Below are 72089 nucleotides of genomic sequence, written 5' to 3'. Positions count from 1 at the left end.
AAGGTCTATTTCGACCGATTTTTTTTTCTCAAACTTTAAAAAAGTGGCCCAAAATCGACGTGTCCGAAAATGGAAAAAAAGGTCGGAATACTTAAGTATGATATCAGACGCACCATGTGAGCGCAGAAAATTGTTGCCTAAATGCTTAAAATGCCGTTTTTTGAAGGCTCGAAAAAAGGTCTATTTCGACCGATTTTTTTTTCTCAAACTTTAAAAATTGGCCCAAAATCGACGTGTCCGAAAATGGAAAAAAAGGTCGGAATACTTAAGTATGATATCAGACGCATCATGTGAGCGCAAAAGATTGTTACGAAAATGCGTAAAATGCCGTTTTTTGAAGGCTCGAAAAAAGGTCTATTTCGACCAATTTTTTTTTTCTCAAACTTTAAAAAATGGCCCAAAATCGACGTGTCCGAAAATGGAAAAAAAGGTCGGAATACTTAAGTATGATATCAGACGCACCCTGTGAGCGCAGAAAATTGTTGACTAAATGCTTAAAATGCCGTTTTTTGAAGGCTCGAAAAAAGGTCTATTTCGACCCATTTTTTTTTCTCAAACTTTAAAAAATGGCCCAAAATCTACGTTTTCGAAAATGGAAAAAAAGGTCGGAATACTTAAGTATGATATCAGACGCATCATGTGAGCGCAAAAGATTGTTACAAAAATGCGTAAAATGCTGTTTTTTGAAGGCTCGAAAAAAGGTCTATTTCGACCGATTTTTTTTTCTCAAACATTAAAAAATGGCCCAAAATCGACGTTTTTGAAAATGGAAAAAAAGGTCGGAATACTTAAGTATGATATCAGACGCACCCTGTGAGCGCAGAAAATTGTTGACTAAATGCTTAAAATGCCGTTTTTTGAAGGCTCGAAAAAAGGTCTATTTCGACCGATTTTTTTTTCTCAAACTTTAAAAAATGGCCCAAAATCGACGTGTCCGAAAATGGAAAAAAAGGTCGGAATACTTAAGTATGATATCAGACGCATCATGTGAGCGCAAAAGATTGTTACGAAAATGCTTAAAATGTCGTTTTTTGAAGGCTCGAAAAAAGGTCTATTTCGACCGATTTTTTTTTCTAAAACTTTAAAAAATGGCCCAAAATCTACGTTTTCGAAAATGGAAAAAAAGGTCGGAATACTTAAGTATGATATCAGACGCATCATGTGAGCGCAAAAGATTGTTACAAAAATGCGTAAAATGCTGTTTTTTGAAGGCTCGAAAAAAGGTCTATTTCGACCGATTTTTTTTTCTCAAACATTAAAAAATGGCCCAAAATCGACGTTTTTGAAAATGGAAAAAAAGGTCGGAATACTTAAGTATGATATCAGACGCACCCTGTGAGCGCAGAAAATTGTTGACTAAATGCTTAAAATGCCGTTTTTTGAAGGCTCGAAAAAAGGTCTATTTCGACCGATTTTTTTTTCTCAAACTTTAAAAAATGGCCCAAAATCGACGTGTCCGAAAATGGAAAAAAAGGTCGGAATACTTAAGTATGATATCAGACGCATCATGTGAGCGCAAAAGATTGTTACGAAAATGCTTAAAATGTCGTTTTTTGAAGGCTCGAAAAAAGGTCTATTTCGACCGATTTTTTTTTCTAAAACTTTAAAAAATGGCCCAAAATCTACGTTTTCGAAAATGGAAAAAAAGGTCGGAATACTTAAGTATGATATCAGACGCATCATGTGAGCGCAAAAGATTGTTACGAAAATGCGTAAAATGCCGTTTTTTGAAGGCACGAAAAAAGGTCTATTTCGACCGATTTTTTTTTCTCAAACTTTAAAAAATGGCCCAAAATCGACGTGTCCGAAAATGGAAAAAAAGGTCGGAATACTTAAGTATGATATCAGACGCATCATGTGAGCGCAAAAGATTGTTACGAAAATGCGTAAAATGCCGTTTTTTGAAGGCTCGAAAAAAGGTCTATTTCGACCGATTTTTTTTTCTCAAACTTTAAAAAATGGCCCAAAATCAACGTGTCCGAAAATGGAAAAAAAGGTTTGAATACTTAAGTATGATATCAGACACACCATGTGAGCGCAGAAAATTGTTGCCTAAATGCTTAAAATGCCGTTTTTTGAAGGCTCGAAAAAAGGTCTATTTCGACCGATTTTTTTTTCTCAAACTTTAAAAAATGGCCCAAAATCGACGTGTCCGAAAATGGAAAAAAAGGTCAGAATACTTAAGTATGATATCAGACGCACCATGTGAGCGCAAAAGATTGTTACGAAAATGCGTAAAATGCCGTTTTTTGAAGGCTCGAAAAAAGGTCTATTTCGACCAATTTTTTTTTTCTCAAACTTTAAAAAATGGCCCAAAATCGACGTGTCCGAAAATGGAAAAAAAGGTCGGAATACTTAAGTATGATATCAGACGCACCCTGTGAGCGCAGAAAATTGTTGACTAAATGCTTAAAATGCCGTTTTTTGAAGGCTCGAAAAAAGGTCTATTTCGACCGATTTTTTTTTCTCAAACTTTAAAAAATGGCCCAAAATCGACGTGTCCGAAAATGGAAAAAAAGGTCGGAATACTTAAGTATGATATCAGACGCACCCTGTGAGCGCAGAAAATTGTTGACTAAATGCTTAAAATGCCGTTTTTTGAAGGCTCGAAAAAAGGTCTATTTCGACCGATTTTTTTTTCTCAAACTTTAAAAAATGGCCCAAAATCGACATTTTTGAAAATGGAAAAAAAGGTCGGAATACTTAAGTATGATATCAGACGCACCATGTGAGCGCAAAAGATTGTTACGAAAATGCTTAAAATGCAGTTTTTTAAGGGCTCGAAAAAAGGTCTATTTCGACCGATTTTTTTTTCTCAAACTTTAAAAAATGGCCCAAAATCGACGTGTCCGAAAATGGAAAAAAAGGTCGGAATACTTAAGTATGATATCAGACGCATCATGTGAGCGCAAAAGATTGTTACGAAAATGCGTAAAATGCCGTTTTTTGAAGGCTCGAAAAAAGGTCTATTTCGACCGATTTTTTTTTCTCAAACTTTAAAAAATGGCCCAAAATCGACGTGTCCGAAAATGGAAAAAAAGGTCGGAATACTTAAGTATGATATCAGACGCATCATGTGAGCGCAAAAGATTGTTACGAAAATGCGTAAAATGCCGTTTTTTGAAGGCTCGAAAAAAGGTCTATTTCGACCGATTTTTTTTTCTCAAAATTTAAAAAATGGCCCAAAATCGACGTGTCCGAAAATAGAAAAAAAGATCGGACTACTTAAGTATGATATCAGACGCACCATGTGAGCGCACAAGATTGTTGCCTAAATGCTTAAAATGCCGTTTTTTGAAGGCTCGAAAAAAGGTCTATTTCGACCGTTTTTTTTTTCTCAAACTTTAAAAAATGGCCCAAAATCAACGTGTCCGAAAATGGAAAAAAAGGTTTGAATACTTAAGTATGATATCAGACGCACCATGTGAGCGCAGAAAATTGTTGCCTAAATGCTTAAAATGCCGTTTTTTGAAGGCTCCAAAAAAGGTCTATTTCGACCGATTTTTTTTTCTCAAACTTTAAAAAATGGCCCAAAATCGACGTGTCCGAAAATGGAAAAAAAGGTCGGAATACTTAAGTATGATATCAGACGCATCATGTGAGTGCAAAAGATTGTTACGAAAATGCGTAAAATGCCGTTTTTTGAAGGCTCGAAAAAAGGTCTATTTCGACCGATTTTTTTTTCTCAAAATTTAAAAAATGGCCCAAAATCGACGTGTCCGAAAATAGAAAAAAAGATCGGACTACTTAAGTATGATATCAGACGCACCATGTGAGCGCACAAGATTGTTGCCTAAATGCTTAAAATGCCGTTTTTTGAAGGCTCGAAAAAAGGTCTATTTCGACCGATTTTTTTTTCTAAAACTTTAAAAAATGGCCCAAAATCAACGTGTCCGAAAATGGAAAAAAAGGTTTGAATACCTAAGTATGATAACAGACGCACCATGTGAGCGCAGAAAATTGTTGCCTAAATGCTTAAAATGCCGTTTTTTGAAGGCTCCAAAAAAGATCTATTTCGACCGATTTTTTTTTCTCAAACTTTAAAAAATGGCCCAAAATCGACGTTTTTGAAAACGGAAAAAAAGGTCGGAATACTTAAGTATGATATCAGACGCATCATGTGAGCGCTAAAGATTGTTACGAAAATGCGTAAAATGCCGTTTTTTGAAGGCTCGAAAAAAGGTCTATTTCGACCAATTTTTTTTTCTCAAACTTTAAAAAATGGCCCAAAATCGACGTGTCCGAAAATGGAAAAAAAGGTCGGAATACTTAAGTATGATATCAGACGCACCCTGTGAGCGCAGAAAATTGTTGACTAAATGCTTAAAATGCCGTTTTTTGAAGGCTCGAAAAAAGGTCTATTTCGACCGATTTTTTTTTCTCAAACTTTAAAAAATGGCCCAAAATCGACGTGTCCGAAAATGGAAAAAAAGGTCGGAATACTTAAGTATGATATCATACGCATCATGTGAGCGCAAAAGATTTGTTACGAAAATGTGTAAAATACCGTCTTTTGAAGGCTCGAAAAAATATCTATTTAGACCGATTTTTTTTTCTCAAACTTTAAAAAATGGCCCAAAATCGACGTGTCCGAAAATGGAAAAAAAGGTTGGAATACTTAAGTATGATATCAGTCGCACCATGTGAGCGCGGAAAATTTTTGCCTAAATGCTTAAAATGCCGTTTTTTGAAAGCTCGAAAAAAGGTCTATTTCGACCGATTTGTTTTTCTCAAACGTTAAAAAATGGCCCAAAATCTACGTGTCCGAAAATGGAAAAAAAGGTCGGAATACTTAAATATGATATCAGACGCACCATGTGAGCGCAGAAAATTGTTGCCTAAATGCTTAAAATGCCGTTTTTTGAAGGCTCGAAAAAAGGTCTATTTCGACCCATTTTTTTTTCTCAAACTTTAAAAAATGGCCCAAAATCTACGTTTTCGAAAATGGAAAAAAAGGTCGGAATACTTAAGTATGATATCAGACGCATCATGTGAGCGCAAAAGATTGTTACAAAAATGCGTAAAATGCTGTTTTTTGAAGGCTCGAAAAAAGGTCTATTTCGACCGTTTTTTTTTTCTCAAACTTTAAAAAATGGCCCAAAATCGACGTTTTTGAAAATGGAAAAAAAGGTCGGAATACTTAAGTATGATATCAGACGCACCCTGTGAGCGCAGAAAATTGTTGACTAAATGCTTAAAATGCCGTTTTTTGAAGGCTCGAAAAAAGGTCTATTTCGACCGATTTTTTTTTCTCAAACTTTAAAAAATGGCCCAAAATCGACGTGTCCGAAAATGGAAAAAAAGGTCGGAATACTTAAGTATGATATCAGACGCACCATGTGAGCGCAGAAAATTGTTGCCTAAATGCTTAAAATGCCGTTTTTTGAAGGCTCGAAAAAAGGTCTATTTCGACCGATTTTTTTTTCTCAAACTTTAAAAAATGGGCCAAAATCGACGTGTCCGAAAATGGAAAAAAAGGTCGGAATACTTAAGTATGATATCAGACGCATCATGTGAGCGCAAAAGATTGTTACGAAAATGCGTAAAATGCCGTTTTTTGAAGGCTTGAAAAAAGGTCTATTTCGACCGTTTTTTTTTTCTCAAACTTTAAAAAATGGCCCAAAATCGACGTTTTTGAAAATGGAAAAAAAGGTCGGAATACTTAAGTATGATATCAGACGCATCATGTGAGCGCAAAAGATTGTTACGAAAATGCGTAAAATGCCGTTTTTTGAAGGCTCGAAAAAAGGTCTATTTCGACCGATTTTTTTTTCTCAAACTTTAAAAAATGGCCCAAAATCGACGTGTCCGAAAATGGAAAAAAAGGTCGGAATACTTAAGTATGATATCATACGCATCATGTGAGCGCAAAAGATTGTTACGAAAATGTGTAAAATACCGTTTTTTGAAGGCTCGAAAAAATATCTATTTCGACCGATTTTTTTTTCTCAAACTTTAAAAAATGGCCCAAAATCGACGTGTCCGAAAATGGAAAAAAAGGTTGGAATACTTAAGTATGATATCAGTCGCACCATGTGAGCGCGGAAAATTGTTGCCTAAATGCTTAAAATGCCGTTTTTTGAAGGCTCGAAAAAAGGTCTATTTCGACCGATTTTTTTTTCTCAAACGTTAAAAAATGGCCCAAAATCTACGTGTCCGAAAATGGAAAAAAAGGTTGGAATACTTAAGTATGATATCAGTCGCACCATGTGAGCGCGGAAAATTGTTGCCTAAATGCTTAAAATGCCGTTTTTTGAAGGCTCGAAAAAAGGTCTATTTCGACCGATTTTTTTTTCTCAAACGTTAAAAAATGGCCCAAAATCTACGTGTCCGAAAATGGAAAAAAAGGTCGGAATACTTGAGTATGATATCAGACGCACCATGTGAGCGCAGAAAATTGTTGCCTAAATGCTTAAAATGCCGTTTTTTGAAGGCTCGAAAAAAGGTCTATTTCGACCCATTTTTTTTTCTCAAACTTTAAAAAATGGCCCAAAATCTACGTTTTCGAAAATGGAAAAAAAGGTCGGAATACTTAAGTATGATATCAGACGCATCATGTGAGCGCAAAAGATTGTTACAAAAATGCGTAAAATGCTGTTTTTTGAAGGCTCGAAAAAAGGTCTATTTCGACCCATTTTTTTTTCTCAAACATTAAAAAATGGCCCAAAATCGACGTTTTTGAAAATGGAAAAAAAGGTCGGAATACTTAAGTATGATATCAGACGCACCCTGTGAGCGCAGAAAATTGTTGACTAAATGCTTAAAATGCCGTTTTTTGAAGGCTCGAAAAAAGGTCTATTTCGACCGATTTTTTTTTCTCAAACTTTAAAAAAGTGGCCCAAAATCGACGTGTCCGAAAATGGAAAAAAAGGTCGGAATACTTAAGTATGATATCAGACGCACCATGTGAGCGCAGAAAATTGTTGCCTAAATGCTTAAAATGCCGTTTTTTGAAGGCTCGAAAAAAGGTCTATTTCGACCGATTTTTTTTTCTCAAACTTTAAAAAATGGCCCAAAATCGACGTTTTCGAAAATGGAAAAAAAGGTCGGAATACTTAAGTATGATATCAGACGCATCATGTGAGCGCAAAAGATTGTTACGAAAATGCTTAAAATGTCGTTTTTTGAAGGCTCGAAAAAAGGTCTATTTCGACCGATTTTTTTTTCTAAAACTTTAAAAAATGGCCCAAAATCAACGTGTCCGAAAATGGAAAAAAAGGTTTGAATACTTAAGTATGATATCAGACGCACCATGTGAGCGCAGAAAATTGTTGCCTAAATGCTTAAAATGCCGTTTTTTGAAGGCTCGAAAAAAGGTCTATTTCGACCGATTTTTTTTTCTCAAACTTTAAAAAATGGCCCAAAATCGACGTGTCCGAAAATGGAAAAAAAGGTCGGAATACTTAAGTATGATATCAGACGCATCATGTGAGCGCAAAAGATTGTTACGAAAATGCGTAAAATGCCGTTTTTTGAAGGCTCGAAAAAAGGTCTATTTCGACCAATTTTTTTTTTCTCAAACTTTAAAAAATGGCCCAAAATCGACGTGTCCGAAAATGGAAAAAAAGGTCGGAATACTTAAGTATGATATCAGACGCACCCTGTGAGTGCAGAAAATTGTTGACTAAATGCTTAAAATGCCGTTTTTTGAAGGCTCGAAAAAAGGTCTATTTCGACCGATTTTTTTTTCTCAAACTTTAAAAAATGGCCCAAAATCGACGTGTCCGAAAATGGAAAAAAAGGTCGGAATACTTAAGTATGATATCATACGCATCATGTGAGCGCGAAAGATTGTTACGAAAATGTGTAAAATGCCGTTTTTTGAAGGCTCGAAAAAATATCTATTTCGACCGATTTTTTTTTCTCAAACTTTAAAAAATGGCCCAAAATTGACGTGTCCGAAAATGGAAAAAAAGGTTGGAATACTTAAGTATGATATCAGTCGCACCATGTGAGCGCGGAAAATTGTTGCCTAAATGCTTAAAATGCCGTTTTTTGAAGGCTCGAAAAAAGGTCTATTTCGACCGATTTTTTTTTCTCAAACGTTAAAAAATGGCCCAAAATCGACGTGTCCGAAAATGGAAAAAAAGGTCGGAATACTTAAGTATGATATCAGACGCATCATGTGAGCGCAGAAAATTGTTGCCTAAATGCTTAAAATGCCGTTTTTTGAAGGCTCGAAAAAAGGTCTATTTAGACCGATTTTTCTTTCTCAAACTTTAAAAAATGGCCCAAAATCTATGTTTTCGAAAATGGAAAAAAAGGTCGGAATACTTAAGTATGATATCAGACGCATCATGTGAGCGCAAAAGATTGTTACGAAAATGCGTAAAATGCCGTTTTTTGAAGGCACGAAAAAAGGTCTATTTCGACCGATTTTTTTTTCTCAAACTTTAAAAAATGGCCCAAAATCGACGTGTCCGAAAATGGAAAAAAAGGTCGGAATACTTAAGTATGATATCAGACGCATCATGTGAGCGCAAAAGATTGTTACGAAAATGCGTAAAATGCCGTTTTTTGAAGGCTCGAAAAAAGGTCTATTTCGACCGATTTTTTTTTCTCAAACTTTAAAAAATGGCCCAAAATCAACGTGTCCGAAAATGGAAAAAAAGGTTTGAATACTTAAGTATGATATCAGACGCACCATGTGAGCGCAGAAAATTGTTGCCTAAATGCTTAAAATGCCGTTTTTTGAAGGCTCGAAAAAAGGTCTATTTCGACCGATTTTTTTTTCTCAAACTTTAAAAAATGGCCCAAAATCGACGTGTCCGAAAATGGAAAAAAAGGTCAGAATACTTAAGTATGATATCAGACGCACCATGTGAGCGCAAAAGATTGTTACGAAAATGCGTAAAATGCCGTTTTTTGAAGGCTCGAAAAAAGGTCTATTTCGACCAATTTTTTTTTTCTCAAACTTTAAAAAATGGCCCAAAATCGACGTGTCCGAAAATGGAAAAAAAGGTCGGAATACTTAAGTATGATATCAGACGCACCCTGTGAGCGCAGAAAATTGTTGACTAAATGCTTAAAATGCCGTTTTTTGAAGGCTCGAAAAAAGGTCTATTTCGACCGATTTTTTTTTCTCAAACTTTAAAAAATGGCCCAAAATCGACGTGTCCGAAAATGGAAAAAAAGGTCGGAATACTTAAGTATGATATCAGACGCACCATGTGAGCGTAGAAAATTGTTGCCTAAATGCTTAAAATGCCGTTTTTTGAAGGCTCGAAAAAAGGTCTATTTCGACCGATTTTTTTTTCTCAAACTTTAAAAAATGGCCCAAAATCGACGTGTCCGAAAATGGAAAAAAAGGTCGGAATACTTAAGTATGATATCAGACGCATCATGTGAGCGCAAAAGATTGTTACGAAAATGCGTAAAATGCCGTTTTTTGAAGGCTCGAAAAAAGGTCTATTTCGACCGATTTTTTTTTCTCAAACTTTAAAAAATGGCCCAAAATTGACGTGTCCGAAAATGGAAAAAAAGGTCGGAATACTTAAGTATGATATCAGACGCATCATGTGAGCGCAAAAGATTCTTACGAAAATGCGTAAAATGCCGTTTTTTGAAGGCTCGAAAAAAGGTCTATTTCGACCGATTTTTTTTTCTCAAAATTTAAAAAATGGCCCAAAATCGACGTGTCCGAAAATAGAAAAAAAGATCGGACTACTTAAGTATGATATCAGACGCACCATGTGAGCGCACAAGATTGTTGCCTAAATGCTTAAAATGCCGTTTTTTGAAGGCTCGAAAAAAGGTCTATTTCGACCGATTTTTTTTTCTAAAACTTTAAAAAATGGCCCAAAATCAACGTGTCCGAAAATGGAAAAAAAGGTTTGAATACTTAAGTATGATAACAGACGCACCATGTGAGCGCAGAAAATTGTTGCCTAAATGCTTAAAATGCCGTTTTTTGAAGGCTCCAAAAAAGATCTATTTCGACCGATTTTTTTTTCTCAAACTTTAAAAAATGGCCCAAAATCGACGTTTTTGAAAATGGAAAAAAAGGTCGGAATACTTAAGTATGATATCAGACGCATCATGTGAGCGCTAAAGATTGTTACGAAAATGCGTAAAATGCCGTTTTTTGAAGGCTCGAAAAAAGGTCTATTTCGACCAATTTTTTTTTCTCAAACTTTAAAAAATGGCCCAAAATCGACGTGTCCGAAAATGGAAAAAAAGGTCGGAATACTTAAGTATGATATCATACACATCATGTGAGCGCAAAAGATTGTTACGAAAATGTGTAAAATACCGTTTTTTGAAGGCTCGAAAAAATATCTATTTCGACCGATTTTTTTTTCTCAAACTTTAAAAAATGGCCCAAAATCGACGTGTCCGAAAATGGAAAAAAAGGTTGGAATACTTAAGTATATCAGTCGCACCATGTGAGCGCGGAAAATTGTTGCCTAAATGCTTAAAATGCCGTTTTTTGAAGGCTCGAAAAAAGGTCTATTTCGACCGATTTGTTTTTCTCAAACGTTAAAAAATGGCCCAAAATCTACGTGTCCGAAAATGGAAAAAAAGGTCGGAATACTTAAGTATGATATCAGACGCACCATGTGAGCGCAGAAAATTGTTGCCTAAATGCTTAAAATGCCGTTTTTTGAAGGCTCGAAAAAAGGTCTATTTCGACCCATTTTTTTTTCTCAAACTTTAAAAAATGGCCCAAAATCTACGTTTTCGAAAATGGAAAAAAAGGTCGGAATACTTAAGTATGATATCAGACGCATCATGTGAGCGCAAAAGATTGTTACAAAAATGCGTAAAATGCTGTTTTTTGAAGGCTCGAAAAAAGGTCTATTTCGACCGTTTTTTTTTTCTCAAACTTTAAAAAATGGCCCAAAATCGACGTTTTTGAAAATGGAAAAAAAGGTCGGAATACTTAAGTATGATATCAGACGCACCCTGTGAGCGCAGAAAATTGTTGACTAAATGCTTAAAATGCCGTTTTTTGAAGGCTCGAAAAAAGGTCTATTTCGACCGATTTTTTTTTCTCAAACTTTAAAAAAGTGGCCCAAAATCGACGTGTCCGAAAATGGAAAAAAAGGTCGGAATACTTAAGTATGATATCAGACGCACCATGTGAGCGCAGAAAATTGTTGCCTAAATGCTTAAAATGCCGTTTTTTGAAGGCTCGAAAAAAGGTCTATTTCGACCGATTTTTTTTTCTCAAACTTTAAAAAATGGCCCAAAATCGACGTGTCCGAAAATGGAAAAAAAAGGTCGGAATACTTAAGTATGATATCAGACGCATCATGTGAGCGCAAAAGATTGTTACGAAAATGCGTAAAATGCCGTTTTTTGAAGGCTCGAAAAAAGGTCTATTTCGACCAATTTTTTTTTTCTCAAACTTTAAAAAATGGCCCAAAATCGACGTGTCCGAAAATGGAAAAAAAGGTCGGAATACTTAAGTATGATATCAGACGCACCCTGTGAGCGCAGAAAATTGTTGACTAAATGCTTAAAATGCCGTTTTTTGAAGGCTCGAAAAAAGGTCTATTTCGACCGATTTTTTTTTCTCAAACTTTAAAAAATGGCCCAAAATCGACGTGTCCGAAAATGGAAAAAAAGGTCGGAATACTTAAGTATGATATCAGACGCATCATGTGAGCGCAAAAGATTGTTACGAAAATGTGTAAAATGCCGTTTTTTGAAGGCTCGAAAAAATATCTATTTCGACCGTTTTTTTTTTCTCAAACTTTAAAAAATGGCCCAAAATCGACGTGTCCGAAAATGGAAAAAAAGGTTGGAATACTTAAGTATGATATCAGTCGCACCATGTGAGCGCGGACAATTGTTGCCTAAATGCTTAAAATGCCGTTTTTTGAAGGCTCGAAAAAAGGTCTATTTCGACCAATTTTTTTTTCTCAAACTTTAAAAAATGGCCCAAAATCTACGTTTTCGAAAATGGAAAAAAAGGTCGGAATACTTAAGTATGATATCAGACGCATCATGTGAGCGCAAAAGATTGTTACGAAAATGCGTAAAATGCCGTTTTTTGAAGGCACGAAAAAAGGTCTATTTCGACCGATTTTTTTTTCTCAAACTTTAAAAAATGGCCCAAAATCGACGTGTCCGAAAATGGAAAAAAAGGTCGGAATACTTAAGTATGATATCAGACGCATCATGTGAGCGCAAAAGATTGTTACGAAAATGCGTAAAATGCCGTTTTTTGAAGGCTCGAAAAAAGGTCTATTTCGACCGATTTTTTTTTCTCAAACTTTAAAAAATGGCCCAAAATCAACGTGTCCGAAAATGGAAAAAAAGGTTTGAATACTTAAGTATGATATCAGACGCACCATGTGAGCGCAGAAAATTGTTGCCTAAATGCTTAAAATGCCGTTTTTTGAAGGCTCGAAAAAAGGTCTATTTCGACCGATTTTTTTTTCTCAAACTTTAAAAAATGGCCCAAAATCGACGTGTCCGAAAATGGAAAAAAAGGTCAGAATACTTAAGTATGATATCAGACGCACCATGTGAGCGCAAAAGATTGTTACGAAAATGCGTAAAATGCCGTTTTTTGAAGGCTCGAAAAAAGGTCTATTTCGACCAATTTTTTTTTTCTCAAACTTTAAAAAATGGCCCAAAATCGACGTGTCCGAAAATGGAAAAAAAGGTCGGAATACTTAAGTATGATATCAGACGCACCCTGTGAGCGCAGAAAATTGTTGACTAAATGCTTAAAATGCCGTTTTTTGAAGGCTCGAAAAAAGGTCTATTTCGACCGATTTTTTTTTCTCAAACTTAAAAAAATGGCCCAAAATCGACGTTTTTGAAAATGGAAAAAAAGGTCGGAATACTTAAGTATGATATCAGACGCACCATGTGAGCGCAAAAGATTGTTACGAAAATGCTTAAAATGCCGTTTTTTAAAGGCTCGAAAAAAGGTCTATTTCGACCGATTTTTTTTTCTCAAACTTTAAAAAATGGCCCAAAATCGACGTTTTTGAAAATGGAAAAAAAGGTCGGAATACTTAAGTATGATATCAGACGCACCCTGTGAGCGCAGAAAATTGTTGACTAAATGCTTAAAATGCCGTTTTTTGAAGGCTCGAAAAAAGGTCTATTTCGACCGATTTTTTTTTCTCAAACTTTAAAAAAGTGGCCCAAAATCGACGTGTCCGAAAATGGAAAAAAAGGTCGGAATACTTAAGTATGATATCAGACGCACCATGTGAGCGCAGAAAATTGTTGCCTAAATGCTTAAAATGCCGTTTTTTGAAGGCTCGAAAAAAGGTCTATTTCGACCGATTTTTTTTTCTCAAACTTTAAAAAATGGCCCAAAATCGACGTGTCCGAAAATGGAAAAAAAGGTCGGAATACTTAAGTATGATATCAGACGCATCATGTGAGCGCAAAAGATTGTTACGAAAATGCGTAAAATGCCGTTTTTTGAAGGCTCGAAAAAAGGTCTATTTCGACCAATTTTTTTTTTCTCAAACTTTAAAAAATGGCCCAAAATCGACGTGTCCGAAAATGGAAAAAAAGGTCGGAATACTTAAGTATGATATCAGACGCACCCTGTGAGCGCAGAAAATTGTTGACTAAATGCTTAAAATGCCGTTTTTTGAAGGCTCGAAAAAAGGTCTATTTCGACCGATTTTTTTTTCTCAAACTTTAAAAAATGGCCCAAAATCGACGTGTCCGAAAATGGAAAAAAAGGTCGGAATACTTAAGTATGATATCAGACGCATCATGTGAGCGCAAAAGATTGTTACGAAAATGTGTAAAATGCCGTTTTTTGAAGGCTCGAAAAAATATCTATTTCGACCGTTTTTTTTTTCTCAAACTTTAAAAAATGGCCCAAAATCGACGTGTCCGAAAATGGAAAAAAAGGTTGGAATACTTAAGTATGATATCAGTCGCACCATGTGAGCGCGGACAATTGTTGCCTAAATGCTTAAAATGCCGTTTTTTGAAGGCTCGAAAAAAGGTCTATTTCGACCAATTTTTTTTTCTCAAACTTTAAAAAATGGCCCAAAATCTACGTTTTCGAAAATGGAAAAAAAGGTCGGAATACTTAAGTATGATATCAGACGCATCATGTGAGCGCAAAAGATTGTTACGAAAATGCGTAAAATGCCGTTTTTTGAAGGCACGAAAAAAGGTCTATTTCGACCGATTTTTTTTTCTCAAACTTTAAAAAATGGCCCAAAATCGACGTGTCCGAAAATGGAAAAAAAGGTCGGAATACTTAAGTATGATATCAGACGCATCATGTGAGCGCAAAAGATTGTTACGAAAATGCGTAAAATGCCGTTTTTTGAAGGCTCGAAAAAAGGTCTATTTCGACCGATTTTTTTTTCTCAAACTTTAAAAAATGGCCCAAAATCAACGTGTCCGAAAATGGAAAAAAAGGTTTGAATACTTAAGTATGATATCAGACGCACCATGTGAGCGCAGAAAATTGTTGCCTAAATGCTTAAAATGCCGTTTTTTGAAGGCTCGAAAAAAGGTCTATTTCGACCGATTTTTTTTTCTCAAACTTTAAAAAATGGCCCAAAATCGACGTGTCCGAAAATGGAAAAAAAGGTCAGAATACTTAAGTATGATATCAGACGCACCATGTGAGCGCAAAAGATTGTTACGAAAATGCGTAAAATGCCGTTTTTTGAAGGCTCGAAAAAAGGTCTATTTCGACCAATTTTTTTTTTCTCAAACTTTAAAAAATGGCCCAAAATCGACGTGTCCGAAAATGGAAAAAAAGGTCGGAATACTTAAGTATGATATCAGACGCACCCTGTGAGCGCAGAAAATTGTTGACTAAATGCTTAAAATGCCGTTTTTTGAAGGCTCGAAAAAAGGTCTATTTCGACCGATTTTTTTTTCTCAAACTTAAAAAAATGGCCCAAAATCGACGTTTTTGAAAATGGAAAAAAAGGTCGGAATACTTAAGTATGATATCAGACGCACCATGTGAGCGCAAAAGATTGTTACGAAAATGCTTAAAATGCCGTTTTTTAAAGGCTCGAAAAAAGGTCTATTTCGACCGATTTTTTTTTCTCAAACTTTAAAAAATGGCCCAAAATCGACGTTTTTGAAAATGGAAAAAAAGGTCGGAATACTTAAGTATGATATCAGACGCACCCTGTGAGCGCAGAAAATTGTTGACTAAATGCTTAAAATGCCGTTTTTTGAAGGCTCGAAAAAAGGTCTATTTCGACCGATTTTTTTTTCTCAAACTTTAAAAAAGTGGCCCAAAATCGACGTGTCCGAAAATGGAAAAAAAGGTCGGAATACTTAAGTATGATATCAGACGCACCATGTGAGCGCAGAAAATTGTTGCCTAAATGCTTAAAATGCCGTTTTTTGAAGGCTCGAAAAAAGGTCTATTTCGACCGATTTTTTTTTCTCAAACTTTAAAAAATGGCCCAAAATCGACGTGTCCGAAAATGGAAAAAAAGGTCGGAATACTTAAGTATGATATCAGACGCATCATGTGAGCGCAAAAGATTGTTACGAAAATGCGTAAAATGCCGTTTTTTGAAGTCTCGAAAAAAGGTCTATTTCGACCGATTTTTTTTCCTCAAACTTTAAAAAATGGCCCAAAATCGACGTTTTCGAAAATGGAAAAAAAGGTCGGAATACTTAAGTATGATATCAGACGCACCCTGTGAGCGCAGAAAATTGTTGACTAAATGCTTAAAATGCCGTTTTTTGAAGGCTCGAAAAAAGGTCTATTTCGTCCGATTTTTTTTTCTCAAACGTTAAAAAATGGCCCAAAATCTACGTGTCCGAAAATGGAAAAAAAGGTCGGAATACTTAAGTATGATATCAGACGCACCATGTGAGCGCAGAAAATTGTTGCCTAAATGCTTAAAATGCCATTTTTTGAAGGCTCGAAAAAAGGTCTATTTCGACCGATTTTTTTTTCTCAAACTTTAAAAAAATGGCCCAAAATCGACGTGTCCGAAAATGGAAAAAAAGGTCGGAATACTTAAGTATGATATCAGACGCATCATGTGAGCGCAAAAGATTGTTACGAAAATGCGTAAAATGCCGTTTTTTGAAGGCTCGAAAAAAGGTCTATTTCGACCGATTTTTTTTTCTCAAACTTTAAAAAATGGCCCAAAATCGACGTGTCCGAAAATGGAAAAAAAGGTCGGAATACTTAAGTATGATATCAGACGCATCATGTGAGCGCAAAAGATTGTTACGAAAATGCGTAAAATGCCGTTTTTTGAAGGCTCGAAAAAAGGTCTATTTCGACCCATTTTTTTTTCTCAAAATTTAAAAAATGGCCCAAAATCGACTTGTCCGAAAATAGAAAAAAAGATCGGACTACTTAAGTATGATATCAGACGCACCATGTGAGCGCACAAGATTGTTGCCTAAATGCTTAAAATGCCGTTTTTTGAAGGCTCGAAAAAAGGTCTATTTCGACCAATTTTTTTTTCTCAAACTTTAAAAAATGGCCCAAAATCGACGTGTCCGAAAATGGAAAAAAAGGTCGGAATACTTAAGTATGATATCATACGCATCATGTGAGCGCAAAAGATTGTTACGAAAATGCTTAAAATGTTGTTTTTTGAAGGCTCGAAAAAAGGTCTATTTCGACCGATTTTTTTTTCTCAAACTTTAAAAAATGGCCCAAAATCGACGTGTCCGAAAATGGAAAAAAAGGTCGGAATACTTAAGTATGATATCAGACGCATCATGTGAGCGCAAAAGATTGTTACGAAAATGCGTAAAATGCCGTTTTTTGAAGGCTCGAAAAAAGGTCTATTTCGACCAATTTTTTTTTCTAAAACTTTAAAAAATGGCCCAAAATCGACATGTCCGAAAATGGAAAAAAAGGTCGGAATACTTAAGTATGATATCAGACGCACCCTGTGAGCGCAGAAAATTGTTGACTAAATGCTTAAAATGCCGTTTTTTGAAGGCTCGAAAAAAGGTCTATTTCGACCGATTTTTTTTTCTCAAACTTTAAAAAATGGCCCAAAATCGACGTGTCCGAAAATGGAAAAAAAGGTCGGAATACTTAAGTATGATATCATACGCATCATGTGAGCGCAAAAGATTGTTAAGAAAATGTGTAAAATACCGTTTTTTGAAGGCTCGAAAAAAAATCTATTTCGACCGATTTTTTTTTCTCAAACTTTAAAAAACGGCCCAAAATCGACGTGTCCGAAAATGGAAAAAAAGGTTGGAATACTTAAGTATGATATCAGTCGCATCATGTGAGCGCAAAAGATTGTTACGAAAATGCGTAAAATGCCGTTTTTTGAAGGCTCGAAAAAAGGTCTATTTCGACCGATTTTTTTTTCTCAAACTTTAAAAAATGGCCCAAAATCGACGTGTCCGAAAATGGAAAAAAAGGTCGGAATACTTAAGTATGATATCAGACGCATCATGTGAGCGCAAAAGATTGTTACGAAAATGCGTAAAATGCCGTTTTTTGAAGGCTCGAAAAAAGGTCTATTTCGACCGATTTTTTTTCTCAAAATTTAAAAAATGGCCCAAAATCGACTTGTCCGAAAATAGAAAAAAAGATCGGACTACTTAAGTATGATATCAGACGCACCATGTGAGCGCACAAGATTGTTGCCTAAATGCTTAAAATGCCGTTTTTTGAAGGCTCGAAAAAAGGTCTATTTCGACCGATTTTTTTTTCTAAAACTTTAAAAAATGGCCCAAAATCAACGTGTCCGAAAATGGAAAAAAAGGTTTGAATACTTAAGTATGATAACAGACGCACCATGTGAGCGCAGAAAATTGTTGCCTAAATGCTTAAAATGCCGTTTTTGAAGGCTCCAAAAAAGGTCTATTTCGACCGATTTTTTTTTCTCAAACTTTAAAAAATGGCCCAAAATCGACGTTTTTGAAAATGGAAAAAAAGGTCGGAATACTTAAGTATGATATCAGACGCATCATGTGAGCGCTAAAGATTGTTACGAAAATGCGTAAAATGCCGTTTTTTGAAGGCTCGAAAAAAGGTCTATTTCGACCAATTTTTTTTTCTCAAACTTTAAAAAATGTCCCAAAATCGACGTGTCCGAAAATGGAAAAAAAGGTCGGAATACTTAAGTATGATATCATACGCATCATGTGAGCGCAAAAGATTGTTACGAAAATGCTTAAAATGTTGTTTTTTGAAGGCTCGAAAAAAGGTCTATTTCGACCGATTTTTTTTTCTCAAACTTTAAAAAATGGCCCAAAATCGACATGTCCGAAAATGGAAAAAAAGGTCGGAATACTTAAGTATGATATCAGACGCACCCTGTGAGCGCAGAAAATTGTTGACTAAATGCTTAAAATGCCGTTTTTTGAAGGCTCGAAAAAAGGTCTATTTCGACCGATTTTTTTTTCTCAAACTTTAAAAAATGGCCCAAAATCGACGTGTCCGAAAATGGAAAAAAAGGTCGGAATACTTAAGTATGATATCATACGCATCATGTGAGCGCAAAAGATTGTTACGAAAATGTGTAAAATACCGTTTTTTGAAGGCTCGAAAAAAAATCTATTTCGACCGATTTTTTTTTCTCAAACTTTAAAAAACGGCCCAAAATCGACGTGTCCGAAAATGGAAAAAAAGGTCGGAATACTTAAGTATGATATCAGACGCACCCTGTGAGCGCAGAAAATTGTTGACTAAATGCTTAAAATGCCGTTTTTTGAAGGCTCGAAAAAAGGTCTATTTCGACCGATTTTTTTTTCTCAAACTTTAAAAAAGTGGCCCAAAATCGACGTGTCCGAAAATGGAAAAAAAGGTCGGAATACTTAAGTATGATATCAGACGCACCATGTGAGCGCAGAAAATTGTTGCCTAAATGCTTAAAATGCCGTTTTTTGAAGGCTCGAAAAAAGGTCTATTTCGACCGATTTTTTTTTCTCAAACTTTAAAAAATGGCCCAAAATCGACGTGTCCGAAAATGGAAAAAAAGGTCGGAATACTTAAGTATAATATCATACGCATCATGTGAGCGCAAAAGATTGTTACGAAAATGCTTAAAATGTCGTTTTTTGAAGGCTCGAAAAAAGGTCTATTTCGACCGATTTTTTTTTCTAAAACTTTAAAAAATGGCCCAAAATCAACGTGTCCGAAAATGGAAAAAAAGGTTTGAATACTTAAGTATGATATCAGACGCACCATGTGAGAGCAGAAAATTGTTGCCTAAATGCTTAAAATGTCGTTTTTTGAAGGCTCGAAAAAAGGTCTATTTCGACCGATTTTTTTTTCTCAAACTTTAAAAAATGGCCCAAAATCGACGTGTCCGAAAATGGAAAAAAAGGTCGGAATACTTAAGTATGATATCAGACGCACCATGTGAGCGCAGAAAATTGTTGCCTAAATGCTTAAAATGCCGTTTTTTGAAGGCTCGAAAAAAGGTCTATTTCGACCGATTTTTTTTTCTCAAACTTTAAAAAATGGCCCAAAATCGACGTGTCCGAAAATGGAAAAAAAGGTCGGAATACTTAAGTATAATATCATACGCATCATGTGAGCGCAAAAGATTGTTACGAAAATGCTTAAAATGTCGTTTTTTGAAGGCTCGAAAAAAGGTCTATTTCGACCGATTTTTTTTTCTAAAACTTTAAAAAATGGCCCAAAATCAACGTGTCCGAAAATGGAAAAAAAGGTTTGAATACTTAAGTATGATATCAGACGCACCATGTGAGCGCAGAAAATTGTTGCCTAAATGCTTAAAATGCCGTTTTTTGAAGGCTCGAAAAAAGGTCTATTTCGACCGATTTTTTTTTCTCAAACTTTAAAAAATGGCCCAAAATCGACGTGTCCGAAAATGGAAAAAAAGGTCGGAATACTTAAGTATGATATCAGACGCACCCTGTGAGCGCAGAAAATTGTTGACTAAATGCTTAAAATGCCGTTTTTTGAAGGCTCGAAAAAAGGTCTATTTCGACCGATTTTTTTTTCTCAAACTTTAAAAAATGGCCCAAAATCGACGTGTCCGAAAATGGAAAAAAAGGTTGGAATACTTAAGTATGATATCAGTCGCACCATGTGAGCGCGGAAAATTGTTGCCTAAATGCTTAAAATGCCGTTTTTTGAAGGCTCGAAAAAAGGTCTATTTCGACCGATTTTTTTTTCTCAAACGTTAAAAAATGGCCCAAAATCGACGTGTCCGAAAATGGAAAAAAAGGTCGGAATACTTAAGTATGATATCAGACGCATCATGTGAGCGCAGAAAATTGTTGCCTAAATGCTTAAAATGCCGTTTTTTGAAGGCTCGAAAAAAGGTCTATTTCGACCGATTTTTTTTTCTCAAACTTTAAAAAATGGCCCAAAATCGACGTGTCCGAAAATGGAAAAAAAGGTCGGAATACTTAAGTATGATATCAGACGCACCATGTGAGCGCAGAAAATTGTTACGAAAATGCGTAAAATGCCGTTTTTTGAAGGCTCGAAAAAAGGTCTATTTCGACCGATTTTTTTTTCTCAAACTTTAAAAAATGGCCCAAAATCGACGTGTCCGAAAATGGAAAAAAAGGTCGGAATACTTAAGTATGATATCAGACGCATCATGTGAGTGCAAAAGATTGTTACGAAAATGCGTAAAATGCCGTTTTTTGAAGGCTCGAAAAAAGGTCTATTTCGACCAATTTTTTTTTCTCAAACTTTAAAAAATGGCCCAAAATCAACGTGTCCGAAAATGGAAAAAAAGGTTTGAATACTTAAGTATGATATCAGACGCACCATGTGAGCGCAGAAAATTGTTGCCTAAATGCTTAAAATGCCGTTTTTTGAAGGCTCGAAAAAAGGTCTATTTCGACCGATTTTTTTTTCTCAAACTTTAAAAAATGGCCCAAAATCGACGTGTCCGAAAATGGAAAAAAAGGTCGGAATACTTAAGTATGATATCAGACGCATCATGTGAGCGCAAAAGATTGTTACGAAAATGCGTAAAATGCCGTTTTTTGAAGGCTCGAAAAAAGGTCTATTTCGACCAATTTTTTTTTTCTCAAACTTTAAAAAATGGCCCAAAATCGACGTGTCCGAAAATGGAAAAAAAGGTCGGAATACTTAAGTATGATATCAGACGCACCCTGTGAGCGCAGAAAATTGTTGACTAAATGCTTAAAATGCCGTTTTTTGAAGGCTCGAAAAAAGGTCTATTTCGACCGATTTTTTTTTCTCAAACTTTAAAAAATGGCCCAAAATCGACGTGTCCGAAAATGGAAAAAAAGGTTGGAATACTTAAGTATGATATCAGTCGCACCATGTGAGCGTGGAAAATTGTTGCCTAAATGCTTAAAATGCCGTTTTTTGAAGGCTCGAAAAAAGGTCTATTTCGACCGATTTTTTTTTCTCAAACGTTAAAAAATGGCCCAAAATCGACGTGTCCGAAAATGGAAAAAAAGGTCGGAATACTTAAGTATGATATCAGACGCATCATGTGAGCGCAGAAAATTGTTGCCTAAATGCTTAAAATGCCGTTTTTTGAAGGCTCGAAAAAAGGTCTATTTCGACCGATTTTTTTTTCTCAAACTTTAAAAAATGGCCCAAAATCGACGTGTCCGAAAATGGAAAAAAAGGTCGGAATACTTAAGTATGATATCAGACGCATCATGTGAGTGCAAAAGATTGTTACGAAAATGCGTAAAATGCCGTTTTTTGAAGGCTCGAAAAAAGGTCTATTTCGACCGATTTTTTTTTCTCAAACTTTAAAAAATGGCCCAAAATCAACGTGTCCGAAAATGGAAAAAAAGGTTGGAATACTTAAGTATGATATCAGACGCACCATGTGAGCGCAGAAAATTGTTGCCTAAATGCTTAAAATGCCGTTTTTTGAAGGCTCGAAAAAAGGTCTATTTCGACCGATTTTTTTTTCTCAAACTTTAAAAAATGGCCCAAAATCGACGTGTCCGAAAATGGAAAAAAAGGTCAGAATACTTAAGTATGATATCAGACGCACCATGTGAGCGCAAAAGATTGTTACGAAAATGCGTAAAATGCCGTTTTTTGAAGGCTCGAAAAAAGGTCTATTTCGACCAATTTTTTTTTTCTCAAACTTTAAAAAATGGCCCAAAATCGACGTGTCCGAAAATGGAAAAAAAGGTCGGAATACTTAAGTATGATATCAGACGCACCCTGTGAGCGCAGAAAATTGTTGACTAAATGCTTAAAATGCCGTTTTTTGAAGGCTCGAAAAAAGGTCTATTTCGACCGATTTTTTTTTCTCAAACTTTAAAAAATGGCCCAAAATCGACGTGTCCGAAAATGGAAAAAAAGGTCGGAATACTTAAGTATGATATCAGACGCACCCTGTGAGCGCAGAAAATTGTTGACTAAATGCTTAAAATGCCGTTTTTTGAAGGCTCGAAAAAAGGTCTATTTCGACCGATTTTTTTTTCTCAAACTTTAAAAAATGGCCCAAAATCGACGTGTCCGAAAATGGAAAAAAAGGTCGGAATACTTAAGTATGATATCATACGCATCATGTGAGCGCAAAATATTGTTACGAAAATGTGTAAAATGCCGTTTTTTGAAGGCTCGAAAAAATATCTATTTCGACCGATTTTTTTTTCTCAAACTTTAAAAAATGGCCCAAAATCGACGTGTCCGAAAATGGAAAAAAAGGTTGGAATACTTAAGTATGATATCAGTCGCACCATGTGAGCGCGGAAAATTGTTGCCTAAATGCTTAAAATGCCGTTTTTTGAAGGCTCGAAAAAAGGTCTATTTCGACCGATTTTTTTTTCTCAAACGTTAAAAAATGGCCCAAAATCGACGTGTCCGAAAATGGAAAAAAAGGTCGGAATACTTAAGTATGATATCAGACGCATCATGTGAGCGCAGAAAATTGTTGCCTAAATGCTTAAAATGCCGTTTTTTGAAGGCTCGAAAAAAGGTCCATTTCGACCGATTTTTTTTTCTCAAACTTTAAAAAATGGCCCAAAATCTACGTTTTCGAAAATGGAAAAAAAGGTCGGAATACTTAAGTATGATATCAGACGCATCATGTGAGCGCAAAAGATTGTTACGAAAATGCGTAAAATGCCGTTTTTTGAAGGCACGAAAAAAGGTCTATTTCGACCGATTTTTTTTTCTCAAACTTTAAAAAATGGCCCAAAATCGACGTGTCCGAAAATGGAAAAAAAGGTCGGAATACTTAAGTATGATATCAGACGCATCATGTGAGCGCAAAAGATTGTTACGAAAATGCGTAAAATGCCGTTTTTTGAAGGCTCGAAAAAAGGTCTATTTCGACCGATTTTTTTTTCTCAAAATTTAAAAAATGGCCCAAAATCGACGTGTCCGAAAATAGAAAAAAAGGTCGGACTACTTAAGTATGATATCAGACGCACCATGTGAGCGCAAAAGATTGTTGACTAAATGCTTAAAATGCCGTTTTTTGAAGGCTCGAAAAAAGGTCTATTTCGACCAATTTTTTTTCTCAAACTTTAAAAAATGGCCCAAAATCGACGTGTCCGAAAATGGAAAAAAAGGTCGGAATACTTAAGTATGATATCAGACGCACCATATGAGCGCAGAATATTCATTAAAGGCGCCGACGAGGACGGCTGCCTCTTCCAGTAGCTCCGCAGCAATTTCTATAATTTTCTGTTTTTTATTAATTTTTTACTATAATCTTTTTAAATGGATACTTTTGAACATGGAAAGAATCGTCTTGTTTACTCAAGAGAGGATCTACTGTCGCTGAAGTCAATGGCACGGGCTGGAGATCGCCACAAGATCCCGATCGAACTTCAGCGCCGTTACAGAGGCTGTCGGGCAGGGAGGAGGCTAAAGGCTAAGCTATCGGACAATCGGAGACGTCACAGACCAACGATCCCAACGATCACGATGGGGAACGTCAATTCACTGACGAATAAGATCGACGAGCTGTCTGCCCTCAACAACCAGCGGATCTACAGAGAGAGCAGCTTGTTGATCTTCACGGAGACGTGGCTCACTCAACTGACTCCGGACTCACACGTGGAGCTGCCTGGTTTCAGCACCGTCAGAGCGGACAGAGACGCGCGCGCGTGTGGGAAGCGCAGAGGAGGAGGTCTGATCATGTAGGTGAATAAACGCTGGTGTAGCCCGGGACACGTTACTGTAAAGAAAGTCTCTTGTTGTCAAGATTTAGAACTGTTGGCTGTCAGCATGCGTCCATATTATCTACCGCGTGAGTTCAGTCACGTGATCGCGCTGTGTGTCTACATTCCTCCGAGCGCTGCGGCTGCATCTGCCTGTGAGAAGATCCACACAATGACAGCTCGACTTCAGAATCAACATCCTGACGCGTTTATCATCATCTCTGGAGACTTTAATCATGCCAACCTGGACTCTACTCTGCCTACTTTCCATCAGGCCGTGGATTGTCCCACCAGGAATAACAGGACAATTGACCTTCTTTATTCCAACTTGAAGGACGCCTACAGAGCCAAACCTCTTCCTCCACTTGGAAGGTCCGATCACAACCTGGTCCACCTTCAGTCACAGTACACTCCTCTGGTGCAGAGACAGACTGTGACCACTAAGACAATCAGAAAGTGGACACCAGCTGTGGAGGACGCCATCAGAGACTGCTTTGAAACAACAGACTGGGATGTGCTGCTGAGGTCTCATGGTGAGGACATCGAGGGACAGACACACTGTCTAACAGATTATTTAAATTTCTGCTTGGACGTTGTCGCCCCTACTAAGACTGTCCGCTGTTACCCTAATAATAAACCGTGGGTAACAAAGGAGGTCAAGGATGTCCTTAACAGGAAGAAAGTGGCATTCAGGAGCAGAGACAGGGACGCCATGAGGTCAGCTCAGCAGGAGGTGAAGCGATGCTTGAAGGAGGCAAAGGACACCTACAGGAGGAGGTTGGAGGAGAAGCTGAGCCAAGAAGAAATAAGAGAGGTCTGGGATGGTGTTAAAACCATCACTGGACACAAGACCAAGGCCTCTCTGACTGCAGTGGACACGGTGGATGAGGCAAATGGACTGAACAACTTTTTCAACAGGTTTGAGCAGGTCACCTCACCCTCACTGCTGCCCGCCTCAGGACCTGCCCCACCTTCTTGTGCCCCCCCCAGCTCCACAGAACCACTTCCCAGCTTCACCTCACTCCAGGTACAGGATGTACTTCGGAGGATTCGTCCAGGGAAGGCTGCTGGTCCTGATAAGGTGTCTGCTCGACTGCTAAAGACCTGCGCTGCTGAACTAGCTGAGCCACTCCAGCATGTCTTCAACCTCAGTCTACGGCTGGGGAAAGTACCAACTCTGTGGAAGACTTCCTGTATCGTTCCAGTCCCTAAAAAGATCCGACCGAGTGTGCTGAACGATTACAGACCGGTGGCACTGACTTCGCAGCTGATGAAGACACTGGAGCGGCTGGTCCTCAAACATCTCACGCCACAAGTCCAGCACGCGCAAGACCCCCTGCAGTTTGCCTACCAGCCAGCAGTTGGTGTGGAAGATGCCATCCTTCACCTCCTGCATCGGACCTACTCCCACTTGGATAAAGGAAGCGGTTCAGTGAGAATCCTGTTCCTGGACTTTTCTAGTGCCTTCAACACTATCCAACCCACTCTGCTGCAGGACAAACTGACTAAGATGCATGTGGACCCTGGTCTGGTCTCCTGGATTACGGACTATCTTACTGATCGACCACAGTATGTCAGGCTGAAGGACATCAAGTCTGACACTATGGTGTGCAGTACAGGAGCACCTCAGGGGACAGTACTGGCCCCTCTCCTCTTCACCATCTACACTTCAGACTTCTGCTACAACTCAGAGCTGAGTCTCGTCCAGAAGTATGCTGACGACACTGCCATTGTTGGATGCATCAGGGACAACAGCGAAGACGAGTACAGGAGTCTGATATGTGACTTTGTGGACTGGAGTGAGAGGAACCACTTGCAGCTGAACACCTCAAAAACCAAGGAGCTGGTCTTGGATTTCGGGAGGTCCAGGACAAAGCCACGTCCAGTGTCCATCAGAGGCGACGAGGTGGAGATAGTGGACAACTATAAGTACCTCGGTGTGTGGATGGACAGTAAACTGGACTGGTCCTGCAACACAGACCATGTGTATAAGAAGGTTCAGAGTAGACTCTACTTTCTGAGGAGGCTTCGATCATTTAACATCTGCAAGAAGCTCCTCTGCATGTTCTACCAGTCTGTGGTGGCCAGTGTCCTGTTCTATGCTGTGGTGTGTTGGGGTGGAAATGTGTCCAAGAGGAGTGTCAACAGGTTGGACAGGTTGATCAGGAGGGCTGGTTCTGTGGTTGGAATGAAGCTGGACTCACTGGTGACAGTTGCTGAGAGGAGATCATTGAACAAACTACTGTCCATCATGGATGATGACAGTCATCCTCTGAACACTGTCATCAGTGAGCAGAGAAGTAGAATGAGTGCACGAATGCTCCTACCCAGGTGCAAAACAAATAGACTCAGGGACTCATTCATCCCTCGGGCTATTAAATTGTACAATTCTGAGTTCGGGGGCAGGAGTGGAGTGAAAGTATCTGGATGTTCTGTTCCATGTTAGTCTCTGTATCTTTGTCTTTGTTGTTTTTCTTTCCTTGACCTATGTTCTTTGTCTTTGTCTTTAGACTTAGATTGTGTCATCTTGTTCTTCCTCTTTATGTTCTTCTTATTTTATTTTTTATGTATTATTTTTTATTGTTTATGAAAAATTGCTGGCTATTGGTAAAAAACAATTTCCCAAAGGAGACCTCCTGAGGGATCAATAAAGTTTTACCTTACCTTACCTTAATTGTTGCCTAAATGCTTAAAATGCCATTTTTTGAAGGCTCGAAAAAAGGTCTATTTCGACCGATTTTTTTTTCTCAAACTTTAAAAAATGGCCCAAAATCAACGTGTCCGAAAATGGAAAAAAAGGTCGGAATACTTAAGTATGATATCAGACGCACCATGTGAGCGCAGAAAATTGTTGCCTAAATGCTTAAAATGCCGTTTTTTGAAGGCTCGAAAAAAGGTCTATTTCGACCGATTTTTTTTTCTCAAACTTTAAAAAATGGCCCAAAATCGACGTTTTTGAAAATGGAAAAAAAGGTCGGAATACTTAAGTTTGATATCAGACGCATCATGTGAGCGCAAAAGATTGTTACGAAAATGCGTAAAATGCCGTTTTTTGAAGGCTTGAAAAAAGGTCTATTTCGACCGATTTTTTTTTCTCAAACTTTAAAAAATGGCCCAAAATCGACGTTTTTGAAAATGGAAAAAAAGTTCGGAATACTTAAGTATGATATCAGACGCATCATGTGAGCGCAAAAGATTGTTACGAAAATGCGTAAAATGCCGTTTTTTGAAGGCTCGAAAAGAGGTCTATTTCGACCGATTTTTTTTTTCTCAAACTTTAAAAAATGGCCCAAAATCAACGTGTCCGAAAATGGAAAAAAAGGTCGGAATACTTAAGTATGATATCAGACGCATCATGTGAGCGCAAAAGATTGTTACGAAAATGCGTAAAATGCCGTTTTTTGAAGGCTCGAAAAAAGGTCTATTTCGACCTATTTTTTTTTCTCAAAATTTAAAAAATGGCCCAAAATTGACGTTTTTGAAAATGGAAAAAAAGGTCGGAATACTTAAGGATGATATCAGACGCATCATGTGAGAGCAGAAAATTGTTGCCTAAATGCTTAAAATGCCGTTTTTTGAAGGCTCGAAAAAAGGTCTATTTCGACCGATTTTTTTTTCTCAAACTTTAAAAAATGGCCCAAAATCGACGTGTCCGAAAATGGAAAAAAAGGTCGGAATACTTAAGTATGATATCAGACGCACCATATGAGCGCAGAAAATTGTTGCCTAAATGCTTAAAATGCCGTTTTTTGAAGGCTCGAAAAAAGGTCTATTTCGACCGATTTTTTTTTCTCAAACTTTAAAAAATGGCCCAAAATCGACGTGTCCGAAAATGGAAAAAAAGGTCAGAATACTTAAGTATGATATCAGACGCACCATGTGAGCGCAGAAAATTGTTGCCTAAATGCTTAAAATGCCGTTTTTTGAAGGCTCGAAAAAAGGTCTATTTCGACCAATTTTTTTTTTTCAAACTTTAAAAAATGGCCCAAAATCGACGTTTTCGAAAATGAAAAAAAAGGTCAGAATACTTAAGTATGATATCAGACGCATCATGTGAGCGCAAAAGATTGTTACGAAAATGCGTAAAATGCCGTTTTTTGAAGGCTCGAAAAAAGGTCTATTTCGACCGATTTTTTTTTCTCAAACTTTAAAAAATGGCCCAAAATCTACGTGTCCGAAAATGGAAAAAAAGGTCAGAATACTTAAGTATGATATCAGACGCACCATGTGAGCGCAGAAAATTGTTGCCTAAATGCTTAAAATGCCGTTTTTTGAAGGCTCGAAAAAAGGTCTATTTCGACCAATTTTTTTTTTTCAAACTTTAAAAAATGGCCCAAAATCGACGTTTTCGAAAATGAAAAAAAAGGTCAGAATACTTAAGTATGATATCAGACGCATCATGTGAGCGCAAAAGATTGTTACGAAAATGCGTAAAATGCCGTTTTTTGAAGGCTCGAAAAAAGGTCTATTTCGACCGATTTTTTTTTCTCAAACTTTAAAAAATGGCCCAAAATCAACGTGTCCGAAAATGGAAAAAAAGGTCGGAATACTTAAGTATGATATCAGACGCACCATGTGAGCGCAGAAAATTGTTGCCTAAATGCTTAAAATGCCGTTTTTTGAAGGCTCGAAAAAAGGTCTATTTCGACCGATTTTTTTTTCTCAAACTTTAAAAAATGGCCCAAAATCGACGTTTTTGAAAATGGAAAAAAAGGTCGGAATACTTAAGTTTGATATCAGACGCATCATGTGAGCGCAAAAGATTGTTACGAAAATGCGTAAAATGCCGTTTTTTGAAGGCTTGAAAAAAGGTCTATTTCGACCGATTTTTTTTTTCTCAAACTTTAAAAAATGGCCCAAAATCGACGTGTCCGAAAATGGAAAAAAAGTTCGGAATACTTAAGTATGATATCAGACGCATCATGTGAGCGCAAAAGATTGTTACGAAAATGCTTAAAATGTTGTTTTTTGAAGGCTCGAAAAAAGGTCTATTTCGACCGATTTTTTTTTTCTCAAACTTTAAAAAATGGCCCAAAATCAACGTGTCCGAAAATGGAAAAAAAGGTCGGAATACTTAAGTATGATATCAGACGCATCATGTGAGCGCAAAAGATTGTTACGAAAATGCGTAAAATGCCGTTTTTTGAAGGCTCGAAAAAAGGTCTATTTCGACCTATTTTTTTTTCTCAAAATTTAAAAAATGGCCCAAAATCGACGTTTTTGAAAATGGAAAAAAAGGTCGGAATACTTAAGGATGATATCAGACGCATCATGTGAGCGCAGAAAATTGTTGCCTAAATGCTTAAAATGCCGTTTTTTGAAGGCTCGAAAAAAGGTCTATTTCGACCGATTTTTTTTTCTCAAACTTTAAAAAATGGCCCAAAATCGACGTGTCCGAAAATGGAAAAAAAGGTCGGAATACTTAAGTATGATATCAGACGCACCATATGAGCGCAGAAAATTGTTGCCTAAATGCTTAAAATGCCGTTTTTTGAAGGCTCGAAAAAAGGTCTATTTCGACCGATTTTTTTTTCTCAAACTTTAAAAAATGGCCCAAAATCGACGTTTTCGAAAATGAAAAAAAAGGTCAGAATACTTAAGTATGATATCAGACGCATCATGTGAGCGCAAAAGATTGTTACGAAAATGCGTAAAATGCCGTTTTTTGAAGGCTTGAAAAAAGGTCTATTTCGACCGTTTTTTTTTTCTCAAACTTTAAAAAATGGCCCAAAATCGACGTTTTTGAAAATGGAAAAAAAGGTCGGAATACTTAAGTATGATATCAGACGCATCATGTGAGCGCAAAAGATTGTTACGAAAATGCGTAAAATGCCGTTTTTTGAAGGCTCGAAAAAATATCTATTTCGACCGATTTTTTTTTCTCAAACTTTAAAAAATGGCCAAAAATCGACGTTTTTGAAAATGGAAAAAAAGGTCGGAATACTTAAGTATGATATCAGACGCATCATGTGAGCGCAAAAGATTGTTACGAAAATGCGTAAAATGCCGTTTTTTGAAGGCTCGAAAAAATATCTATTTCGACCGATTTTTTTTTCTCAAACTTTAAAAAATGGCCCAAAATCGATGTGTCCGAAAATGGAAAAAAAGGTCTGAATACTTAAGTATGTTATCAGACGGACCCTGTGAGCGCATAAAATTGTTGACTAAATGCTTAAAATGCCGTTTTTTGAAGGCTCGAAAAGAGGTCTATTTCAACCGATTTTTTTTTTCTCAAACTTTAAAAAATGGCCCAAAATCGAAGTGTCCGAAAATGGAAAAAAAGGTCGGAATACTTAAGTATGATATCAGACGCACCATGTGAGCGCAGAAAATTGTTGCCTAAATGCTTAAAATGCCGTTTTTTGAAGGCTCCAAAAAAGGTCTATTTCGACCGATTTTTTTTCTCAAACTTTAAAAAATGGCCCAAAATCGACGTGTCCGAAAATGGAAAAAAAGGTCGGAATACTTAAGTATAATATCAGACGCATCATGTGAGCGCAAAAGATTGTTACGAAAATGCGTAAAATGCCGTTTTTTAAGGCTCGAAAATAGGTCTATTTCGACCGATTTTTTTTTCTCAAACTTTAAAAAATGGCCCAAAATCGACGTGTCCGAAAATGGAAAAAAAGGTCGGAATATTTAAGTATGATATCAGACGCACCATGTGAGCGCAGAAAATTGTTGCCTAAATGCTTAAAATGCCGTTTTTTGAAGGCTCGAAAAAAGGTCTATTTCGACCGATTTTTTTTTCTCAAACTTTAAAAAATGGCCCAAAATCGACGTGTCCGAAAATGGAAAAAAAGGTCGGACTATTAAGTATGATATCAGACGCACCATGTGAGCGCAGAAAATTGTTGCCTAAATGCTTAAAATGCCGTTTTTTGAAGGCTCGAAAAAAGGTCTATTTCGACCGATTTTTTTTTTCAAAATTTAAAAAATGGACCAAAATCGACGTGTCCGAAAATGGAAAAAAAAGGTCGGAATACTTAAGTATGATATCAGACGCACCATGTGAGCGCAGAAAATTGTTGCCTAAATGCTTAAAATGCCGTTTTTTGAAGGCTCGAAAAAAGGTCTATTTCGACCGATTTTTTTTTCTCAAACTTTAAAAAATGGCCCAAAATCGACGTGTCCGAAAATGGAAAAAAAGGTCGGAATACTTAAGTATGATATCAGACGCACCATGTGAGCGCAGAAAATTGTTGCCTAAATGCTTAAAATGCCGTTTTTTGAAGGCTCGAAAAAAGGTCTATTTCGACCGATTTTTTTTTCTCAAACTTTAAAAAATGGCCCAAAATCGACGTGTCCGAAAATGGAAAAAAAGTTCGGAATACTTAAGTATGATATCAGACGCACCATCTGAGCGCAGAAAATTGTTGCCTAAATGCTTAAAATGCCGTTTTTTGAAGGCTCGAAAAAAGGTCTATTTCGACCAATTTTTTTTTCTCAAACTTTAAAAAATGGCCCAAAATCGACGTGTCCGAAAATGGAAAAAAAGGTCAGAATACTTAAGTATGATATCAGACGCACCATGTGAACTCAGAAAATTGTTGCCGAAATGCTTAAAATGCCGTTTTTTGAAGGCTCGAAAAAAGGTCTATTTCGACCGATTTTTTTTTCTCAAACTTTAAAAAATGGCCCAAAATTGACGTGTCTGAAAATGGAAAAAAAAAGGTCAGAATACTTAAGTATGATATCAGACGCATCATGTGAGCGCAAAGATTGTTACGAAAATGCTTAAAATGTTGTGAAACTATGAAACACTAGTTTTAATGAAAAAGGTCGGAATACTTAAGGATGATATCAGACGCACCATGTGAGCGCAGAAAATTGTTGCCTAAATGCTTAAAATGCCGTTTTTTGAAGGCTCGAAAAAAGGTCTATTTCGACCGATTTTTTTTTCTCAAACTTTAAAAAATGGCCCAAAATCGACGTTTTTGAAAATGGAAAAAAAGGTCGGAATACTTAAGTATGATATCAGACGCATCATGTGAGCGCAAAAGATTGTTACGAAAATGCGTAAAATGCCGTTTTTTGAAGGCTCGAAAAAATATCTATTTCGACCGATTTTTTTTTCTCAAACTTTAAAAAATGGCCCAAAATCGACGTGTCCGAAAATGGAAAAAAAGGTCTGAATACTTAAGTATGTTATCAGACGGACCCTGTGAGCGCATAAAATTGTTGACTAAATGCTTAAAATGCCGTTTTTTGAAGGCTCGAAAAGAGGTCTATTTCGACCGATTTTTTTTTTCTCAAACTTTAAAAAAATGGCCCAAAATCGAAGTGTCCGAAAATGGAAAAAAAGGTCGGAATACTTAAGTATGATATCAGACGCACCATGTGAGCGCAGAAAATTGTTGCCTAAATGCTTAAAATGCCGTTTTTTGAAGGCTCGAAAAAAGGTCTATTTCGACCGTTTTTTTTTCTCAAACTTTAAAAAATGGCCCAAAATCGACGTGTCCGAAAATGGAAAAAAAGGTCGGAATACTTAAGTATGATATCAGACGCACCATATGAGCGCAGAAAATTGTTGCCTAAATGCTTAAAATGCCGTTTTTTGAAGGCTCGAAAAAAGGTCTATTTCGACCGATTTTTTTTTCTCAAACTTTAAAAAATGGCCCAAAATCGACGTTTTTGAAAATGGAAAAAAAGGTCAGAATACTTAAGTATGATATCAGACGCACCATGTGAGCGAAGAAAATTGTTGCCTAAATGCTTAAAATGCCGTTTTTTGAAGGCTCGAAAAAAGGTCTATTTCGACCAATTTTTTTTTTTCAAACTTTAAAAAATGGCCCAAAATCGACGTTTTCGAAAATGAAAAAAAAGGTCAGAATACTTAAGTATGATATCAGACGCATCATGTGAGCGCAAAAGATTGTTACGAAAATGCGTAAAATGCCGTTTTTTGAAGGCTTGAAAAAAGGTCTATTTCGACCGTTTTTTTTTTCTCAAACTTTAAAAAATGGCCAAAATCGACGTTTTTGAAAATGGAAAAAAAGGTCGGAATACTTAAGTATGATATCAGACGCATCATGTGAGCGCAAAAGATTGTTACGAAAATGCGTAAAATGCCGTTTTTTGAAGGCTCGAAAAGAGGTCTATTTCGACCGATTTTTTTTTTCTCAAACTTTAAAAAAATGGCCCAAAATCGAAGTGTCCGAAAATGGAAAAAAAGGTCGGAATACTTAAGTATGATATCAGACGCACCATCTGAGCGCAGAAAATTGTTGCCTAAATGCTTAAAATGCCGTTTTTTGAAGGCTCGAAAAAAGGTCTATTTCGACCGATTTTTTTTCTCAAACTTTAAAAAATGGCCCAAAATCAACGTGTCCGAAAATGGAAAAAAAGGTCGGAATACTTAAGTATAATATCAGACGCACCATGTGAGCGCAGAAAATTGTTGCCTAAATGCTTAAAATGCCGTTTTTTGAAGGCTCGAAAAAAGGTCTATTTCGACCAATTTTTTTTTCTCAAACTTTAAAAAATGACCAATTTTTTTTTCTCAAACTTTAAAAAATGGCCAAAAATCGACGTTTTTGAAAATGGAAAAAAAGGTCGGAATACTTAAGTATGATATCAGACGCATCATGTGAGCGCAAAAGATTGTTATGAAAATGCGTAAAATGCCGTTTTTTGAAGGCTCGAAAAAATATCTATTTCGACCGATTTTTTTCTCAAACTTTAAAAAATGGCCCAAAATCGACGTGTCCGAAAATGGAAAAAAAGGTCTGAATACTTAAGTATGTTATCAGACGGACCCTGTGAGCGCATAAAATTGTTGACTAAATGCTTAAAATGCCGTTTTTTGAAGGCTCGAAAAGAGGTCTATTTCAACCGATTTTTTTTTTCTCAAACTTTAAAAAATGGCCCAAAATCGAAGTGTCCGAAAATGGAAAAAAAGGTCGGAATACTTAAGTATGATATCAGACGCACCATGTGAGCGCAGAAAATTGTTGCCTAAATGCTTAAAATGCCGTTTTTTGAAGGCTCCAAAAAAGGTCTATTTCGACCGATTTTTTTTCTCAAACTTTAAAAAATGGCCCAAAATCGACGTGTCCGAAAATGGAAAAAAAGGTCGGAATACTTAAGTATAATATCAGACGCATCATGTGAGCGCAAAAGATTGTTACGAAAATGCGTAAAATGCCGTTTTTTAAGGCTCGAAAATAGGTCTATTTCGACCGATTTTTTTTTCTCAAACTTTAAAAAATGGCCCAAAATCGACGTGTCCGAAAATGGAAAAAAAGGTCGGAATATTTAAGTATGATATCAGACGCACCATGTGAGCGCAGAAAATTGTTGCCTAAATGCTTAAAATGCCGTTTTTTGAAGGCTCGAAAAAAGGTCTATTTCGACCGATTTTTTTTTCTCAAACTTTAAAAAATGGCCCAAAATCGACGTGTCCGAAAATGGAAAAAAAGGTCGGACTATTAAGTATGATATCAGACGCACCATGTGAGCGCAGAAAATTGTTGCCTAAATGCTTAAAATGCCGTTTTTTGAAGGCTCGAAAAAAGGTCTATTTCGACCGATTTTTTTTTTCAAAATTTAAAAAATGGACCAAAATCGACGTGTCCGAAAATGGAAAAAAAGGTCAGAATACTTAAGTATGATATCAGACGCACCATGTGAACTCAGAAAATTGTTGCCGAAATGCTTAAAATGCCGTTTTTTGAAGGCTCGAAAAAAGGTCTATTTCGACCGATTTTTTTTTCTCAAACTTTAAAAAATGGCCCAAAATTGACGTGTCTGAAAATGGAAAAAAAAAAGGTCAGAATACTTAAGTATGATATCAGACGCACCATGTGAGCGCAGAAAATTGTTGCCTAAATGCTTAAAATGCCGTTTTTTGAAGGCTCGAAAAAAGGTCTATTTCGACCGATTTTTTTTTCTCAAACTTTAAAAAATGGCCCAAAATCGACGTGTCTGAAAATGGAAAAAAAAAGGTCAGAATACTTAAGTATGATATCAGACGCATCATGTGAGCGCAAAAGATTGTTACGAAAATGCTTAAAATGTTGTGAAACTATGAAACACTAGTTTTAATGAATCTCATTTAACTGAAGTTTACTACTTTTTTGTCGTGATTATCTGTTCTTCACTGAGTAAGAGGCTCTTAAATTGAAAGTTAATTACACCAAAATAGAGACGCGTACAACGACGTGACGTTTTATGGATTTATTTAAAAAGCGAGCTTTTGCCCTTCTGCTCCACTGGAGGTTTCCGTCCTCCCTGAGCTCGCCTTAGGACACCTGCGTTACCGTTTGACAGGTGTACCGCCCCAGAATAATGAATGACAAAAATTAGAATGTTATGGTAAGTTTCGGAACCGAGAATAAAAACGGAAAAGGGAAAAGAATCGTGGACGAAATCTTAATAGACTACCCGCATATTAAACAACCCAGACACAAATCAATTTGTTCAAGATGAAGTGATCAGCTTCTTACTTGACGTTAGATGTTGAATGGATGTTCAGGCAGCAACTTGAGACCAGATGAAGGTGGCAAGCGGGTGGATGTCAACGGAGTTGGAGGATGAGGATGAAGGAGAGGATGATAAGGAGGACAGTCGGGTCCGATGAATCACAGTTTCGGCTTCCTGGTTGTAGACACCTCATGTGAACGCGCTGATTGCCTGGAATGTTTAGTTCGCTGAGGGAAAGTCTTTAGGTCAGGAACACTTTCTTCTTACGGGGGGTAAGGATGATTCACGGGCTGTTGCTTCTTGATGGAGATTCGCAGTTTGGGAGACGTGCTGCGAATAGTAGAATAATCGGACCGGTCTGGTCAAGGTTATTAAGAAACTCACGGAACTTTGCGGAGTCTGGAAGGATGCTGGAAGCGGGTCCTTCAGTGCGGTCCTCAGTTTGGACTTGCAGGAGCTCGTCAGGAGGCCGGAGATCGTCTTGAAGGCAGGTGGTGAAGACCAAGTTTATCACGCGGGAGGTGATAAGTTCTGATGTTACGAGGTACGCTCTGATGTTAAGAGGTACGCTCTGATCTTTTGGAGGAAACAACACGAATTCTCTAAGTTGAACACAGTTCTTATGTTGAAACTTAGTGATAGTAAAAAAGGGCAAACCCTTATGATTGGTTGACGTTTCTTCGGCGGGAAAAGGGGCTTCCAAACTGACACCCCCTCCTCCTCCTTCTTACCTCTCCAATTGTCTTTTCTTCTCGTCACACAAGAAAAATCATATGTACATTAAAAATGCTTTAAAACTATTTTTTCTTTCTAGATTCTTTTCCCACAGAGAATAACACCAAACATGACAAATGTAGAACACGTATTACAAAATGAAGGTTTTGATAATGATTAATTCAATTCTTATATTTCATCTGTGATTTCTTTCTTCAATTTGATAACTTCAAACACCTTGCACTTAGCTCCATTCACTTACAAGTATATTTCTTTAAGCAGGTCATACATATTTCGTTGAATATTATCCAAGACACACAAACACAAATTCTGCCTGTGAAGACATCTGTTAGCACTTTCAATGTTGATTCACATCTTCACCAACTCTGCGTCTGCAGGAAGCCATAAAAGTTCTTATCTGATCTTGGTTGGTCAGAATCTCACCATGAAGTGTTGAACTCTTCGGTCGTTGAAAGTTTGGCTTGACCGCTCGTCAAACTTCTAATCCTTCTTGCTTCGGGAAGTCGGGCTAATGTAAGTAAGTAAGTAAGTAAGTAATATTTATTTATATAGCGCTTTTCGAGACCAGGGTCACAAAGCGCTTAGACAATCAAAACAATACTCAAAAAAGTACATACTTTAAAGATCAAGATAATACTGAGAACAACACAGGAGTTCGAGAAATTCAAGGAAAAGCCTGAACAAATAGAAACGTCTTAAGGTGTTTCTTAAAGGAGTCAGTAGACTCCATCAAGCGCAAAGAGAGAGGAAGATCGTTCCAAAGCTTAGGAGCAACAGCCTGAAAAGATTTCTCTCCTCTGGTCCTGAGCCGTGTGCGTGGAACCATAAGTAGATGCTGATCCACAGACCTCAGAGCCCGAGCTGGGGTGTAAGGCTGGATCAGATCAGTGATGTAAGGAGGAGCCTGACCATGAATAGCTCTGAAAGTAAGAACCAGAATTTTAAAGTTGATCCTGAAAGAAACTGGAAGCCAGTGAAGAGTTTTAAGGATCGGAGAAATGTGAGTTCTTCTACTTGAGCAGGTCAGAATTCTCGCTGCAGAGTTCTGAATCAACTGCAGACGAGACAGCTCCTTCTTGTTAAGACATGAAAACAAACTGTTACAATAGTCCAGACGAGAAGAAACAAACGCATGGATTACAAGCTCCAGATCATGTTCCGACAACATTTTCCTAAGTTTAGAGATTTTTCTCAGTTGAAGGAAACAATTTCTGGTCAGTTTTCTGCAGTGTCGAACAAGAGACATGTCTTTATCAAATACAACACCCAGGTTTCTCAGGCTCAGTTTGACAGACTGACCTAAGTCACCCAAGTACTGACTCAACCCTGGAATCTTATCATCAGGAGCAATCACCAGAGTTTCAGTTTTGTCCACATTTAGCTGTAAAGTGTTTTCACTCAGCCATTGTTTGATTTCTAGCAAACAATTGACTAAGCTGTTCAGCCTCTGGGGCTCAGTTGGGTCAAAAGAGCAGTAGAGCTGGATGTCATCAGCAAAAATGTGATAGGAAACATCTGGAAATCTCTGAATGATTTTACCGAGGGGAATCAAGTACAGCAAAAACAATAAAGGACCCAGAACAGAACCTTGAGGGACTCCACACAACAGATCTGCCGATTCAGACCTCATTTGATTGGCAGATACACTAAAACTGCGCCCAGAAAGGTAAGATGAGAACCATTCTAACACAGACCCAGACAGTCCCACTTCATCCCTTAGTCTTCTCAGCAGGATCTGGTGATCAACTGTGTCAAAGGCTGAGGACAGATCCAAGAGCACCAGAACAGTGAATTTACCCGAGTCAGCCGACATCATGATGTCACTGGACACTTTCAATAAAGCTGTCTCTGTAGAGTGATGTTTACGGAAGCCAGACTGAAACTTCTCATGGATGTCGCTCTGATCCAGGAACAAAGACAGCTGCTCAGACACCACCTTCTCCAAGATCTTGGACAAGAAAGGGAGCTTAGAAATAGGCCTGAAATTACTGAGGTCAGTTGGGTCTAAGCCTGGTTTTTTGAGCAGAGGCTCCACAATGGCATGTTTAAATGCATTGGGAAAAACCCCTGTGGAAAGGGAGAGGTTCACCATATTGGTAACCCAGGGGCCAATTACATCAAATACTTTGATAAAAAGCCTACAAGGAAGGACGTCATCTGAGCAAGAGGATGGTTTCATCTTGTTCACTAGTGCTGAAATATCACCCAAAGATACAGCAGTGAAGGAGGACCAAGAGGAGGAGATGGGCTCAGAGACAGTAGGGGTTCCAAACAAAGGGGGAGAGATTTTCTCTTTGATCAATTTAATTTTGTCAATGAAAAATCTCAACAATGCATTGCTGTCAGCTTCACAGAAGACAGGCGTGATTTGAGGAGCAGGAGACACAAGAGAATTAATCGTGTCAAACAAAACTTTGGGGTTTTTCCTATTTGCTGCTACCAGTTTTCTGATGTAATCAGATCTAGCAGTTTCTACCATCTCATTGTAAGAAGTCAACAGAACCCTGAGGTGAAGTCTGTGCACCTCAAGTTTAGTAGACTTCCAGAGACGCTCAGTCTTTCGACAAAGTCTCTTCAGACTCAGGAGATCTTCATTTGTCCAAGGGCACCGTTTTTTCTGAATTTTCAAGTTCGATTTAACAGGTGCCACTTGATCCAGTATTTCAACACAATGACCAGTGAAACAGTGAATCAAACTGTCCACATCTGTGCAGTCATCAAAGGAAAGAGCGTCAAACATAGCAGAAAAACTGTCTGCAGTATCGGCTGAGATGACACGCCTCTGAGACCTAACTTTCAAAGGCTTAGTGACTAATGGACTTTATTACCCTGAAATATCCCTCCTCTGCTGTGATTACTCACTCGAAGTTTGTGAAATGCCAATTCCACCTGGTGTGGGGTTTTCTTATCATCAGAAGAATGTTGACACAGATCCTGAGGAGTGGTTGAGCTTTCACAGAGGATTTCCAATGAAGATAAGTTCATTACAAGTCCGTGAGATTTGTTTTATGTGTGAGTTAAATGACAAGTCCTCGTCAAAGCAGACACCCAGATTCTTTACAGTGGTGCTAGTAGCAGGAGAAAGTCCATTATGTAAAGCTAGATCATTAGTTAATGATTGTCTGAGATGTTGCGGACCAACTAGTAAAACCTCAGTCTTTTCTGAGTTCAGTAGGAGGAAGTTTTTGGTCATCCAGGACTTTATATCTGTAATACAGGACTGTAGTTGTGTTAGCTGATTTCTTTCATCTGGCTTCATGGACAAGTAGAGTTGGGTGTCATCAGCATAACAGTGAAAGTTGATAGAGTGTCTTCTGATCAAGTCCCCTAGTGGGAGCATATAGATTGTGAATAGTATTGGACCAAGAACAGAACCTTGTGGGACACCATAGCTGACCTTAGTGTGTGTCGATGAGAGGTAGTTGACATAGTGTTGTACATAGTGCGTTCTATCCGACAGGTAAGATTTAAACCAGTTAAGAGCGGTTCCACGTATGCCTATATGGTTTTCTAGCCTCTTTAGAAGGATTTGGTGGTCGACAGTGTCAAATGCAGCACTGAGATCTAGAAGAACAAGAACTGAAACATGGCCCTGATCAGAGGCCATCAGTAGGTCGTTACTAACTTTTACCAGGGCGGTCTCTGTGCTGTGGTGTTCCCTAAAACCAGACTGAAACACCTCAAATTGATCATTGTCCTGGAGTTAATCACAGAGCTGACTTGTTACCACTTTCTCCAGAAGTTTTGAAATGAAGACAAGATTAGAGATAGGCCTATAGTTAGTGAGAACCTCTGGATCAAGAGTGGGTTTTTTAAGCAGAGGTTTAATGACTGCAACTTTAAAAATCTGAGGCACATACCCTGATGTTATTGACAAGTTAATAATGTCAAGTATGAAAGTGCTAAGTATGGGGAACAGTTCTTTAAGTAGCAATGTGGGAATAGGATTGAGAAGACATGTTGTGGACTTTGAGGAGGAAACAACCCGGGACAGCTGTCGAGGACTCACTGGTAGAAAGGAGTCAAAATATGTATCAGTCATAGTGTCTGTGTCCGGTGAGGCTGCACCGGCTGTATTAGAAGAATCTAGCAGGTCTTGAATCTTTCCTCTGATAGTTACAATTTTTTCATTAAAAAAGTTCATGAAGTCACAGCTACTGAGATGAGGAGGGATGGACTGCTCAATGGACTGATGGCTCCGTGTCAGCCTGGCTACAGTTCTGAAGAAGAACTTGGGGTTATTCTTATTTGCTTCTATAAGTGATGAGTAATAGCTGGCTCTGGCTTTCCAAAGAGATGCCTTGTATATTTTTTACTTATCTTGCCAGTCCAGGTAGAATTCATTATTTTTTTGATGAACGCCATTTCTTCTCTAGTCCTCTAGAATCCTGTTTTAATTTACGTGTTTCCTGAGTATGCCAGGAAGCAAGACTACTTATGTTAACAGTCTTTCGAGTTAGTGGTGCAATGAAGTCAAGCGTGTTATGCAACGAGTCTGTGAAACTGCCCACAAAGTTATCAATGTCAAGGTGACTATGGGTCATTTTACTGAGCACTGCGGGAATTGTTTCCATAAACTTGTTAACGGCACTTTCAGAAAGACATCTTTTGAGAGTGCTCCTGCTCTGTAGACTTGGGTCATTTAAAATGAAATCAAAGGTTATTAATTGATGGTCAGAAAGAACTGAATTCTGAGGAGAGACAATAATATTTTTAATTTCAAGTCTGTATGCTAGGACAAGGTCTAATGTGTGCTTAAAACAGTGAGTCGGTTCATGTACATACTGAGAGAAACCAAATGACTCCAGGATAGAGTTAAACCTGTTAGCTAAGCTATCATGGACCATATCCACATGGATGTTAAAGTCATGTTAGATTAAAATTATTATACACTATACGTATACGCAATACTTAAATTAATGATAAATGATAATCAAAATGTGAAGTATAAATTACTCGCTTGATCTAAGAGCTTAAACGTTTGACTACACATTCACAATCAACATTTCACTCCTGACTGATTCACATTGGTTCAAGACAAGCTTGAAACGGAATTAGAGATATGACAACAGTAAATTAAAACATCTGTTTATCTGCCAATCACACCTTAAATCGTAGATCAAAGAACGAAGCAAGACACATCCGGGAAAGGGGGGCTAAAAGACGGAAACCCTCACCCGAGAACATTTGAATGATTAGATTACAAGAAAAAAGATAAGGATGTCTCTCTACGGGGAATCGGGACACAGGGAACTTGAAAGAACCATTTGGCCGGAAGGGGACGACCTCCCAGACCGGAAATTTGCCTTAAATATAGCGATGTTTCTACAGCTCAAGACCTTTTCTCCGGGACTATTGACCTGTACAGTCGCTGGGACAAAGTGTGTCCGGTCGCAATTGTAAAGCTTGTATTTTGTTTGACTTGGAGTGGCAAATAAACGACCCATGACACACTCTTGATTGTCCATCTTTCTCTACTAAGCGAAGCATAAGAACTGGGGCGGACTTGAAGTCACGTTGGAGCGACGGAACGGACTCAGTGTTTTGATCGTTTTAGTCACCAACAATAATCACTTTATCTGATTTAAGCACCAGGCTGGTCAGGAACTCTGGTAACTCAGACAAGAATTCAGAATAATGTCCAGGGGGACGATAGACTCCAACAAAGGGAAGTGACCTGATCTCAAGGTTGTGTTAGATATGCCAAGTATAATACTTTTAAAAGAGTTGAAATCAGATTGTGGTCTAGTAAATGTGGACAGACATGAGTTGATGATGGCTGCCGTATAAGGAATATTTATGTATTGGATCAATTAGATATGATTGACAGTTCTCCAGTGCCTAGATACTCAAATCTGGCATCAGCTGCTTCGACCTTCACTTTCAGACCAAATGTAACCTTTGGCTCATCCCACTTCTGATTCGACCAATGAAGCTGCGCGTGGTGGCTCACTTGTCTTTTATTTTGTCGGACTCTGCATGTAAATCAAAATACTGTTTGAGGACGAATCGCTCACACACTCGTTGATTTCGCTCTCATTGCAGACCTCGAGGCAATGAGGATATCGCACAATTCCCCTAAACATATACAGAAGGGTGATTGTATATATACATTTTTGAACATATCAATAAAATGATAACGATTCACAAAAGAATAACACACAACCCTGCATGTAAATCAAAATGTGTGTCTGTTGGAGGATGGATCGCTCACACATTTCGCTCTGGAAACACCACACAACAAATACATAAGTTACACGCTAAACAATTAAACAAACATATACAATATAACGGCTACTAAAAAAAGAAGAGAATATAAAGTACTACAATTGAATGAAAAAGGTGTTTCTAACATAGTTTTGTACAATAATGCTCACAGAGCGACTTCATCCTCCTGCCTCATTGCAGTCCTCGAGGCAATGAGGATATCCCACAATTCAATGGTGCAGTTCAAAGGGCATGATTTAACGAAAAAAACATTAATAACAGCAGGTGGCACTGTTACCCCCATTTAAGTGAATTTAATCCAGAGCCCTTCACTATGTCACACAAACACTGACAAATGTACACACTAAACGCAAATATATAATATGAATTGATGTTCTAGGAGTACGATAAGAAAATCCCGTGGTCGGCTAGTGCGCATGCGCGCGTGAACACGTGTTTTTTTTTATTTTTTTATTCTCTTTTTTCAACGGTATTATTTCCCAATTTCCAGAGTCGTTGATTTTGGGCCATTTGTTTTCAACTTTTTGTAATGAAAAAAAGATCAGATTTTTGAATTCCAATTCCAATGAGTGCGCGAGTTTTCTCGTGCGCATGCAACCCGCTCTTACGGTACAAGTGCGCCATCAGAAGGGGACGGCATGACGTCACTGCGTCGTGATGGATGCGACCGTCGTTTCTGTCCAGCAGCAGTTTGGCTGGTAGATAAAACAATAGAAACGTCAAACTAAATGTTGCTGTTTTTTCGCCCCCCCAAGATGATATTTCTTCGTTTCCTTTCAAATTCGCGTTAGTTTATAAAAACAAGCTTTTTGGCGCGTTATCTAGAGTTTGTTGCTAACTTAGCTAGCAAGTGTCACAACTAGTCATGTTCCACAACAGCTCCCAGTTTAAGTTCTGGACGTTCCACGGCGAGGAGGAGCTGGAGCAGATGAGGCGAAGAGCCAACCAGGATTTTCGAAAGAAGATACTGGAAAGCGGGAAGGTAAGAAACAAAACAAAAAAACAACAACTTGGAAGTAAAGCTCCGGCGCGCATCAGTGACGTCACTGTAACATGGTTTATTTTGTCCAGTATGTCGCTGATGAGTCCGTGTTCCTTGAGCGTCACGAGGAAGATGTTCTGTTCAAACACTACGAGAGGAGACTGTTGGACTTGTGCAACACGTTCAAACCTGCCATGCCCAAATCAGTTATTGTGAGTCCTCACCTCCATTGCTATTCAGAATGACAACTTATAAGATCAGCAGCAATAACAACCAATTAAATGTAATCTACTGATGGTTTTTCTTTTGCTCCTCAGGGAACAGCCGCCATGTACTTGAGACGATTCTACATGAACAACTCCCTCATGGAATATCATCCCCGGATCATCATGTAAGTCGCAAACTGCAGCATTGTCATATTTTAACACTAAAATAAGTTTAAAAAATGGTTTTGATTGCATGAAAAACAAGATAACATTGACAATGATTAACAGATTAACAGACTAGTGTTCAAGATTTATGTCAAAAAAACAGCTGATATTATAAACATCATAAATCTCCTTGAACCCTCCAAATGTAAATAACAAGAATAAATAAAGATGAAGTTTGAAGTAAGTAAGTAATTTGTATTTATATCCAGACCAGGGTCACAAAGCGCTTAAACAATCAAAACAATACTCCATTAAATAAATACTTTAAAGGTCAAGATAATACTGAGAACAACACAGGAGTTCCAGAAATGTATTTTCACTGATAAAGTAGGCGAATGTATGAATGTCAAACTGAAACCAGCCTACAGTTGTTAAAAAAACGACTGGTATAATCTTTATTATATGAAATGATTACCTTTTTTGTCTGTTAAATCCACAAAGTATTATGATGCAGATGAATGAACCTGCAAGACTGAAAAAGAATATTAAGGAAGGAGGTCAGAAGATTTCATGTGCTTCCGGAGAATTGAGATTTAACTATTGGTTAAATATAGTTTTTGAAGAAAACAAATTGTCAAAATTACAATCATGGGGACACCAGCTGGCAATTCCGAGTATGACCGTGCAGTGCCAGTACTTGAGAGAAGTTGGACAGTATAGTTCCAAATGGACTCAGAATTGACTTGTTTAAAAATGGTGTGTCAATCTGTTTCCAGGCTGACTTGTGCCTATCTCGCCTGCAAAGTGGACGAGTTCAACGTATCCGGGAGTCAGTTCGTCGGTAACCTTCCCGAGAGCCCTGCCCGACAAATCCAGATTCTGGATCAGATCTTAGAGAACGAACTTCTGCTCATCCAGCAACTCAACTTCCACTTGGTGGTCCACAACCCATACAGGCCAATGGAGGGTCTGCTCATCGACATGAAGGTGAGAGGCGTCCTCGAACGTCGACTCAAAAGATTCCAACTCTCGTCTGTTGCACAGACCAGGTATCCTGCGCTGGAGAACCCCGAGTCACTGAGGAAGAGCACCGACGACTTTCTGACACAAGCTGCCGTGACGGACATCGGTTTGCTGTTCCCTCCCTCTCAGATCGCCCTCACTGCTATTCTGAACAGCGCCTCCAGAGCTGGCCTCAACATGGAGAGGTCGGACTAAAACACTTGTCTGTGAATCTGGGATATTTATACTCGATGTGGATTCTAAATCATGTTTGGATGTTTTTAGCTACCTGATGGAATGCTTTGGACTGAAGGAGGATAAGGAGTCGCTCTCAAAGTTGTACGAATCAATGAGACGTGAGTTTGCTTCAGATTAAAAAAACGTGAAAAATTCATCCACTCACCGTTATCCTTCCTTTTTTTAGGCATGAAAACCTGCATGAAGAGATACGAGTTCCCCAAATCAGAGGAGATAATTGCTTGCAAGCAGAAGTTGGAGAGGATTCATGCCGAATTCTTGAGCAAGTAAGGATCATAAATTTTGTGAGAACAGCTTCAATGTTCAGATGCGGTTTCTTAAAATGCATGTGAAACTACTTTTTGAATTTCTTAAAGCAAATCAAATGTCATCAGACGTAGTTATGTCCAGACTGACTTTTCAAGTAAAGACATCTCAAAAGCTTTCAAGGAATACAACAATTTAAATTCACTGTAACACAATATTGGTCAATGGACGAGGTGGGCAAAAGTGACTGTATTTTTGTGGCCCTTTGAGGTCAAGATCAAATAGGACAGGGGTGGGGAACCTGGTCCTCAAAGAGCCGCAGTGGCTGCAGGTTTTTGTTCCAACCGATCACGCATGCACAGTTGAACCAATGAGGTTTCAGCTGAAACAAGCAACACCAGACTGACAATCATCTGATTACACTCCTAAGACACCTGATTGGTGAAAATGTGTCCTCTTGAATGGTTGGAACAAAAACCTGCACCCACTGTGGCTCTTTGAGGACCAGGTCCCCCCACCCCTGAAAAATACAATCATTTTAGCACATTTGTCTTGATTTTATTACTACTTCATTTTTTGTTAATGGCCCCTCATAACAGTCACTATAAATGATGTGGCCCTTAAGGAAATTGAATTGACCACCACTGGTGGAGTTTGGATCAAGTCAAAAACAGTATTCAACACCTATGCCACCCCCGTGAGGTTCTGTACGTTACTGCATCACTCATTAGGTAACCGGTCAGCAAATACTTTTTACACAAGATGAAAGATCTTTTTTTTTAAAAAAAGGGGAAAGTGTTCAGTCTTATGAGATTTTTATTGTAGGCAGGTCGTCGTATCTAAGATGCAAAAGGTTCAAGGTTCAGTTCCAGGTAGAAAAATAAAAAGGAAAACATCCTCAGCTGTATGAAACACGGAAAGAACTTACAACAGCACGCCACGTGTACGTCCTCCACACTTAGTCTGTGGCTTATTAAGTGCAACTACAGTAAACAGTTTGGTAAACTCCGGAGCTACGACAGGCACAGATTCAGGTTTTGCAGCCGCTTGGATCACAGGGAGTCCCCCCCCGCTGGTCGGTGTGACGGGGTCTGTGCGCGAGGGTTCTAGTCGGTGCAGGTTCATGAAAGCTTTTTAATCGCCGCCAGGATGGTTGAGTTTGTTAGAGCAGCGACGCAGAGGTTAACACATGCACAGAGAACTACGGCTTGGCCTAACACATTTACCTCTAAATAAGTCTATCAGCGAAAGCAGCTCGTACAAAGTGTTCAGCGCCGCCGTGTCGCCTCACAGGTGTGACGGCGAGCAAGTTGGAAGTTAAGGCTTGTTGTCTGGTGGAGGTTAAAATTCCCTGATGACAGCAGGCAACGCTACTTCGATGCTTTGGATTTTCCTCTCAAACGTCCAAATGTGTTTTATTACTGATACAAAAGCAGAGACCGGGCGTCTCCAAAGTGGATTCTCCAGTTCAACATGCCAAGACTCTTTCAGGCGGGGCTTTGGAAGGACGGTTGTCAGATATGCAGCGAGTGGTTTCCCCCCCCCCCACTATAGAAAGGAGACTCTTCCTCACGTCGAGGCCACATGCTTTAGAAAGACGAGCAGGCGCAGAGGGAGACGCTCTCCTCGTCCACCGGACCAGAACCACAGAGTCCTCTTGTCTCACATTACCTGGATGGCAGCAGCCAGAGACATGATGGTGCACTCGGTCCTGCAAGATAATAGTCCACAGGTTTGGAGAGAAAAAACCCTCCCGTCAGTTCCTGTAACAACAAACCACGAAGAATCGCGACAAGTCGACGAAGCTTCGTGAAGCGGTGTTCTCTCCTCAGTGTCCACTAGATGGCGCCCTCTTCTATTTGAACATTTTTAAACTAGATGCACCACCTACTGAGATCTTAAGTGGGACACTACTTCACAAAGCTCTATCCCCAAGTCCTACTGATGGGTTGATGAGGCCTCATGAACCAGAAGACCGTGTATCACGATGCAGTGTTTTAATTTTAAAAGGCCACAAGATGGCACTCAAGACTGAAAATTGGTGATTGGAATCATTGAGTTAGTAGACTCGCCCCATGTAGTGGCCTTTTAAATTTAAAACGCAGTATCATGATTCACTACTATCAACCCATCACTTCTAACCGCAACACATTTCACTAACGCAGATAAAACTATTAAGACAATTTCTAATCCAGTAGCTATGATTCACGCCAATATGTCCGATGTGAGGGGAAGCTAAATGGGAAGTGGTGGAAGCTACAATGGAGGAAATCTAGTCTACTGGGTGATACACAATGATGGTAAAAGATGCAAAGGTTTTTTTGTTTTTTTTTAATAACCAACAACTTTCCAAAAAGAAGACCCTTCTGTAAAAACCTGTATTCACCCAGTCGTGTCATTCCAGCAAACGAAAGAGAGGATTTGAAGACGACGACCATTCGGCAAAAGAAGCACGCATGTCGGAGGAGGTGAGAGATTTGAGACATGCTTCAATTTAGCTTTTAACTGAATCATTTTTTTTTGTTCTGTAGGAATGGACTGATGAAGACCTGAATTGAGCCACTTGATCATTTTCTTTACTTTTGTATTTGCTTCCGTTGCATTAAAAGTTATTCTGCCAAATTTCTCGTCGTCATCTCTCGCCAACAATGAAAAAGCCCGTCAACTATTTTACAAAAAACTGTTTAATAAGTGCATGCATGTCCGATACAGTCTTTAGCCATTTGAAAAACAAAACAAAAATCTGCTGTAAACACTTTTACTTGGTTTCTCTGATTATGCGTCTTTCGTTACAAAAAAAAAAGAAAAAACACAACCTTGGACAAATCAAAAACGACAACAAAAGCTGTTACAAATCGGAGAATTCAGCTCACTTATATACTCATGATTCCAGCAAGAGAATTTATTCTTAATATATAAAATAACTTTTTCTGCTCCGACGCTCACAAACTAAGAGGGAAACAGAACGAATGCTCGGATACGGACACAAGTTTAAACCAGAGCGGAATTACAGTATAAAAGCATCAGAATCCAGTTTGTCAGAAGGACCAAACTTCTTCATGTCATTTTCTCCTCAAAGCAGGAACCAACTATTTGGCAACACGTGTTTTTCTGGAAAGACGGGAACGTTTGCCTGACCTTGTGATGCAGCCAGGAGAGTTTCTATAGGTCACTTGTTGGTTGTTGCATAGTTCTCTTGAGCAAGAGGGGATAAATGAGTGGAAATGGGTGGCGCTACCAGACAAGGACATGATGGTGGATGGTGGTGCCATGGTGATGAGGGTTGAACATGCTAGGGCTTCGTCTGCTGCACCCCCACAGAAGAGGTGGGAGGGAAAGAGAAGTACTACCTGCTGCTGTTGGACATGGCGTACTGAACCTGCTTCTGCTGGAGGAGCTCGGTGATGGCCAGCAGCTTCTTCAGCACATGCTGCAAGAGAGACACACTTTTAACACATGCAGACAACACATTTTTTTCTTTTGACATGTGTGACCTCTGACCTGCTGCGCCCCCCTCCCGTTGCTCAGTGTCCGGAGCTCGTCCGAGTGCGTGGCACAGAGCTCGTGCAGCGCCGCCAGGTCCCGGGACAAGTCTGTCCTAAAGTGCTCGGTGGGTTCAGGCAGGTCAGGGACGTTCTACAACCACAGAGGAGAGAGAACCGGTGTGAGATCTGGAAAGTCGTGAAACCAAACTTTGACCCGTGAACTCACCCCCAACTCGTCCAGAAACATGATCATCCTATGCTTGTTGTTTTTGATGAAAGGGTTAACGCCCTCCATGTAGGGCTCCTGTTCCATCAGACACACTTGACTCAGACACAATCATTTTATAAAAGCATCAACATGCGATATTGACAAAGGGAACTTTGACAATGTTTCTGGCTCCCCCTGGTGTCAGAACAGTGCAAAACAAACTCTTGTTTCGGCTGTTTATAGTTTATCTTTCTAGTGACTTCAAAAAGTTTCACAGTACTTCTTGATCTAGGCAAAATTATGTACTGAGGAGCATTGTAAAATAATAGCTAGAGATTAACCACATGAGTCATGGTCACCTATGTAGCGTATTGAAATCCTTTAATCAAAAAAAATAAGACAGTGATCTGGTGTGTTTTATTTACAACTTGTTTAAGTACTTGTTGTACTTTCTGAACATGAACCTATTCTATGTGTTGAACATATTTCTTCTGCACATGACGCTAAAAAATTTTTTTTTCATAAATGTTGGCAAACTACAAATTCGCACCACACAGCTGCCTAGTATTATTAAAGTGTACTGGAAGTAATTTGCAAAGAAAGTGAATAATAAACAGCCTCTTTCAAAAACATTACCTTTTCTTTACCTTTACTTAAAGAGCATCAAAACCCTTGTGATCTGTGAACTGTATGCTCCCTAATAACAGCACATGTAACGTTGGCCAACACAAACTATTCCTGGGTCAACACAGTCACATGACATATAATCCTATTTGCCTTAAGTATGAAAATACACTCGTTAATTGATATTGCGCCTCCCCTAGTCTGAACAATACGGTAATTTAAACGGTGGTATAAAATCGAAAGAAAATGTTACATATTGATGCTGTGAGTTCGTACCTTGGCACCAAACTCCACCAAGTTAGCTAAGTTCTGCACAGACTTGGCCACCAGAGTGAGGGTCCGGCCTGCCGTTGAAGATGGAGGATCTGTCGGAGGAAGACTCGGTCAACCGTGATGCAGCAGACCTTTGATTTATACTCCGATGCTTACCTGCGATGATGTTGAACATTCTGGGGTTGAGGATGGCTGGACAGATGAGTCGGAGGAAAACAAACCCACTGAGGGAGAAGGAAGAGAAGGTCACGGATTAAAAATATTCCTTTTTTTAATTCCAAGTAATTTCAACCCACCTTACAACTCTGGTCCTCATGGTGGTGTTGGGCCATTTCTTCTGCACAGACTTTTGCAAACAGCCGTAAATGAATCTCAGCGTCCTGGAAGGAAGGAGAGCAGCTGGGTTAGGAGCTGCGAGATGAGATGAGGTACCCGATGTGGTTGCTTGCACTGACGGTGGCAGGATTTCTGCAGCCATGAAGATCTTCTCCACCAGCTCAGACAAGATGGTGAGCAGATGAGCCAAGTTCAGGTTCACGTCCTCGTTCTTTTCCAGTTTGGAGGGGTTTAACTTCAGAGAAGAAAAACAACAAGCATCAGAACATTTTCTACAGAAATACAATTTTACAATCTTAGTTACGCATCTAAATAGGAAAATTCTCACGTAACTATCAACACAGAGGGCCAAATGTGGTCAATTGACTGACCATGTCCATCGACCCACTTTTAAAGAATTAATTTAATTTTGATATTTTAATTTCAATTGTTTATTTATTTCAGAGATGTTTTTCTTTCTTACATTTTAAACTTTAAACTCAGAAAAAAAGCTCTGTGGATAATTGGGAAAAGGTTTTGTTCTGGCTCCCCCTAGTGTTAAAGTAGTTATTTGGTAACAGTCACGCCAACTACATTATCACTCTCTGACGTTTACCTTTTTTAAAAATAAGAAGAAAAATCTGTGTTTGGATCCGTTTCTCTATGTAAATCTACCTGGAAGATAAAAGGTCTTCTCTTATCCAACTGTCGAAGCGCTTTGGTGATGATGTACAAAATGAAACACAAAATATAGAGGCAAAATGTTACGTGGAGCTTGTTTATTATTATTATTATTATTATTATTATTAAGTCTTTGAATATTTCGCCATTTACATTTAAAAAAAAAAAAAATGTTTAGCTCCGTTTCATTTGATCTTTAAAACATTTGCAGAACATACGTTTCTTGTCTCAAGTAATAATGACTTGCTCATCAACTTTGCCTACAAATAAAGTGAAGTAATAAAAAAACAACAACAAACATTTCATATGAATTGACCTTCAGGATCATGCAGATGTGACTGACCTCACACGACTGTTTGCTCTCCATGATTTTAAGAATAGTGTCTTTGAGAGCGTGGTGGACGAACGGCGTGGCTGTGGCCTTCATGTACTGCTCCATGAGCGTGCTGGCCAATGTCGTTGCTCTGAACAGTGTTGTGGCCTCATCTGGATAAAAAAACAAACATAACTTTTAATACATTAATCAAGTATAATAATTGTCAGTATAATCTTTCTTTTTTTATAAACACCTTCAGCAGCCTATGATTCTTTTTTGAACACTGTACTGCATATTTACATTTGTTAAAACAAGGTTGCTTGTCATTGTTCACATTGTTATAAACTGGTTATTTTTTAACAGCAGAAGAGCTTTAACAAAACCACTGAATTAATACACCCATCTTACTTATGGTGTCAATAAAAGACTGAAATCCCATGATGCTTTTCTACACACAGATTTATTCAGTGACAACATTACCGCATTTAACTATGCGTCTATGTTGCTATTTCATAAGTTATCTACAGCCTGGTTTAATTCGCTGGGTGGCAAATAATTATGGGAGCTGTTCAGATCAACATTACTGAGATGGTTGTTGAGAGAGATGCCTCATCAAATGCAATTTTGAGTTAACAATTTCAGATAAATTAGAAGAGGGACCAGTGTGGTTGAAACAGGACTTCTGTGTTACTCACCTTCCATTTTGATCTCTTTGTCGTTGAGTGTCCTGAGTAGTGGTGCTTCAGTCTGTTCGTGCCTGAAGATGCGCAGGAGGAGGCTGGCCAGTAAGGTGCGGTCCTGACCACAGACGTGTGCCAGAGCGTAGATGACGTGGAACTCTTTTTGCAAAACCATCTACAAATGAAACGCAGAAATACATTCACTGTTGTTTATGTAAACAGGGGAAGGATATATTCTCACGGACCTCTTTGAACTCGCTGTATTCCTCCTCAGGCATGATCTTTTCCATGGAATAGCGAGCTCGTACACGCAAGGAGCCGGGTTCGATGCCCTTCAGTGGGACATGCGAGCTGAGAGGAAACCACTCGTCAATCATCTGGCCCTTTTGCAGGCGACTCAGCTGGCAGCGCATGAACACTGATGAGGAAAAAACAAGCAGCGACGTCAGAAATATTCAAAACATACCACATAAATATCTTTCTACTGACAGATGTCGCTTTCTTTGCTCTTTTTTGTTTTGTTGCTCAAGCTGATCTCAAATCTGTTGATTTCACTGGACAGGTCACTGAAGATACAGAGAGAGAAGGTCAGTTACCGACAGTTACTTTATGATTCCATCATCGAGATCAGACTCACTCAAAAATGAACTCCTCGGTGAAGACAGGGTTCTGCCCCTCCCTCGGGTGAGTCTTAGCAACCTGGACGCTGTTCAAGTAGATGTTGCAGTAAGGGTTGGTGAAGTATTTCACCGGTAGCTTATGAGCCTCCTCCACGTACAAGACCAAGCTGCTGACCTGCAAGACAGTTTATAATTAATACAGTTTATAATGAATTAATAGAGATTACATTTGTCAGTTACATTTTATGACCTTACAATTGATGAGAAAGGCCGTTTGCTCATTAGTTTTGAAAAAAAAAAAAAAAATTCTATATAAAGTGTGTTTTTGGTCATTTTGGATGTTGTCACCATCTATAATATACTGTATATCTTAATATAATATGTGAGTTTCATCTTTTGGGATTTTTTCTAAGAACTTTCCTAAATGTGGAAAGAATAAAGGTGCTTCAATCAATCCGAAAGAAGTTCTGAACGATTCACCACACCAATCAACTGAAGGATGTGATTTTCTACTTGTGCTTGAATTGCTCGATGGTCAAACACAAAAATAAGATTTTATAAAAAGGCCAACAAAGCCAGTCAAGTTAGAGGAAAAGATGAATGTGATTTATAAAGAAACTACTTTACTATGACCGTAAGAAAACATATTAAATTATCTTTCCTTTATAATTCTTAACCTAATAAAAATGAGTCTGAAAGTTTGTTTCTCAGAAATATGACAATACTGTGTCCATTAATCAAGCCTCAGTACTTTGGATGTTTGTCACAAAACAGAATCCCATCTAATCACATTTTGGTCTGAGGTTGAGTGCACTTTAGAGCGAGGTTTACCTGTCGCAGTCTTTTGTTGGAGGTGGGCTGAGTGGTTTTTCTCAAGTTGCTACAGAAATTTTGAAGGCATTTCATCCAATCCTGCGGGACGAAAGTGAAGATAATTAAATTTTACCTATGAAATATTAGTCATGGAGACTTAGCAGGGACAAAGTGTACCTGTGCCTGTTCTGGAACTTCCCCTGCAAAGTAGAAAATGTACTGTTCCTCACTAAAGTGCTGGACAACAATCTGGAAACAGTTTGGCCTAAAATGATAAAACAAGAGACACGGTTACTCAATGCCTTCTTACATTGTCTGCACCACATTATTCATTCAACACTCACCTGCCAAACAAACTGTCGTGCACGCCGTACACGGAGCACACGCTTAGGTCGATCAAGCCTTTGGGTTTGGTGGCTCTTTTCTCGCTCTCGAAGTAGATGAGCTGAGCGTCGTTGCCCTCTAGGATAAAGTAAAGGTTCTTCCACCGCTTGCCTTTGCCTTTAAGAGAAAAAGACATATACAGATGCAATTCAGTTAGTGGTCGAGTCAGAGTGTGATGCTAATAATGATGGTCATCGGACAACACAATTGTCTTGACTTGCATTCACACAAGTGTGTTGATAAAACATCTTAATACATTCACAATATCTATCGGAGACAGATGACACGTTCAGACTTCAAAACATGTTTTGAAAAGTCATCATGCCATATTATTTGGATTATTTTAATACAGTGGCCCCTCTTTGATTCTGGTGGTTACATTTCTAAAATAAAACATTCAATAAACCAAATCTACAAAGCAGTGACTCTTACATTTTTCAGTAACTCTCAGTAACCCTCTCAAAACCTGAAAAGCTCCAATAATGCTTTGCCGCCCAGCCAACCAATGATAGTCGTCAGTCACTCTTGACATAGCAACATAGATGTACAATTTAAATGCAGTATTGTAGTGACCAATCAGGCGTTACCAAAAATAGCAGTGTGTAGAAAAGCATCCTGGGCATCACAGTAATTAGTTCTGTGGTTATGTTTAAGAATATCTGCTGTTTAAATAAATAAATAACCTAGGGTGAGGGTAAAGTGATGGAAACAAAAAAAAAGGAGAAAAGTCAGACCTTTATTGAACAAGAGGTAGCCTTTCTTGACGATATTTTTGTAGAATGCATCTTTTGTTTTCCGTCGGATGGTGTTATAGATTTCTCTTCCGTCCACAATGTCCGAAATAACCTGCTCTTGATGCTGAAAAACAAATGTTAAAATGATCAAATAGTTCAAAATTCTGCATGCTGCTTCTTCGTGACATTTACCTGTACTGATACTGGATCTTTCAGATTGTAGCCCTCGACGATCTGCTCTTTCTTGTAATGGTCCACGATGTCATCAACACTACCAGAATATTTAGAAGCCAACATGAGAAAAAACGTTTCCTAAACAATAGAGGTTAGACTCTCATACCTGTTGTAGTACCTCCCTCCCATCATGTACTGATTGTTGGGCGTAGGGGAGATTTTAAACCTTTGGATGTTTTCATTGGTACGAAAAAACAGAGAGTAATCTCCGGGCGTGTTGTCTGATGGCCGGACTAAGAAGCTGCAAACCTGCCCGACTGTTTTGCCAGAAGAATTTAGGAAGAATATGTGAGATATAAGAGATTGGTTGTTTCTACTGAATCACAATAAATCTTACTCGTCATCAGCAGGTTGTAGGCCTCTTGCTTTGTAATCTTTCCATGATACCAGCTGTGAACGAAAAGAAAGTAAACTAAGTAACTCTACAAAAATATATGAATGCTTTCAAAACATTCAAATCATTTGGTACAAAGTATCAAGAGGTTGTGGCTTACATTTTTCCCTCGTGCGGATCCTCCTCTCGTCCCTTAATTGTTGAGGGGAAAAAAAGCTTATATCAGCAACAATCTTCATTCTTACATTATCTGGGACAGCTTGTTCACTCACCACCTCTTCCACTAAATCCTCCACGATGAGACCCTGCTCCTCCGTCCGTACATTGGTCACCCACATCCAGCCGTCCTCCAGTTCATTATGAACGATGAACATGTCCCCTTTCAAGAAGCTGGAAAATAGAAATCAACAGTTCATGTGAGCAGTCACTTATGTGGGCGTAATACGAATGATCCACCACTGGAGGTCGCTCTTCGCTTTCTCAATACAGGTAATTCGTTATACTCAATAGTTATACATCTTTGATTGGAAATATTTGATTGTAGTCAGAGAAAAAATAGCACAGATATAAGATAGCAATCAAACCATCACAGTTTTTTTAAACTAATATTCTGAGGGAAAAACTGCTTTGTGTGTCACAGTGAATATCAATAACGTCTCAAATGATGAGAACACTCACCTGATCTCATCAGTATCTGGCACTTTGGTGTATGGAAGTATGGCCCTGACTCTCCTCCTGTCTTCTACAGGCTGTGAAGTTAAAAATATGAAAATTAAAATCTGTTGTTTTACACCGCATTATCTACAGAAATATTCCATTACAACCCCCTGTGGGAGGTTTAGCACCGTCTTGTAAAAAGATAATTAGCATTAGCATGAGATTTGCCTGAAACTGTGTTGGGTCAGCCTGAGGGCAGATGAAGAAAATATGTTTATTCATGTTGAAACCAAAGGCTGAATTTGAAACAAAAAGTGTTGCAAGATCTGCATTCTCCAGAGTTTATCAGGGGAACGGGCCGACTCACCTCTGGAGGTGCTACAGGCGAAAGCAATTTCTCCCCCTTCAGCAGACAGGACACGTAGCTGTAGTACCCTATCAGGTCTGATAGTGAGGAGAACCGTCGTCCACCAATGTAATAATCCCCACACATGGCAATAATCCTGTTGAGAGTAGCGTCATACAGAAACGCAAAACGCAGACATTAAACGCATCCTTTTCAAACAGTATTTTCAGCAGAAGGTTATAGCTTGTGTCAAACCATCGACCTTGATTTCCTTCACAGCAGAGTATTACTGGCATCATTGCATCTTATGTGACTAAGAGCAATGCTGTCACCCTCGCTTATTGTAAAAATGTGCTTCATTTGAGAAGGGTCGACCCATTATGTCATTTATAGGAACTGTAGGAAACATTTTAATAATCAATATTAAATTAAAAGCCCAATCCTTAGTCTAAATCTCAACTAATACATAAAAGTTTAAATAAATACAATCACATTGAAAGAAAGTATTTTCAATTTAAGATAAATAACAACTCAATTTCATTATTATTATTTTTATTATTATAAATGCTGTATTATTTTCACGTACCACAATAATTGTCTTCACACTGAAAAATAGAACTTTGGGATTTGTTAACATGACTGATCTGCAGTAAATAGAATTACAGGCATCAATAGTCTAGTCCAAGTGTTGTAGTCTAAGGACTGGTGTATGGTCCCCAACATGCATAAAAGCCTTGTTATTGCCATCATAATTTGAACATGCTCTAGTGGTCAACAGACAAAAACAATTTTTGTTAAGTCTCTTCCCGTGAGCTATTGTGATGCTGCTGCTCCAGCAAGCCACATCAGAGAAAATAGAGAAAGTCCTGAGTCCACTTTGCAGAAAGATTTAAGACAAAAAGAACTCTTGGAATTTTGTGTGGGTGAGAAACAGTATTCTACTTCTAAACACGTTTGTATAGTGATAGAAGGTGTTTCAATGCAAAGCATCAATCATTCCTATGGCACAGCTGATGACACATCTATTCATGAAACAAAAGTAGATCTTACCTGAAGTGGTTGACCACATTTGTCACACTGAGGAATGACAGGACAAAGGAACCGGGCCGGCGGTCACTCTCCCTAATGAGGTAGCTCCCAGAGTTCCGGGCCTGGCGGAGCCTCTCCTCAGCGATTGTTCGGTCTAGCTTGCCATGGTACCACCTAAAACCAATGAACAAAAGCTCAACAATTCAGTTTGTCATGAATATTAAGTCAAAACAGAGTTCATGATTTCAATGGTGGTTTATCTTAAGGGAGGCTTTTGAAGGGGACAAATTAGAGACATAATGAGCCTGTCGCCAAATGTTTAATCTCAATTTCAATGAATCATGCATCAATAATTATCTCAATATTAACAATATTTATATTAAGTTTAAATGTTCAAGTGGAGAAGGTCAAGCCTAGCCAAAGTAAGTAACGTATTAAGGTATTAAGACCTACAATAATTTTAGCAGGAAAAGATCAACCTTAATCCTCTAGGGTAAAAAAAAAATACAAATGCTTTTCTACATTAAAGGCATCAAAACCTTTCAGCATGATGTAGAGACAATGTCCAGTCGTGCTCACAGATTTAGGAGCTACAATCCGATCTAGTTTTTGTGAAATTTGGCCATTTAATTTAATTGAGAGTGTGTGCTACAACATGGTAAAATAAGGAGCACAACATTCTCCCGAAGGAGACCTCCTGAGGGATCAATAAAGTTCTACCTAACCTAATTTTGTGCCTGAGAAAGAATTGAGATTTTCAGGAGTGTGCAGGTTATTAGCGAGCGGACGGTACTTTTTGAGACATGTATTTTAAATGGTGTATGTTGCAAACACCATAATGTAATTGTCTTATATTTATATTGTACTAGTTAATCCTCTTCTAGATTTGATATCAGAGCTGCAGGCAGAAAATATGTTCGTATAAGCACAGGTAAAGGAAACCATCTGCCTGAAGAATGCTACATCATGTTAGGACATGAAACACAAGAAGCACAACAAGCAGTGACATCCTGGTTTTCTTTGCTTTCTCTCAACTCAGTTCTCCAGGTCAATTGCAGATCAGGTTCTGGTTATGTTTGACACACTGGCCATTTTGTTGCCACGCAACATGGGTTGTTAAATTATTAGATATCTCACTGTGTTTCTAGCAAACTATTTGATAATATCTATAGAAGTGCATACGGTGACCCAAGTGTCAAAAATAAAATAGTCGTACTGTAAATCACCATTTGTGTTTGTTCTTTCTTAACTTTGTTAACACAGTATAAGAACCCAATCCAAAAAAAAGGATTATATAGATTGCTGTAAGAACAAAAAAGTCATCATTAAACAACGTTCTTTTTTAAGGATTTATGCTTAGACTAAAAACATTGTGCCACATGTGGCGTTTAATATTGTAAGCGCCACGAGAGGTAACCCAGATACATCTGCTCTACCATTTGATATTAAAACTCTAGAGGATCATCATAGTCAACAAAACAAATCATAAAAGATGGATGAAAATAACATTCCAGGAAGCATTCCTAGAAATCAAATATAATCCGATACAATAAGCAAACAGGGTTATTCTTGACATTTAGTAATTGCATTTATAAATATTTTGTCATGGGACATTAGCTGCAAAATCTGAATATATTTTTCTACGATGACCCACATGCAATTTAAGGAATGGACTTTTCTACAACAAAAATAATTAAACTGGCCATTGCATAAGATATACCCACTCTCAACAAATTGATCCGTGGTGGGAAACCATATGGATTTCAACCCCTCAATTCTAAAGCAAAAATGGCAAATATGGATGTCCGAGATGCAAAAATCACAGGCCAAGTGAACACTCCAAAATATTTATTCTAATAAGTGGCACTACTTTTTGCATGTCAAAAATTGACAACATTTTCAAAAGTCACAATATAAGACTCAAATCAGACAAATCCCCATTTTAAATCTTCTAGACAACAGTATAACTGGGTGAAGTTCTGTATTTCTGTCATTTCCTGTCGTCGTTTGCCCCACTTGTGAGTGTTGGTGGGTGGTTGTGTACCTGCGCGTGCCCTGAAAAAGCCTAGCAATGTGCCCTCGATATCCTCTTCCTCGCTCACCTGCTCCAGCTGGTAATGGGCTCCAGTTTCTAGTGACCTATTATTAATATGCAATGTTTTTTATGGGTGTTTAAAACCGCATTCATCTCAATTTAAGAGCAAGGGATTGCTTAGAGGCACTGAGTGTCAAAGAAGCCGTAAGGTTAATACAGATAGTTTGTGTTATTAAATGTATGTCATTAAACTCTTAATGTTGAACACAAAAATGTATCCGACATGACATTTCTGGTTGCTCGGAGGCAAATGTCAAGGAGGAACAACAGAGCAAGCACAGATTGCAGTGACTTGAATCAGTTTCACCTCATCTCTCCTTCACTCCGTCTGACTCTCATTAATCCCTTTTGTGGGTTCCTTCTCTGCAGCATATGTCACTTTCTTTCATATTCTTCCATGCTGATGGATGCAACTCCACTCAAATATCTCTACGGGCATGCTGTCCGCTCTCATCAGCATCAAAAGTGATTGAAACATTGCATTACACTGCATTAGCAATGCAACTCTCTGGAGCTTCTACACTTGGGTATAGACATTATTTCTACACACAAGCTTAACACGAAATAATGCGTAAAGTAATAATGGCTGCAACAGATGGGAAGGAACATGCATACAGAAAGAGAAGAAAAAAAATGACGGAATCGTAAAACAATTCAGCATTAAATCTGACATTTCTGCCTTTATTAGGTTATTATTGATATATATAAATGGGAATAGGCAAATCTAGCACTCATATTAATTAATTCTATAAGGATGAAGACACAACACGGAGGACTATAGAGAGAATTTAAAAATAGTTAGTTGAACTGATCGGAAACTTACGCCCACTTTGCCCACCGCTGCATGTCTTTCCATTGTCCTGCAGTCTCAGTTAATGTTGAGACACCCCCGTTTTGGCTGCTGCACATTTTGCCACTCTGAGATTCGGTGTGGAAAGCAGAGCAAAGATGGCTCTAAATCCATAAAAGTCATCATTGAGTGAGCCAGCACTTTTATATTCATAATCCGTCACAATGGTTGACAGTCATCCATGAATAGAAGAGGAGACACAGGGAAGCTGACAAGGAGAAAGACAAAGTCCATATTTCCTCTTCAAGATACTGAAGCGAACTGAAAAGGTTTTCTAGCTTGTATGACTCCACTTTCTCTCTCATAAGCCATGCATCAGGAGCCTGCTGCCGATTGGTTTCTAAATGCAGCAGCGGGACGAAAAAAAAAAAACTATCTCAGTAATAATTCTCAATCCATGCAGAGTATGGCTTGAATGAAGGCTCATTTTTGTTCCCTCAAAAACAGATTGCTTGCAATAGTAATGAGTCTCAGTGATGTCCAAATTAAATGGATGATCAAAACATAAATTAACTTTTGCATTGTATTCATGCATATATGGTTGTTTAAGGATTATGCTAAATAAACAAATGAATATATTTTATAATAATTACCATGGGGTTGCCGCTTATTTAACAGATGAAGCTGGTCTGCTATTCCCGGATTTTTTGGGGGAAATTAAAGTAAAAACAACACAGGGCTTAAAAGAAAAAACATTTTTACCATGAGACAATATTCTGGGTTGAAAATACTATAATAGGCAATTCAGTCATTCAACACAGCAATACCTTAGTATAAAACATTACATTTTGCTTAAAAACCAAGAGCAAAAAAACCCCAGCCATCTCTGTTTTCAATAATTAACTAAAGACTAAATGATAGATTGACGGAGGAAATGATGGGTACGATAGACTTATACGTCTCTGTCCTTGCAATGCCAGACACCATCATTTTAGTACCTGGACAAGACGGACTAAAACAATGATCTCAGCTGCCATTTATCAGCATCCCTAAAAGGATTGCTTCCATCAGAGTGACGCTATGCAGGAAACACATCACTGAACAAAGGAAGTTTATAATGCCACAAAACTTGATATAATGAGATTTGCGGAAATGCAAGTGGAATTTTAAATGACAGTCTTCTCTTTGAAAAGAAGCACAAACACTGACAGGCCAAGCGGCAACAGGTTTTTTTTTTTTTAAGAGTAATGGCATTTAGAATAATAATAAATGAGTCCCCAACGCAATGATGTAAAATATATATTTTTTAAACAACGTGATTAAAAGAATTGGTTGCAGCAGTTGTAAAGACATAACACCTTGATGGTTGGAAAAACAAGAGTTGATAATTGTATTATTGTTGTGGAAATATACTGTTCATACAAAGGCCAACATTATATACAGTATATTCAGTTAAAACCCAAAACATTTAATGAGAAACGATTATTTAAAGATTAAAGAACCAGCATTGTCCACACAACTCCAGTGACTTCTACTAGTGCCACAATATAATCCCATCAGAAGATTCTCAACAACAGGATGTAGGGTAAAATGCAAAGGGGTATTACTAATGGAGGGGCATGACAGGACATTCCATAACACAATTAAAATAAGTGAAAAGCTTAGGCTTTGTTCGAAACACACCAGCAGACTTGCCAACAAGAATCATTACACATAATGTGTCACTATGTAATATTGATGAGTACAGTAATAGAACTCTTTTCAATGTTTTTTTGCATTTGATCTGAGATTTATTTTGCCTTTTTGCTCATGCTGCTTTTCAACAGCCTTTTGGAATCCAAGTAGAAGTCTAGAACAGTTGTGTGTTGAAGACGTTTCATTGTGAAATACATATTTTAATTATTTTGGAACAGCACTTTTTTTTTTTTAACTTCCAAATAATTATCCAGCAGAGATCAACTCACCACACTGTCATTATTGTAATACTGACTGGCCTATGGTATAATAGTTGCATTGTTTACCCCCCTGTCTGCTAACATTATTTGGAGACAGTCAGCCTTCCTCAACTTCCGGGACACACTCGTAATCTTTTGGCAACATTCTTATATATTTTGATCATGTTCTTCCATGTATAAACAACTTCTACTGCTGTATTTTGCCATGAATTATTAGATCTGCACACTAAGGAGCAAGAAAATGGTTTTCTAACCAGTCTGAACAGAACCATTGTTAGTTAATCCATCATCAGTGTCCAATTGTCCTGCACCAGAATGAATGGGACAAGCTCCTCTCCAGCACATGCAGTTTTTGCTAATTTAATCCATTCTAACACAGAAAGATGCTTTTCTGCTTACACAATATTTTTACTTTACTTTTCATGTAAAGCAGTACACAATATAAAACGTGTCTTGTTGGTAATGCAGGAACTACCACTTGAGTGTGTCTAAAAAGATGAGTAGAATTTAGCATTGCATAATGTATGCATGGTCTTAGAGGACTACAATTTCATCAATGCTGTATGTCTTGCATACATGTATATTTGACAATAAAAGAACTTGAACTTGATGTTTCTTATCTTGAATGTTTTATTTTGCACAATTACACAAGGGTGGCTATCAAAAAAAGAGGATATCAATTTAAATAGTGAATAGTCTTACATCGAAGCCAAAATGGATAACTTGTGAAATGACATTTAACCCACAGGATGTTCCAGCCATTAGGTAAACATCTGGCAAACAGAAACATACAATCTTAACGTCATCTTAATAACAAGTCAATAAGGCTCTTATAAAAGTGTAATGCAGTTTCCCATTTTTATTTTTATTTTGATAACATTCCAAAGGTTGAAATGTATGGTCCAGATACAAATTAAAAAAAAGAAAAGAAATTAGAGTAGAGTGATGAAAAATTAAATGTGTAATGTTAAATGATTGTTTAAAAAGAGACATTTAAATATTCAAATATATTTAAATATTATCTTCCACTAGTTTAACACAAACCGTATGAAAGACTGTGCCACCCTCTTGGCTATGAGAAACGGCATCAGACACAGACAAGTCATTCGTCTTCCCGGACACGAATATGTCTAATATATGATGAAGTGTAGATTCCAAAATAAGAGCTGATTCTAACCTCAAGGTCCATTACTCTCAGTCTGACAAGTAGCTGAGCTCAGTAGTTCTGAAACAAGCACAACAAATGTGATGCTTGTATTTAGGTTATCGCACACCTGGCCACCACTGCTTGTATACACTAAGCATTACTCAATAAATTGAAATACACTGTAGATTAGTATGATATACAAGTTGTAATCTACCTTTAAGTTTATACATATTTACATGGTTGACATAGGCTTTGTTATATTAACTAATTGTTTATTGGTAAAAAATAAATAATAAATCTTCAAGCACACAATAAAGAAAAGTTAAAATCTACATGTGCCTTATAATCACAATTAATATTAACTTAACTATTTTGGTTTTGAGATCAATTGCGGAGATATTTGGAGACAAAATAAGAGGGGGAGATATGTTTTTCTATATTAGGAAACAAACTCTTAAGATGGAGGTATATGGACAAGAGATACACAACATAAGAATAAGAACACAAATACAGTCATAGATGATGTTAAAGGCAGTTGTGTGGCTAGGAAGAATGTGCGTTTAGATGAAGGAAGCGGACCTGTCGTGGTAAACCCCAATGTCAAATATCGAAAACGGAAGAAAGTTTATTAAAATGACTAATCTTGAGACTTAATCTTTACAGGGGAAAACAGTGCACAGCAAAGTAACAAAAATATAGAAAAAGATCCATGTTACAGTATTTAGAGTAACATGGTTAAAATCAATTAGCATTAGCATAGTATGCCCAGAGTACCAACAAGTATTGAAATAGGCCATTACCAGCTGCTTTCATAAGATAAGGCATTTGACTCAGAAAAAAGGGCACTAAACACCGCTCTTGGAAAAATGTATTTGTCATCTGTAGTTCAACTATTTTTATAGTCCCAGCTTATCATTAATATTTTGAACAAGGAGAAGCAGGCCACCACTTGAAGTCACTCAGCCATGGTTCTAACAGCTTAAGGAAAGTTAAATGCAAGACTTTTAAAAGAGTTTTTAATACCATTTGAAATTAAATATAATACCAACTCAACAGTATAGCAAAAATTAAAGATACAAGACTTTTAATCCTATAAATTTCATAGGTTTATGGACAATAGAGTCGATGCTGTAACCGATTCAGTGTTTTATAGTTCACTATCATGATTACAGATCGACATGCAAAACTCCGCTCTCGTTGACCGAGATTTCTACGGGGTAGAACTTTATAGTAAGTAATAACTTCAAAACATGGTCTTAAAGGATCTGGGTGAACTGCTCCGAGTATTTGTTTTTGCATAAAATGTAACAAGCCTGGTGGCTTCTTAACAATCTCGGGTTCCTAGGACAAATCAGTGTGTATGATTTAAGAATTACTGAACTGTTGATTTCATTTTTATGAGAATAACTGCAAAATAAATTCAAGTATGGACTTAAAACTCAACGTTGGTATCGTGGAACGTTTGACATTTATTAGACACCAAGTTCCCTTTCTGTACCCTTTGATACTGCAATAGGTTTATCACCTTTGCAGTTTAACCCCAACACTTTTCTTCTCCAGCTCTCCGGGAGCTCCAGGTGGATCCAGGATCTCGCCCACAACCGTGTCAACCGATCGAGAATTTTCTCCATGAGCCTACCTGGAATCTGCTGCCCTACTTTTTTTTTTTACTCCCCCTCTTTTCTATCACATTATCTTTGTTTCTCAACACCGAGCCTGGTTCTGCCTTTCTTGAAGGAAGTTTTTTCCACCACCACTGTTACACTGTAACAACTAAGCTCTGGAACTAAGCTTTGGAACTATCTTCCTCTCTCTTTGCGCTTGATGGAGTCTACTGACTCCTTCAAGAAACGTCTTAAGACGTTTCTATTTGTTCAGGCTTTTCCTTGATTTTCTGGAACTCCTGTTGTGTTATCAGTTTTATCTTGATCTTTAAAATATATACTTTATTGAATATTGTTTTGATTATTTAAGCGCTTTGTGACCCTGGTCTGGAAAAGCGCTATATAAATAAAAATTACTTACTTACTGTGATTAACTCATTGTTTTTTTTTACTAGCAACTGATTTTTCGTTTCTCCAATATAGTCTTACTTAAACACTAAAAGTGCCCTGAGATTGGTTTGTTTAATTTGACACTTAAATAAAATGGAATCAACCACAATATTAGAATATAAATCTAAATGCATTTATTTTTTAGATTATACAATTATGATGTCTTAGATACGTACTTATGAAGAATGTTTTGAAAACATGTTTGTTTTTAAAGGTGAATTTCTAGATGTAAATGGACCGAAGTTGTACTCACTGGTTGGTGGGAGGTGCGGTCAGAGGGAACTCCACCTCCTCTTCCTCGTATTCTGGTCCATCCTGCATGTCGCTTTCATCCAAAGTGCTCCCAAGCCCTCCGATGGCAGGCGTTGGAGGAGGAGGAGGCGGCGGCGGTGGTGGTGGTGGTGGCAGTGGAGGGAAAACCGTAGCCCCCTCCGGGCCACCAGACGTGGGTGAAACCTGACCGGTGGGACTCTCCGTAGTGGGAGAGCCGCACATGCCGCCCACGTTCCCTGAGCTTGTGCCCGGGATGAGTGCATGTCCACCTCCGCCACTCCCCGGTCCGCCGATCTCCATGGTCGAGAGCGAATAAATAACGCTCATGTCGGGCAGGGAGTCCGGGGATGTGTTTGAAAGTTGACGGGTTGTTGTTGTTGTTGGTGGTCTGGCCGACTTGGCGTAGCAGGAGAACGGGGCTAGCGGCGGCTCCGGGCCTCCTGTCCCCGCCGTGACCGAGCCCGTCTCCTCGCTGCTGACCTCAGCTGCCATCATTTCACGGTACTAGATAGAGGGGTGGAAAAAAAAAGTCCACAAGGGAACCCGCCCTTTCCCCCTCTTAGTTGAAACAAGCCCCCCGCGGCGTCCAGGCTCCAGTGAAACCAACACCACCCCCCCCAGAAAAGAAAAAAAAAAGTTTCTGCAAAAAAAGCGTTCAAGCTAGCCAGCTAGCATTAGCCAACAAGCTAACCTAGCTTTAGCATTCGCTCCGTGCTAACGACAGCTAGCAACACTTGATGAGTTCTTTGCTCGTCGTCTTCATGGTTTCCTGAGTTTAAAAGTTCACATACACGCAATATTTCTTGACACGACGTTCACATCGGTACGCTGTGCTGCAGCTTTCCAGTTTGTTTGGGGTTTTTTCGACGCTTTTAGCAAAGCAGACCACTTGTCGAGTTGTTTTATTGTCACTGTTGTTTTTCCTCTTGACTTTCTCCACTCACCTCGGCTTTTAGTCCACAAATACTCCGCTTTTATCGCATGGATATGGAGGTTTTGAAGCGTCCCGCGACTCCCTCCATGTCTGCTCCGAGTAGGGAAAGGTTTGTGTTGCAGTTTGCAGGCGAAGTTTGCGATGGTTTTGAGGGTTTTCGGGAGCTGGTGTCTCGCCCGCTGTTGCTCCCTCTCTCCTCCCTCTCGCTGCTGTGAGCAGACACGGCCAAGTGAACGCAGAGCAGCTCCCGGATCAATCCATGACATCTTCACTCGGTAAGATCGGAAGTTTTAGAGAGTTTTCAGGCTTATTTGCAACACAATTATCCTTAAAAGTAATGTATTACTTTCACTTATATTTATTTTTACAATTATTAGATCATTATATGTTTCCGTCTTCTGTATTTTTTTTATTTCTTTTTCAAATACATACTCTGATCAAATTGTTTTTCTTGAACAAAATGGTGTTCAATAATATATTTTAATAATGTGGTAAATGGTTTGGGTTGTTTTTCTTACTGAGATAATAAACTCAAAACTGTGTATACTTTTAAAGTATTTATCCTTAGTCAAATATTTTGGGTGAAAAACGTTCCCTCCTGTGTACATTCGTCGTTTTATCTATTACCTGGTGTTTTTGCTTTGTCAGATTCTTCTATAATCCTGTCCATTCTTCAAGAAACAATCATATTGATTTGGCGTCACTGAGAAGCCTCTGTATCGTAGGATAGAATGGAGTCAAAGATTAACCCGTATGTGTTTGGACTGTTGGAGAAACGCAGCATGATAGGGAAAATCGGCATAAGCAAGAGGGGTAAAAATGCAAACCCAATGCAGAAAGGAAGCAACTCAGGTCCAATCCATATTCCATTTATCGTAGGTGGGGTCCTGTGGGTGGTATCTGGACCAATACATCCCTTTACCCAGGAACCGTTGGAAGTTCGGAGAATAATGAGAGTTCCCAGGACCAGCTGTAAACATGGTCTCTAATGCATGGGTGTCAAATCGAAATAAAATAAATCCTTTAGAAATCTCAATCGCTGGCCAAACATGAATATGAATATTAACAAGCTGTCTATAAAAGTAAGTATTGTTGGAGTCCCAATATATATTAGGGGTCAACTAATGTGAAAGTCCCTCATCATGACAATGCTTTGTTTTGAATTTATTACTTCACTTTATAAAGGTCTCCCCTGTCTGAAATCTCAGGGAACAAGAGTTTACGAGAGTGAAGCCCATTATGATGTAATAATTGGATCCTCCAGCCAGCTGTAATCATGCCCCGCTTTGTTTATATAACGAGTCCCTTGGAAGTGGAAACTTCCAGGATTTATGGCGCACAGCGACAAACCTTGATGTTCGCCAATCAAAGCAGAGTGGGTGTGGTTATGGTAAACAAGATTTCATCCCCAGAAAAACAAAGTGGTTTCAGTGGGCGGGGCTTAAGCACATTTTCAAATGTAAATATTTCAATGAAAAGAGAGTTTTGTACAAACAGACACATACTGATGAGTACAATGAGGTCCAAGATCAATTTAAGACACATTTCAATCAACACATTAGTTTCCCTTTTTTAATTTCTTTGCTTGTCCTCCACTATCAAACACTTACAGAGCAAATTCCTTTCCTTCAACATTATTTTTCCTGTTATCGGAAGCTTCTAATCTCTTCTTAAACCTTGGCAACTTTATAGATCACAATATAAACATAAACATATATGTACTTTGAATTGAGATTTTAATAATATGCAATGATTACATGAATTCCTTTTTCGACAAAAGAGATGATGGAGAACATTGCATGCGGCTATAATGTGGACTCATTGAGTTACAAATGTCTGGGTGAGCAAAGACCACGGCTGCTCCTCACCTTCTGCGCTCCTGTTGGGACCGAGAGGCCAGATGGAAAGAGCTAAACCTAGAATTCCTCTTATTTTTCTTAAAGTACAGCATTGAGTGAAACTTAAAAAAATATGTTGACAGTAATGTATACCCCCCTTAAACAGTGATAGCAAAAAAAATAATAAAACATGTAAAGCCTAATGACAACATACATATGGTTTGTTTTTACTTTCCATTTTCTAAGAGTGGGGGGGCGAGGATGCAGCTGCTATGTGAGAACACATATGTGGTGAGAAGGGTGGAGGCGAGCACACATGGCCTCTTTACTCACACCTCAGCCTTAATGCTAATGATAAAAAAAGGACGTTCTTAGCTGATAAGGTTATTTACACTTGGTGTCTTAATGCAAATATAATCATTGACATACTCTCTGATGGATGCATATGATGAACAATACATATTAAAGAAAATAATTAAATTATTATTAAAGATATAAAAGATAAAAGAATTTCTGATTGTAATAATCTTGGTTAATAATACAGGACAAGACACTGCTGATAGCAGCTATTTTTCATGTGCACATTCAGATCTGTTGTTCCATTTGCCGTACAGTCATAAATACAATTACCCCGAAGACACTTTAGAGATATATGTTTGGGCGACGGGAGAATGACAATAAGTCACCGACATGTGTGTCGTGTGGCTTTTTATCCATACAGTGTTTTGAAAGGGATTCTTGTCCAGATGGGCTCTGAGGGGAATTAAGAGCACTCAAGCACAAATAGAATGACAACCGATACTCAGCCGACTGACTACTATTACACCTAATGGACTGTGTCAATAAGAGCAGCTAAATTCACTATCTGTTCTTCAAATACTAATATTTAGTCGGTCATACATTCAGAGATACGCCGCCCCCATAACTTCCTATTTCACATGACAAGCCAAATCCAGCCGCAGATCAATATTTACAGAAAGAAACGCAGAAAGTCGAGTGAAGGATGAAGGCCGGCCGCTATATGAAAATGCACTGCGTGGCTCGGTGCCCATGTCTGAGGCTGATGATCAGATGATATCATTCTGGTTCCGACGGAACGGGTGGGGTCTTTTCCCGTCTGAGGCTGCCACGAGAGTCGGACATGCCGCTCCCCGGGGACCAATGAAAAAAGGCCGTCATTGAAGGGAGTTCTTGTAAAAAGTTACTCGACGTGATCAGGCCCATTAAATGAAAAGCTTGTGTGCATATGAACCTAATTCTCCAGGGACATAAATTAAAGATTAAATGCTAAAGTAAACACTTGGTTCTGGATGAATATGCAAGAGGGCATCAGCATTTAGCAAGTTGTAATTGAATTATTTAAACCGTAAATATATTCTCAGCTAAAGTGAGTCATAGCACTTCTCTGAGTTTGTGTATGAATAGATATTAGGTTTAAGTAGTGGGAGGGAGTTAAGTGTAATGTGGTTTAATCCAACAAAAGGATGTCAGACTGATCCAATCAAATTAGATTAAAAATATCTTAACGCTAACCTTCTTTGTCTTTGGCAAAGTACAGCCCAGGAATTTGCCACCTAGTTTCTTATAGAATTTTTATTTTATTTTGTAATTATAAATAACATAATTTATAAATATAAGATGCACATATTCTTTTTTGGACTTTATTTATTTTTCTTTTTTAGGTATTTCTTGTCCCTGAAAATAATTAATATGTAAAGAAAAATGTCTTTAACCCTTATGTTGGGTCAAAGTAACCACACACCACCACTTTGGTTTTTCGGGTCTCTGGGTCATCTTGACCCGTAGACAACACAAGGGTTAAATCGCAATCTAAATGTTTTCATGTAGATTTTTTGTGATTTATATTTATAAAATTAAATGTAACATTTTAAGATTTATTTTGAATATAATTAGAGATGCCAAAAATGCATTTATTTAAAACATTTAATGTATTTATTTCAAATGTGTTTTTGTTATTTCATAATTTCTTTTAACTTTTATATTTATTATTTTATGTTATATTATTTTATTAAGGTTTCACCATCATATTAAGACATTTTGTAATTGTCCTGTTCACTAAATGGGATTGCAGAATTGTTTGGTTATGGAATTTGTTAGATCTGAAAAGTGAAGAGAAAATAAAAAAAAGAGAAATACTAAACTTAAATAAAATAATATTGATAATCCCTGTAACCTGACATTAGACATAAACCATCAGAATAATGAAAGTAGAAATATAAAACATTTATTTCATGTATAGTCATGAATTGAAACAGAGCAGGTTCATATTAAAAAAAAACAGAAAACTGGATAAAAAAGGATGAAATCAAATGCAAAAATAAATTGTTTACTTTTTGGGTTTTGTTTTTGCTTCTTCCTATCTTGTTCCTAGTCAAAAGATGACTAATATCCAAACTTAGGTCATCGTACTCATTCAAAAATAGGATCTGACAACTGTCCAAAACATCGAAGTAGCAGCTGACACATCACACACCCCAGTGACTGTCTGGAGGCCTGACATCATTCTTGCTCTTTAGAATGTACACGCTTTTCGTTTGGTTCTTAAACGTATAGCGAGTGTGATTCTCGACACTGTCTGAGACTTTCCAAACGCCGCATGTCTGTTGAATCCTCTCGTCTGTCCCTACATGTCCCCTTTTCTTCCTGCCTCACCTCCCATCAGCCCCTCAGGCCCGAGCGACATGTGCTTGGCAATCTGCGACGCCACCGCTTTGCCGTTTCCCCGGGCCTTTCCCTCAACTCCGTCCTCGGCTCTTGTGCTTTTAAGCCTCTCTGCTTAATTCATGAGCTTCCTGTGGCTTCTGTCATGTCTCATTGGGCCACAGGAAGGCACAGTGTAAATAATGGAGCGTCCCCGAAGACATGGTGCATGCTGGCTGTCACAGCGACGCGAGCTGCAATGCCGGGGACACTTTCTGCGTCTCTTCGACAAACAATGTCATGCAAATACAATTTCACTTGTGGAGAACACGAGGGGTGCTTACAGTGATCTGGTGAAACTGTGGGGATTATTGTTATTTCATCGTGTGCTCTGTTGGCAATAAATAAAGATGATGCCATTAACCTTCTACTCTTTTTTTGTTACCCATGATAGAATAAGGGCAGTAATTCAAGACCAACTAGGATGAACTTCACAAGGCATTTTACTGACAAAAGACTACAAAATTGTTAAGAAAAATATATTTTTTTAAAGCATATGGTCAATAATTACAATTTAACTCTGTGTCACCACAATTTTAAAGAAGTAATTTTAATAAAGCGCGCATAATAGAAAAGGTTTAAGTATGCAGAGGCAAAAACAACCTCATACCTCTGCTAAAGAGATCATTTATATTACTATATAAACACCAAAAATCAAAATCAATAAAACAACTCCCTTGATCTAACAAAAGTTCCCAAACCAGGAATCAAACTGACAGGTTTACATTTTCTTGACTGATTCAGTTTGAGATTTCTGCTTCTCCGAAACTATTTATTCAACGAGTTAGTGGACGTTTTGGGTTTTTGGAGATTTCTCGTGATATTTTGGACTCTTTTTCATATGGGAGATTTTGGACTCTTATTCATGTCTGAGTTTTTTTACTCTTATTCATGTGGGAGAATTTGGACTCTTTTTCATGTGTGAGATTTTGCACTCTCATTCTTGTTTAAGATTATGGACTCTTATACATGTGTAAGATTTTTGACTATTTTTCACATGTGAGATTTTGGACTCTTATTCATGTGTGGGATTTTGTACTCTTATTCATGTGTGAGATTTTGGACTCTTTTTCATGTGTGAGATTTTGGACTCTTATTCATGTGTGAGCTTGTGGACTTGCATTCATGTTTAAGATTATGGACTCTTATGCATGTGTAAGATTTTGGACTCTTATTCATGTGTGAGATTATGGACTCTTATATCTGTGAGATTGTGGACTCTTATTCATGTGTGAGATTTGGGACAAGTTGGACTTTGTTTGTATAAATCTTACATTTGTATGACAACCCCTTTGTGCTG

General features: G+C 38.1%; 2 protein-coding genes across 2 annotated transcripts; one reads left to right on the top strand and one right to left on the bottom strand.

Moving 5' to 3' along the window:
* Positions 1 to 43027: 43027 nt before the first annotated feature.
* On the top strand, positions 43028 to 48202 carry ccnh (cyclin H). The gene is made up of 9 exons (XM_087794665.1): positions 43028 to 43372; positions 43462 to 43584; positions 43690 to 43763; positions 44520 to 44730; positions 44788 to 44951; positions 45031 to 45101; positions 45170 to 45269; positions 47654 to 47717; positions 47781 to 48202. Exons 1-9 carry the CDS (start codon positions 43256 to 43258, stop codon positions 47805 to 47807), a joined length of 951 nt encoding a protein of 316 aa, XP_087650791.1. The 5' UTR covers positions 43028 to 43255; the 3' UTR covers positions 47808 to 48202.
* rasa1a (RAS p21 protein activator (GTPase activating protein) 1a) lies at positions 46051 to 66434 on the bottom strand. The gene is made up of 26 exons (XM_087794554.1): positions 65277 to 66434; positions 57004 to 57156; positions 55975 to 56110; positions 55629 to 55699; positions 55223 to 55340; positions 55111 to 55142; positions 54954 to 55006; positions 54723 to 54873; positions 54575 to 54653; positions 54383 to 54506; positions 53609 to 53765; positions 53442 to 53529; positions 53283 to 53363; positions 52469 to 52626; positions 52321 to 52397; positions 52077 to 52249; positions 51847 to 52006; positions 51179 to 51321; positions 50295 to 50410; positions 50136 to 50219; positions 49996 to 50063; positions 49843 to 49931; positions 48961 to 49038; positions 48751 to 48885; positions 48600 to 48679; positions 46051 to 46960 (listed from the first exon to the last, which is right to left on the bottom strand). The coding sequence occupies exons 1-26, from the start codon at positions 65789 to 65791 to the stop codon at positions 46912 to 46914; spliced, it is 3168 nt and encodes a 1055-aa protein (XP_087650680.1). The 5' UTR covers positions 65792 to 66434; the 3' UTR covers positions 46051 to 46911.
* Positions 66435 to 72089: the final 5655 nt, after the last annotated feature.

Source organism: Callionymus lyra, chromosome 1 (assembly GCF_982586985.1).
Source record: "Callionymus lyra chromosome 1, fCalLyr1.hap1.1, whole genome shotgun sequence".
Lineage (NCBI taxonomy): Eukaryota > Metazoa > Chordata > Actinopteri > Syngnathiformes > Callionymidae > Callionymus > Callionymus lyra.
This window is presented reverse-complemented; position numbering and strand designations above follow the sequence as displayed.

Coding starts and splice junctions, on each gene's coding strand:
- ccnh (XM_087794665.1), top strand. CDS start 43,256: ATGTTCCACAACAGCTCCCAGTTTAAGTTCTGGACGTTCCACGGCGAG. Junction 43,585..43,689: donor CCATGCCCAAATCAGTTATT/GTGAGTCCTCAC, acceptor TTTGCTCCTCAG/GGAACAGCCGCCATGTACTT. Junction 45,102..45,169: donor GTTGTACGAATCAATGAGAC/GTGAGTTTGCTT, acceptor TCCTTTTTTTAG/GCATGAAAACCTGCATGAAG.
- rasa1a (XM_087794554.1), bottom strand. CDS start 65,791: ATGATGGCAGCTGAGGTCAGCAGCGAGGAGACGGGCTCGGTCACGGCG. Junction 53,364..53,441: donor AAGTTCCAGAACAGGCACAG/GTACACTTTGTC, acceptor TTCGTCCCGCAG/GATTGGATGAAATGCCTTCA. Junction 52,398..52,468: donor ACCGAGGAGTTCATTTTTGA/GTGAGTCTGATC, acceptor CTGTATCTTCAG/TGACCTGTCCAGTGAAATCA.